General features: G+C 40.4%; 2 protein-coding genes across 2 annotated transcripts in view; both read right to left on the bottom strand.

Moving 5' to 3' along the window:
- Positions 1 to 12767: 12767 nt before the first annotated feature.
- On the bottom strand, positions 12768 to 44104 carry LOC111652974 (transmembrane protein 132D). The gene is made up of 10 exons (XM_023403399.2): positions 43711 to 44104; positions 39161 to 40088; positions 33415 to 33561; positions 29328 to 29499; positions 26126 to 26269; positions 21878 to 22086; positions 18780 to 18960; positions 18471 to 18584; positions 18191 to 18382; positions 12768 to 15240 (listed from the first exon to the last, which is right to left on the bottom strand). The coding sequence occupies exons 1-10, from the start codon at positions 43805 to 43807 to the stop codon at positions 13744 to 13746; spliced, it is 3681 nt and encodes a 1226-aa protein (XP_023259167.1). The 5' UTR covers positions 43808 to 44104; the 3' UTR covers positions 12768 to 13743.
- A 7176-nt stretch (positions 44105 to 51280) lies between these two features.
- Positions 51281 to 57442, bottom strand: part of rimbp2a (RIMS binding protein 2a) — a 62607-nt gene continuing 56445 nt past the window's right edge. Inside the window, exon 23 of the mRNA XM_087173230.1 lies at positions 51281 to 55033. Within this exon, the coding sequence (XP_087029356.1) occupies positions 54806 to 55033 (228 nt within the window). The 3' untranslated portion in view covers positions 51281 to 54805. The remainder of the gene's footprint in view (positions 55034 to 57442) is intronic.

Here is a 57442-nt window from a genome sequence, read left to right as displayed (position 1 = left end):
ACACTTCTGCATCACCTGACACTGCAACCGCAACTATTGCAATCATTTATACATTTTCCATACACTTCTTCAGATGAAGAATAACTGTCCTCTGCGTCCCTCCGCCCACTCAGATATCAAAGACGGAGAGTAAAGGAAATGTGTAAAACAATTTCACAATCCAGACTGACACATGTTCATTTTGGGCATTTGGCTGACATTTCTTAGACAAACGTAGCTGCTGCCGTTTTCAGCTGAAATCGCAGTGTGAAATCAACACCACTGTCTGTGTGACATGAAGCACACCTCATTCTTTGAAATGTGCATCAGTGTACATTCAGCTTGGCTCAATTATCACAAAGATATGGTGAATTAGACAAAGTCGTCGCTGCAGAGAAACGCGCAAGGACTATGAAAAAGAACACCAATTAAAAACTGGCATTTTCTGTGTTCTCAACTTTTTGATCTCCAAATGTGAACTTCCTATTTCAGCAGAGAATAAGCCAACATTGCCCACTGAAACAGGCAGAGCAGTTACATGACTAAAGTCAGCAGGATTTCTGACACCCGTCTCAGGGACAAGCTGCTCCCACTTGTCATGTTTTATTATGAATACTGGAGGATTAAAGAACATACAGGAACATCATATAAGCCTGTTAACTTCAACAATGTTTCATAGGAAAAGACTTGTATGTCCTGCTGCAATTTCCTTGTCTAAAACGAGGTGTACTGCTGAATAGAACAAACACAGTGTCAACTCCTGGTGACACAAATCTACAGTGAAGTCCTGACTCCACTTTGTGCATTTCCAGGAAAGGTAATCTATTCTGGTTCAGTGTTATACATAAATTTAATTATATTCTATACATTTCTTATAAGAAATATCAGTTTAAGCCAGCAGACATCAGAAGTTATTTTAAGTTGTGAAGTTCAAAACTTTTTTTTTTTTTTTTTTTTTTTTTCATAAAAGGGAAGGTGGTGCATGGTACCAGTCATGTTGTGTGGTCTGGAGACGTGGCACCGCCAAAAAGACAGGAGGCAGAGCTGGAGGTGGCAGAGTCAAACATGCTAAGATTTTCATTAGGAGTGATGAGGATGGACAGGATTAGGATGAGTATATGAGAGGGACAGCTCAGGTTGGATGGTTTAGACAAAACAAGAGAGATGAGCTCAAGATACTTTGGACGTGTGAAGAGGAGGGATTGTGGGTATATTGAAATAAGGATGTTGAAGATGGAACTGCCAGGCAAGAGTAAAAAAAAGAGAGAGAGGACATGCAGGTGGCTGGGTTAGTGTGACAGATGCGGAAGATGCAGAGGACAAGAGAAGATGGAGACAGAGAAGTCAAAAGAAGTTGTAGTAGTTTCAAAACATGTTTACATGGTTTTTTTTTATTAGCGAGTCAATTAGCTGAACAAGCCAAGGTCTTCATGATTAGACATCAGCAGATGGGGAAGGTCAAAAATATTCAGAATGCTTTACATAGCAACTGTATTCATGCACAGCTGATCAAAAAAAACAACAACTGCAAGTGTTTAGAGTGCCTGTTACTTTTATTATATTGTTTTTGAGAAAAAAGTTTAAAGAGATAATTGATAATTACATGTTACATTACATGTACCCGTTTTATTTATTTGAACTGAATTGGATTAAGGTTTGTACAGCGGAAATCTGTTATACAAAAGTAAAATACAATCAAAATACAGGGCTGCTATTCTACTGTCAGTTACAAAAATGACCGACAGGTCTCCTACATTACATGCACCACCACCAAACAGCTACGGCTTGATATTTATATATGGTGCAATTTAAAGTAGATTCCTCAATGAATTACAAACCAAATGTGAACAACTATTTCCTACATTCACCATACACTGCTAACCCTGTATGGATGTGATATGTGTGAGAGCTCTTGTCCACCTAATGAATGACTGACTCAGGGTGAAAGGTCAGTGTGAGGCCCTGGGTCTCTGAGCCACAGCTACTGCATTAAATCTTACAGGCCTTGAGACGCTCAAGTGGCTCCTGCAGACACAGCTGTGGTTTTCTGCTGATACTACTGGTGCCAGGGTTGATAACAGCAGACCTCGGATGGTCAGTAACAAGTGTCTTGGTGTTCTAAGAATCAGCACTTGGGCATATATAGTCATGTTTCCTGGTTTGTGGTTAATGAACCAATAGTGTATTTACACATCCCTCTTCTTCCTCTTATTTTAGATGTTTGACCAATTATGGAATGTAAGCTATCTATAGTAATCTCTCTGAGTGTATAAAGACTATCCTCAGGGGTTCCTGCTTCAGATTTGAGGTGACATCATGCACAGGAGACTGAGTTTGATGATTCCTCTTTTCTCCTTGGCCAAGCTTCAATAAACATCCTCAGCATAAGACATCCTGGACTCAAGAGCTCTTTCTTCACCAACAGTGATAAGAATTTTCCCTAAAAATATGAATGCTGTCATTGTTGTATGGCAGGGTTCAGGTCAAACCCTTTTTAAAACATGATACATGAATGCCACAGAATCTTTTTTTACATTGAAAACAGCTTATAGTGATCACAGTGATCAACCGCTTATATAGATCAAAAAGCTTAGAATACAATTATTCCTACACAAATGCTGCTGAAATGATTTGCAATAGTAATCAAGTAGTCTGCTTACAGTGTTCATATTGGGTCTTTTCATACTTGAAAACATATGGAAAAAGAATTTAAAAATAGGACAGCATCTAGGTCTGGACCTGTACCGCTGTCCGCCCATTGGTGACCTCGGCCAACGTTATGCTATTTACCAGAAATCAATTCTTCTTCGCTGTTCTATAACAGTAGATGCCAGTGGCTACACAGCACAACTTCTGTGTAGGCTACTGTTTTAGAGCAGCAAAGAAAAATTGATTTCTGGGTTTATCAATACATTATGTGGTCAGATCGGTGCATAAACTCGTGGACTCGCTGATTCCCAATCCAGTATCAGTACTGGAAAAACTGCTCTACTGTGTGTATGTGAGAAGAGAACAAGTGGTCAGTGATTCAACAAGAAACAGTAAAAGAAAGAAGAAACAACAAATGAACGTGACAATTTCTTTCGCTGCAGCAAAATAAACCTGAAACAATGGTAGATAAAAGAATTTATTCAGGAGCAATTTAACCACCGTACAGACCTGAGGCAAGCAAAAACAAACAACTTAGCCAGCCGGTAAGCATTAGAGATGTAGACTCATGAATAAATGATCCTCAGATCTCCAATTTGACATCAAAAAGATACACACTGGGCCCACCATCAAAGGCCCTCCATCTCTGCGTTAGAGTTGTCACTGCAAAGGTAATAACTTTCTATTTCTCTCTCTTCTTCCCTCCCTCTCTCTATGTCTCTCTCGTTTCATATTTCATGCAACACAATGTAATTACATCTCTCTGCCACTGAATCCAGGGTAGCAACGTTTGATACCGACACACCGGGCTCACAGACGTCCTGTGGGTGTCAAGACATTAGAAAGCTGTGGAAGTCAACCACCTGCTGGGTGCACCCCCGCACGTCGCTGCTTGATCGGCAAAACCAATCCTGCACAATTTCAGACATCTAGTAAGCCCCGTGTCTCGAGATGACACAGTCATCCTCATGATCTAAAAGTTGTCGTGGACAACGCACCCATCAGTTCTGGTGAGAAGTGCACTGATGCAGATACTGCCAGATGGAAGCCTGAGGTGAACATGAGTAAACTCTTCTACTGAAGATTGTGTCTTTGTTTTACCAGCACCACTGAATTTCACGCCCTTCTTTAAACAAAGTGATTGGTATGATATGAATGAAGGTATGAAGGATTATTAAAAGGCTTATCATGTTTGTACATTATACTGACAAGTGTTCAAGTGCTGTCTAGTTTGAAGCTTAACATTTGCTTTTAGGTTATCATTCACTGATCTGGAGGAACCCCCCCAGATATCAACTCCAGAGGTTATACCAGACCTGTTTTTCTGTCCTTCTCTTAACCAATCACGTTTCTTGACATTATTTTATTTGTTCTCATGGGGCAAAAAATTGTAATAAGGAAACCAAAAGATGTAATATATGATTTCGATACTGATATAAACTAGAAGCTGACCAAAATATGAGTACAGAAAATGCCAAAGATAAGTTTTGAAACTGTCACTGTCATCGAGGGACATCACTAATACAGGAATTTGTACACATATATTATATGTGTATATATGTATGTATATTATATATGTTTAAATATAGACATAAGGTTCAAAGGTTACGATAATCAGAGCTCAAAGATACAGTAGTCGAGTTTAGGTTTGGGATTGTTGTGGGTGAGGCTGCTTTCCCTCATCCATTGCAGGTCAGTTATGATCCCTTACACCCTGAGCTCAGCAACCAAAACAGGTCAACCATCGCATAGAAGAGCTGCAACCTTCATGAACCACCTACTTTGAGATTAGGTCTCATATTTTGTATATATATATATATATATATATATAATAATATTGCAGGGCTCACCAAGGCGTGAATAATTAAGTGGCTGCCTGATCATAGACCTGAGAACAACATGATGTAGTGCCGACTCACAGCTCCTGTCCACAGCTTGTGTAAATGGTCTGACACAGGGATACTGCGGGTCACTGACTCGGCTGTAAAATACACCCACATAGATCAGTCCGCTGTTGGGAAATGGAAGTTTAACACAGGTCCTGACTGTAATCAGGGTATGAGTCTCTCCTGCCACTGTTAGTCAGCATTAGCCACAAGGCTGAGGGGAGATTAGTTAGCGAGTTAACAAGTTGTCAGATGTGTGTAAGAGATACGTTTGTTTGCATGTGTAATTCAGATGAGAAGTTCAGACAATGTGTATCAGTAAAAACAGTATTAGTGATGTATCTGTTATCAAAATGATACAAATAAAGTTGTCAACATCATTTTTAAAGCCTTTCACTCTCCCTGATAATTAGCATGAACTCAACTGATGGACTGTGGTCTGACACTTGCCCCATGGAGCTGTAATGCCAACCTCAATGCAGCAGAAAAATGAATCAAGACAACTGCTGTGGTAAACAGACTACTGCTGAATGAGTATTATCTAAATAGAATTGCATTTTCTTCTTGACCTGGATAAGACAAGTTTAGCACTGTGGCACAATTAACATAGTGGCCTCCAGCTGAATGTGAGAGAAAGTAAGAGACAGATGAAGCACAAGGGGAAGAAAGAGAAAGAGCAGCAATAAACCTACAAATCAACTTTATGCATTCATGCCTCCTGGTTAGTGGTGCACAACAAGCTCAGATGAATAATGCCTAAATATGAATAAAATATATTCGATGCTTTCTTTGATTTTGTTGAAAAATAGCTCATTTCAGTCAGCCAACTTACATTTAACGACAGATGTATTATGTGATAACATAGGAAATACAGGAATAATTTGGCATCTAGGCTCTGACCTCATCTCCAGCCACATGCATACAACAAATTCAGGACAATAAGAAAAACTTTCTCCATAAAACCGCATTAGTTACAGAGCCCAACACAAGTTTTCATTCACTGCAGTATTTCAGAGCAACCACTGTATGCTCACTCACCTGCTACGCACCACAGACCACAAATGAAATATGCCATCTAGTGAAGTGACATGGTTGAATACAAAAGCAGCAACACACATTCAACAGCAGCATCAGACTACAACACAACAGCTATGCAGACAATAATATAAACAGATTTTTTTTTTTTTTTTAAATCATAAAAATGGTGGAGACAGTCTCTTCATATAGGACAAGCAGCAGATGACTATCAGAACAATTAAGGATGGCAATGAGTGCAGTTCAGTGTGACAAAAGATTATAATGGTATGACAGGATAGCAGCAGTAAATATGACAAACAAACAGGAAATAAAGTGGTCAAACAAGCCTAATGTTTTAAGTTGAACTGAACTGAATGGATCACAGGCAATACACAATATTACCCTCTAACAACCACACAACAAAGACAACAACAAGCGTACTGAGGGGAGACATGCCATAAAAACCGATTCAACACACAACGGCATTCAACAGATACACTGCATATTTCACTACAGTGTGAATCAACAAAAGCATCACAACAACACAATGCCAAACAAAAAAAAAAGAAAAGAAAACCAGCAGGCAAATGCAGCATAGGTCAACACAAGACGCCACGCCAAACACACAAACAAATGAACAGAGCGAGCCAAGACTTATTTCGACAAGTAGCAGCTTCTTACCTTGGTGAAGTCAGCCGTGATTCCCGGCGTCATAGCAGAAAGTCCAAGGAAAACGCCACAGTTCATGTTGTCAAAAGGCTGAAGTGATGTGACGGTTAACATAGTACGTAAAACGCGACATGGCAGGCAGCAGTGTTAGCAAGTGTTTTCATAAAGCACGGTTAACTTCAGAGGTGTACAAGAGCTGCAGGTGAGCGCAGGCCAGGCGTTGCAGTTTAAATAACCCGCCATTTTGAAAATGGCGCTTTTGATATGGAGTATTTTGCAGCAGCTTAAATATGTCAAATGCGAGTGTTCCTGTCTGAGTTGGTAGGCCGACACAGCGTGCGGTTTGAAAGCCCAAAGTGCACAATATTAAATAAATACGAAATATTGACATCAATAACAATATGATTAAATGTAAAAAAGAAAAAAGAAATACTCACTTAGGCATCACACCCCAACACCCTTCCCATTTTTAATGCACTAAAAAGAAAAAAGAAAATTTTCTTTGCTCAACAAAAGTGCCTATGCAAGGAAACTTTACTTATGTCTGAGTACAAATAGTATTTCAACATATCAATTTTGTTTGGTTTTGTGGTTAGGAAAGGAGTAGGCCTATTTATAATCCATGTGTTATACAATAAAGTTGGTTTAGAAAAAGAAAGTCTAGTGTAAGTGCAGTCAGATTATCTCAGCACCGTTCTTGTCTTTTACTAAGTCTTTATGAATTCTCCTTCACATCTTTCCTTGACCTCATGAAGTTTTCCACCGAGGCCATGGAAGAGTGCTCAGGAAAGGAGGGTTTTTTTTTTGACTTTTCAACCTCAGCCCAGGTGTCTTTTGGCCGGCCCCTGTTCTTCTTCTCTTGAGGATTCCATGTGAAAGCTTGTCTGGTGGTGTTTGACACTGGTGTGCCCGATCCATCTCATCTTTCCTCCAATTTTGTGTGTTGATCATAGTTGTTGAGTCCTCGTCCGTAGATCTTTATTGCTGATCTTGTCTGACCAGTGGATACTAAGAACTCCTCTTAAGCAGTTGTTGATAAAAGTTTACATTTTATTGGTCTTTGTTATTGTCCAGATCCCAGCACGATAATGCAGTCACTGATTTTAAATTGAAGATTCTTATCTTTGTTCATTGCTCACTCCAGAGAACCAGATGTACTTGAGCTGTTAAGAGTCTGTCCTTGCCTTGCCTAGTCTTGATTTGACATCTTCATCTGTACTTCCATGTTTGTAAATGATACTTCCCAAATAGGAAGAGGACTCTACTTCTTCAAGCCCTTCAAATGTGATTGTTTCAACACTGGTTGCATTCATTAAAAAACTTAATTACACTTACACTTACACTCCTATTACACTTAATGTAACCATGTAATGTAGCTTTTTTTGAGTTTGTTACAGAGCATTTTTATTTTCACATTAGCATCATTTTTTATCTTTAAGTGTTTTTATTCCACAACACCTTTTTCCCCAGGGCCAATTTTTTTCAGCTACATCTTTGTCTGTGAATCAAGACAAACATGACAGAGCCAGTTTTCTTATTGGTTGTTGGCTTCAGTCTGCATGAGCAAACATCTCTAGACTTTAGTTTTTCAAAAGGAATCTATACTTAATTCAATGTTTTATGCAGAGTTTGTTCTCATATTATTGAGTCAGAAATCTGTGGGAGTTGTGCAAAAGTTTCCTAAAATAAACTGGTCAAAACAAACTGTGTCAACTGCAAAACAGACTGAATACAATGAACATTTGAGTATGGAATTCAAAGACGTGACAAATCAAGGAAAAATAATAATAAAGGGGTGGGGAAACATTACAAATGCATGTTTCCATCATGGGCACGATGGTTCAATGTTTAAAGGGTATGAAAATGGCACAGTCACCAGATCTCACCCCGCTGAATACCTTGAGAGAGAGAGAGATTTTGGATCAATCTGTCAGACACCATCATTATCAAAAGTTTAAGTCTTTGTTATTAAATTTTACTCTCCCTGATTAAAGTTGTCTCCTAATTTACAGCTAAATGGTTTCCCTGCAAGCAAACTTCAAGAAATGAGCTGCGATTGAAAATCGATGAAAGATTCAGTTCTGAGTGAATCCCGTCGTTCCTGTAGTTTCGCCTTGTGCCTGACACTGAGAAATTCCAGAGCCAGAGGAAAACGCAGTGTCAGCGAAAAAAAAAAACTTGAGGGGAAACAAATATCAAGAGGATATAGTGAGAGTGGCAGGTGTGAGGGAAGGAAAGAGAGTCAGGAAAAATAGCAAGACAGGCAGTCTTTGTTTAAGGGCTGTAGGCAAGATGAATGGGTAAAGTGTGAAGCAAGAGGGAAATCAAGTAGAGAAGAAGAAGGCAGAGAGACAGAAAAGCAAAGAGCGAATGGGGGGAAATAATGGTTGTCAAGGATTAAATAGAGAACTGTTTACTGTATACAAGACAAGACTGCATTTTCAAAACAAATGGGCATACTGTAGATGAAACACTGATGCTTACTGTTGCTTCAAAATTTTCGTCAGCTAAACAAAAATAGATATTTTAAACATCAAACTCCATACCAACTTTGCAACTGTCATATGTTTTCCTTATTTCTGCTTCGTCTGACAGACTAGTTGTGTCTCCTTTACCTTCATCCTTATAACCCACACATATTTCTCATACACACACACACACACACACACACACACACACAAACACACACACACACACACACACACACACACACACACACACACATAAACAACCTGCTCTTCAGATGTGAAATGAGGTGGAAAAGTAACTGCAAAGCCAGACGGGCGCCTGCAGCTATCTCAGGGATGAATACAACCGTTCCATTACAAACACCTTTAATGTCGCCATGGTATGTCTGACTTGCTATGCGGCCCCATCATTTCATTTTTCTTGAAGGTACCGATGCTATTATTTCTAGCTGCAACTTTGCAGCATGCAACTCATAAGAAAAGGCCAAACAGCAATCAACCAATATGTTTTCTTAATGAGTACGTATAAATAGTCTGTCACAGTGTTTCCAAACTGGGTTTCGTTGTGTGCAACACATTAACAACCTTAGAGAATAAATCAGATTACAGAAGAAAGGTGCTAAAGGTGAAAGATACCGCCTCTGAAGCAATGTGTAAAAGACTTCTGACATCTGCGGTGTCAGGATTACCACAAATGCAATACCCCACATTCAAGTAGACTGTTTTAATCCGCCCATCACAGATGTGTAATCTAATGCGAAGTTGGTTTTAGATTTATATAGTTTTTTTGCCATATTTCTTTTAAAGCTGTGATTTATTTAAACTGTATTTTATAATAATTGGACATTAAATAAACTGTAAAAGCAATAAGGATCTGTATTCCCTATAAGATCGTCCACTTCTCTTGTATTCTATAGATTTCATAAATGTGACAGAGTGAACACAGCTGCAGCGAGTACAGTGAATAATGTGATCTTTTGATTTGAGTTAGCAATCTCTGAAAAAATCCTTCCTGTCAATAGTTTCTTTAGCTCGAAACTCAACCTTATTCATTGTTAGTTTAATATGCTGCAGGTGTGTTTGGCTCATGTGGCTGACAGTGACCACATGAGCAGAAGGTCACTGTGAACTTATATTTATGGTTCTTAATGTACAAAGAATCTGAGTAACTGCTAGCCTTGAAGTATGTCTGGTGTCTGTCTGCTTTGACTAAAACCCATTTTGCTCTTTCACTGAACACAGTCCTGATCCTTTTTCAGAATATGAACCTGGGATCAGACACCACCGGCTGGCCTGTCTTTGAAAAAAGAGCCTGCTACATCTGCTATATCAGTGGGCAGGAAATTTTATGCAAGCCTTTATGCTGATAAACTATACTTTGTTAATCATCTCGCTTTTCATCCAGTCCAATCATCAGGTCAATTTTTTATTTATCCAGTAATTTGATTTTTGACTACATGTTAGCATTTCCATTAAAGCACTGCAGTGGCTAAGCACAGGCTAGCATAGCAATAGACTCTTGTTTAACACACCCTCACAAATCCAGTCAGTTATTACATCATTGTCATGGTTTAAAAAATTAAATCTGCACACAAGGTATTAGCATATTCATAGATGCTTGCATGACCAGGCTCCTAAGGCTGATATTAATTTGGCAGTACCTTCACAAGGATCTGGATTCAGTGTCTGGGGGGAATTACAAAGTGCCTTAGCACAAAATTAACTTTGGAAAACATTTTTCTGTGCATTTCCTTCACCGAGCAACAACAGAAGAAGATCATAGCTGAGATCATTTAAAAAATTCAAATACTTTCTGAGGGGTAGGCAGTGATGAGTCATCCTGTCTTTCTATCTCCCAGTCAGTTTCCTCATCTCTCTTTTCCTCCCCTTCCTTTCTGTAGTTTCATTATCTTTTGACACTTAGCTATAAACATTAAGTACTGCATATTGACTCTATACTCAAATAAACAGAAACTATAAAAACTATTGTGGCTACACTCATTTACCTGTTGAGGACACTGCTTCATCTAATTGAGATTCCTCTTTCGTCAGCAGGGTTGTTCTTTCTTCTGAACTGACAAAGCTGTTTTCTGCAATCTGTCTCATTAACACAAAGAACTTCTCTTCTGCCTTTAGTCCCCTTCCTTGTAAAATTGGTGACATTATCATATGACGCACACCGAGCACTGACACTGTGCTGACAAGCAATGACAGCGACGAGTGTCGCGGGGAAGCATGAGGTACTTTGTTTTAATGAGCTGCCATTCAGTTTGAGTTCCCCTCCACCTGTGATGTGAGAGTTACCGCTATCATCTCCATATTCGTCTTAGGACTCACTACTGTGTGTGTGTGTGTGTGTGTGTGTGCACCTTTCTTCTTTTGTCTATCTGTCCGCCTATATGATTTTCTTTAATGTTCTCTTCTAAGAATCGAGTTACAGTACTTTTTACATCCTCTACGTTTAAGACCCACAGTATCTGTAAATAGCATCTCAACAGGTGAGTGGGTTTTTGTTTTTTGTTTTTTTTTCCATTTGCAGCTACACCTTCCCACAAACACCTGCTTCCATCTGTGACCGTGAGTCCAACCTGTGGGAAAGCAGCCTTGTGAAATAAGTGACCTTGTCTCTTCTGGCCTACATAATCAGGAGTGTGCCATGGAGAGGGTCCACTAATGCACACTAATCCTCCAACACAATGACCCCAATCCTTTAAATCTGTCAATAGGGAAGCTGATGCTCCAGATTAGAAATCCTGCTGTAATGATACGGAGGGACTCAGCCACTGTCTTGTTGTTTTTCAAGACAAACGCACAGTTTGCGATTTACATTCTTCATTATATGCAAAGTAGCCCCCGGCTGCTGTGTCTACGGACTTGTATCTCAATGGTTTATTGCTAAAATAATGTAACTAAATTACACTTATATCAATGCTGTTTCTCAACCACTCAAGACAAACTCCTATTGCAGGCAAAGCTTGTATGTATGATTAACTGAAGAGCTTTTCGCAGCACTGTGATGAAGCCAGAGACTTCACACAGACAGCACATGTGCGAGATCAAGGGATGAACCCGAATTAGAAAACGGAAAATGTCTGAGGTATCAACAAAGCTCTAGTGTTTCATTGGAAAAGCAAATAGTGATTTTGTGACGGCAGTGTAGTCATACAAACTGAGCTGCGCTTATATCTTAATCATCACTGTGTCTGAACTTCGGAGTTCTGAATTCTGCGTCCTGATTCATTCTGGATGAATCAGGAGGTCCACAATCATAAGATGCTGGGCCACGATGTGCCACAAAGACAGCTTTGAATCACTGCTTATCTCCAAGGCGTGTTTGTTTACTTCTCTCACCGCTGCTGGACAGATAAATTGACTGGAAAGGGGGAGAGAGTTTATACACGCAGAAAAAAAACAAAAAACGTTTGGGCCTGTAGGTGGAGAATTTTGGAAGAAAGTTATTAAAATTTTGCTTTTATCAACACTGTGAATCCACCCGATGTTGTTGTGCAGCAGGGAGTGACGATGCATGCTGTCATATCTGCAGCTGCCAACTCCTGAGGTGCAGGGCATCAGATTATCCGAGCTTCTTTAAGCTGGGGATGCTGTTTACGCATCACAGCTCCTAGAATGTAATTTTGAATTGTGTAACTGCAGTTACCTCAGAGACACAGGAAGGTGGATGGAGGAAAAGAGACAAATGAGCCATGAGTTATCCTATGCAAGCTCCGCCATTGATAAAACACCTGTAATTCTTTGGGGACCCTGTTAAAATACATAAAACAAGGATAGCTTTCTCATTTCCTCCCATCTATCCTCTGTGGAACAGTTCATGCAGCAGCACAGAATCCCGGTATTGGCAGGCAGATCAAATACGTTGCTGTCAGAATGACATTTCGTTGAATGATGACATCAGCCTTAAATCACATTCAATAGTGATTATACAGAGAATTAAATCTCACCGATTCATGGCAGAGCTTTAGCCTTTAATCCAAACCATTCACTGTGCTTTACTGTGAATGATTCTTTACTATTTTTTAAAAGGCTTTGAAAAACAATGACTGAATGAAATTGAATTAAAACTATAACAAATGTATCTATTTGTTCTTTATTAATAGGATCTCGTAGGAAATACACGTCACATTTTGGTTTCAAAATAAGAGGTTGTTACATAAAAAAGGCATCATCATTTTTCATTCACACATGAAAAATCTTACACTTGAATATGTATTGCTCTGAGTCAAGATACTGAGATTAGACATTTTTACAAATTGTTGAACCAGACCCTCAGGAGAAGCCTCGGGGCCAAGGTAACTTTGTTAAAAAATTCAGAAACAATGTCCACATCAAACTCCGCACTGACTATATTTGCATAGCATGCATTTGATTTGAATAAGTATCTGGTGAAGACCCGCAGTGACAGATTGCTCCAAATAACTTGATAAATGTTGCATATTCTCTGACAAATTGCACAGACTCTTCAGGTATTCTCTGGAGGAATCCTAGAAAAAAAAAAAAGTACAAAAGGCCGGAAAAGAATAGAATTATTTACAAGAAATAATCCCTCCTGTACTGCATTTACCCTGACAACTAGTAATGTCTGGAGCCATTTTTACAGGGGCAACAGAATTGTACAAAGGTAAAAGGAGATGAAAATTAATTTGCTTTGAGTTACAAACGTAGAAATGAGTAATAGTATAGATATATGTGTATTTACAGGACTCGATCTCACGACCACATCCTCTTCAAATAAAAGAAAACTTGCGCACAGTATCTCTCATATTCGTCTTCATGGACACATCATTACATACTGTATTTACAGGCTTTCATATAAAATGTTCTTTATGTAATCTCAATAAATACATCCTCTAAAGTGATTTATCTTTTATCAAAAAAAAGGAAAGCCAGCTTCTTTTCTTTTAGAGATTCTACACCAGAACATGCTGTGAATCTACACTTTTTTGTTCCATCTCTCTCTTTCTCTTACTCACTTACACACAAACACACACATACACACACACACACACACACACACACACACACACACATACACACGCACACACACACATTGAACGAACTCACTGGGGCTCTCCTAGAGGTTTGACTACAGGCCATGGCATGTCAGGTAAAGGTGTCTGAGGCTCAGCAGGGGCCTGGTGCTGCTGCGTCTGCTGGTTGGCCCAATTTAAGTCCACTCCGTTCTTCTTCAGCGCAGCCAGATGCTTGATGTCCAACGTGGTGAAGGTGGTGAACTGGACCTGGTTCCTCTTACTGGTGGGGGAATGAAGCGGCTCGCTCCGGTGTGGCCTGGCCAGCAAGGTTGCTGAGCGATTCGCCATGGGGTCAATCGCCTTCCCCTGAAACTGCTGCTGCTGGGAGCTGGTCCTGCTGCGGCCCAGGGTGGCAGTTCTTTCGGGCACGGCCGGGGCACTCACAGTGGGCAGGGTGTTCTCCAGGCTACGGTGACCCATGGAGTCTATGGAATGACGGGACTCCAGAGGGCGATGGGTCTCACGTTTTAGCGTGGACGCTTGAGCTGCGGCGCCTGGGGCAGGACCGCTCTGGTTATTGCTCCCCAGCCACACCCAGTCATGCTTGTGGTCCTTCGAGTCCCTGCTGGGGGCCGGGCCGGCCTGTATGGGTGTCTTGTGATTACGGAAACAGAGGTTATACGAAGCACAGTTCAGTAAAAAAGCCAAGATGGCTACGCAGGAGACCCCTACCAAGGCATACATGCCAATTTCCAAGTCCGACATGGCTCTGAACGTGCGGATGAGGTCGCTCTCGATGATTTTTGGAGTTTTAGGTTTAGGAGGCTCCTTCTTGGGTGTCACATCTGCTTTAGGAATGTCTTTGTTAGGGGGTGAATTGGGGTTGTCGAGCATGTTTCCATAGCTGCTCTTCTGCCCCTCACCTTTCATGACAACACCCACTGTTGTTGCTATAGGTTTGGCAGTGCTCATTGGTGTATTAGTCGTAGTGGCAGTTGTGGGAATGACAGTATATGTGCCACCTCTTGTACCTCTGGTTGTAGTTCCAATCCACACAACGTGTGGCTGCGCAGGTCTCGTAGAATATGTGGTTGAGGTGGATGTTTTTGACATGTCGGACTCCTGCTGGTCAGGTACTGTGCTCCTTAGCAACCATTTATCCACATCTGTGACGGCACGCTGTGATGTCACCGTCGTTTTAATCTCTCCTAATGCTTCTGAGGCGCCACCATCGTAATCTTTATTCCCGTCAGTGCCAACCCCACTAGCTCCTCCTCCTCCCCCTGCTGCGGCTCTGCTGTTACTCTGGAAGTTCATTCTGAGGAGCCCCGTGCCCACTGCCAGTTTGCTCTTCCTCTTGGACTTCTGGCATTCCTCACAGATCCTCAGCTCCACCCTCACTAGCGCCCCCTGGCTCTCGCCTTCACCTTGTGCTACCACAAACGTGGACAGTGGGGTGCGGCGGACTGTGGCCACACCCTCATCTGGTGTAGAGACTGTCAGAGAGTAGATGCTGCGGTCGAACAGCTCCAGTGGAGCAACGGCCCCATCACTGAACTGAACCCAGCAACTGACCGCCGCTTCCTGAGAGAGAGAGAGAGAGAGAGAGAGAGAGAGAGAGAGAGAGAGAGAGAAAGAAAGAAAGAAAGAAAGAAAGAAAGAAAAAGAAAAAAGAAAGAAAGAAAAGAAAGAAAGAAAGACAGATCACACTATGACACAGAGTTTATATGCAAAAAAGCAGGTCAGAACAAATGCGGCAAATCAACATTCCCCCCCTGCCTTCACTCAGAGCTATAGTCCCATGATTGTTAATAGCACTAAATTGCCTATGCTAATCTCTTTATGATTACACTCAGTAGGGTGCTACTGCTACTGTACCATAGATTATAGTGCTATGAAGTTATAGTACGAAATATAATTTCACCAAAGTGGATAAAGGCGGTACAATAGAAGTCCTTTAAACAGGAACAATACAGCGATAAGGGTCATGTTAAGAGCAGAATTAACCAGTCCAATCACATTAAAACACAATGACCTATTTCCTGTTGCTAATGTGAGCCACTGGGCCGCCACAGACCTAACCTATATTTTGGGTTTGAATACATTATGAATCGCCCTGAGCAGAACATTAACAGCTTGCCAATTGGCTGGTCATCTGCACTGGCATGGTTCTAATAGTTTGTTATTGACGGAGGCAGACCAGCCACAGTGGCAGCGTACAGTAGGTAGAGTGAGCTGTCGTTCCAGCAACTATGGACCGCCTAATTGCTGCCCCACGCCTGGTTTCAAATGGGCAAGCTGCCATGGCTAAATGTGTGCGTGTTTTCAAAAATGATCATCCGTGCACCCTGTCTGCCTCCTCTACTCTCTCACACAGCGTGACAACTGTGGATGATGGTGGAGGCTGTGAACGCTGCGAGTTCACATTCTGAGAGGCAAAGAGAAAGCACAAATATTACACCCCTGAGGTCATTGTTGCGTAAATGTGCACTGTGGTGGCACTTCTTATAATTCAAATCCTCTCTTGTAGAAGCATTATATCTTTGCGGGAAAATTAGCATCTAGTGTGTTTTAATAACTCACAGTTTCATGATGGCAAGTGGTATTTTAACCTTCCCATTCATGTTTTGAATTCTGTTGTTTGTTTTGGTGCATTTACTGCTTCTGCTCCGTGTGTGTGAACAATCAAACCTCACTTGAGCAAACTGAATGAATGTAGAATTGGGTGGGTTATATTCCGACATAAGACATTTTCCGCTCTGCTCTGGTACTTATGGTTCTTGAAATGTAGGCTTTTGTGCTTTAAGTAGTTGAGAAGCTTCTTTGTGTGAGAGATACAAAGTCTGCAGTTTTTTCATTTGGATGTTTGACAATATAACAAATAATAAACCAAATGAATGGCATATTTCCCAAACAGGGCTAAAGAACATTAATGGAGAACCAAACAAAATAACAGTAGGAACTGTTATGTACATAAAGTAGATATGATCACCATCGTATATTCTAATTTTTCCTCAAGGTAATCTGACTTGTGAGCCATGACTCCTCTATGAACCTCCCAAAGATAAATTGCATATTTTATATATTACTCCAACGGAGATCAGTGCTTGCTTCCATCTCCAGCTATAGGATGGCAAAATTTCCCTTTATTCTTCTTCAAAGAAACAAGACTGATTTTTCAACTTTTTTCCCCCCACAGTTGCCACGTTTCTTTTGAAACTACTCCCTACATTGAAGATGCCCCTTTTTCTCCCCTGTCCTCTGTACAGACATAAAGCCGAGCCAACCAAGAAAGTTTCGATGTCTGCCCAATCAAAAAACTCTAGGTTGAGCTACCCTTATCCAGACCCCCCAGGAACACTTTCTATTTCATGTATTCACATAACCTATAATCTCCTAAATCCTTAATTCTGTTAATTCCTAACATTGCACACTACAGGAACACGATAGTTCATACCCTATATATACCTGGTAGATTTATGATCTAATCAAATTAAATCAACATTAAAATCAATCAATTAATCAATTCACTGCACTTGGGCTGGTGCCAATATCTTTGACTTTAGCAAAACTGTGATTAAATGCTAAATCTGAAATTTAAAAACTAAAATCAATGTTCAGGTTTCATGTACAAGGTTTAATTAGCATAGGTGCAAATCAAAGAGTGACAACACAAATCCTTATTTCTAATGTGCTAACAGCGCAAGAAGCATGTTGGTATTAAAATGTGGCTCTATGAAGATGCTGATGTTATTTATGCTGTTGCTTTATTATACATGCTTCTGTGAGTGTTTCCATGGTGGTGTGCGTAACAAAAGGAGGGAAACTGTCAGTGCCAGGGGCGTGCTTGTTAAATGCTCACACTTTTAAAGAACAATAACCCAGGGATGTTTTATGACTTTTTAGGCATAGGGAAATGCATGGCTGCAGTAGTAGGAGCTCGCTACAAGAGGGGAATAGCTTGCTTAAAAAGGCAATAAATAATTACACACAATAAATGCAGTGAAAACGACTGTACACTCTCACCTTTGATATTTAATCACAGCCTATAGCAATCTGAATTCAGTACTTGTGTTAATGCTCTTCGTTATGCTCTCTGATGAAACTGTGTATATGGGTTAACACAGACAGGTGTTCCATCAAAGAAATAAAATGAGTATCGTTAAATTTAAAATGAATTTCATGATACGATTTGATTTTACCCTGTACCCATGTACAGAAGTGTGTCACTGCATCACTTGAAAAATCTATTTTGAAAATTGAAAAAGAAATACCATTTAGACCAAGAGACACTCAAAACAAGCCTGCAATAAGCAAACACACTTTTATAATCATACATACAACTGCTTTTTTTATTTCTTGCCTCTTGTGATTTTAACATTCTTTTGAATGGCCCTTCACTGTTGAGGTGGCAAGGCTAAAAATGAGTAATGATAAAACTAACAGGCATAAAAGGAGACAAGCACCACCTCAGACAGCTGAGCTGTGCTTCACATTTTTATGCTTTGTGTGTAACAATTTTCCAGTTACTTACCTGTTTGAGCTGCGTGATCGCCTCCCGCGTGGTTGCCGTGGCAATGATGGCCCTGTTGCTCCCTGGGCTGAGCTGCAGGGACAGAGAGAGTCCAGACACCAACTGCACTCCCAGCTCTGTCACACTCACTTTGTCATCCACCACCCTGATGCTCCTCTCAGCCAGGACCGATGACGTCAGAGGGGACAGCACCTGCAACAAGTACAACCTCATTCAGACTGCAAATGGACACACACACACAGACACACACACACAGACACAGACACATCTCATGACTCACCTGTACAGTAGTAGTGCCCACAGCCCGTCCCTGCAGCACCACCCCATCATGCACCCTGGCTACGTCAGGGTCTGCCACTTTTAGAGAGTAGCGTACAAGATTGGTCACATCCACCTGTCAATCAAAGAAAAACATTACTTTCAATCATATTAAGTAACAGCCAAAGCTAAGCATGCATGATTACTGTCATTACACTAATTCAGTGTCTAGCTAGCTGTTGTAACTTTTGAACCATGAATTTAAATATACATAATCCCGATAGTGACTGCTGGCTTGTCAGCCTCGGATAGGACTGTCAAATGTTTTTACCTGCCAATCAGGACCCAGGAAATAGTCAACAGGCTCTGCCCCAGTTAGCAGATCAGGCGGCACCTCAGCACCAGCCTGAGCCACAAAGGGCGTGAGCACTCTGAGTGTAGAGTGCTGATACTGCAGCATGCAGCCCCTGCCCTTCCTCATCTCCTCCTCTTCCTCACTGTCCCATGTAGACCTAACACACAAAGGCATTCAAACACAATTAGTCACAGTTCAACAGTTCAGAGGAATACTTTTGGAAACAAGCATCTTTGCGTTCTTGGTGAGAGACAGATGATAAGACAGATGTCATTTTTATGCCTGTATGCTAAATTTTAAGATACAACAAGCAGGCGGTTAGCTTAGCTTAACATAAAGACTGAAAATAAATTCAAAGGTTAAAAACCAATTATGCATACCAGCACCTCTAAAGGTCACTGATTAACACATTACATATATCTTTGATTGTTTAATTTGTCCAAAGAAACATAGTTTAAAAGTGATTGTGGTTTTATTGGGAGTTATTAGCCAAGTTATTTCTTGGTCAGGCATAGTGACTCCAAGAAATAGTCTTGTATATAATCCCTCCTTTTTTTTTAACCTTTGGATAGAGCCAGGCTAGCTGATTCCATCTGCTTCCAGGCTTTGTGCAAAGCTAGGCTAACCACCTGCCGGCTAAGGCTTCATATTTAGCATTCAGGCACTATTCAAGAAAGTAAATCACTGCGTTTCCCAAAATGTCTAACCAAAATATTAATAATATGTTACTTCATGCACTGTAAGACACAATTTACAAATATGTAGATATTTTCCAGGTATAAATTCATTGTGTTGTTAATTCTAAGAACCTGTTGTAAAATATTTCACCTGGGTATGAGCTACTCAATGGATTCACTCTTAATAAATTCTAAATAAATATAAATTCTAATTAAATGACTGAATTGTTTAGTAAAATGCATTGAACCTCATTCTCAAAAGTTCAGTTGATCTCACCTTGTTAAAACTGCAAAACACTGATACTACAGAATCATGTAGTTCATCTTAAATCTGGACACCTAAATGTGGTTTTCTGCCGGCCAGCAGAGAGACTCTGTAGAGTACTTGATGCTGCTGCTGAGTGACCTTTCCTTCTAAATGAATTTAAGTTAAATTAACCAGGATCCCACTGCTCACTGGTTTGTTTATGGGTGATAGAGGTTAAGTTGCGAACCACCCTTAAACCCCTCAGTAATGATCATATAATTATCATAAGCACAGCTGGCCTGCCACGCATGGCACCACAGGTGGGCTAGAGGATTGTTGGATGTGTTTTCACACTGCAGGCAGAAAGCTCCTGTCAAGAAGTACGATCCAAATACACATCATTATTATATAGCCTACGGTCAGAGCTTAACATGTGATGGAGATGCTGCTTGAATTAAATCAGTGTGACTCAACACCAGACTGCGAACAAACTCTTTCTTCAATCCTGGATTACAGCAGACATAGTATCATGTGTATTTTTTCAGCATCTGACTCACTGATTTCCAAAACACTTTGGAAACACTAAAGTTTCAAGTTTTTATGCTGAGTCTTTTTGCCATGGTTACTCAACTTCCTTATTAGTTCTTTGATGACCCTTGAGCCGTCATGCCTTTTATTGGGTTCCCTGGCTGCTGAATCCAGTCAATGAATCCAGTATTATTATTAGTGTTAATTAAACTCTGTTGGTGTGAACTAATTGCAAGTGCTTATTTCAATTTATTTTGAAACTACCAGAGATAAAATAACAATGACAAAAAAAAAAAATGCAAGGATGAGGATATTCAATGAATCCACACAAGTAAATTATTTTTTGCCCCAGCCCAGTCTAACATGCATCTGTGCTGTTGCTGTCAATAACTCCAGTTGCTTCTCTGACACATAGATGCACGTGTCCGACATAGTGGCATGGCATGGCATAAATTCAGTGCTTTTTTCATCACGAGCTGAGACAACAGGAGACATTTCTGACCTAGTATCTGTTTTTGTCTAGAGCCTGTTATTGAATGTTTGGGGAAATGAAAGCCCATAAGAGTTTTTACCCTGGAGAAATCTAACAGCCCATCAGTCGACCGTCATCATTACTATCGAGTGAAAAATAATGACTTTACTGTAAGTATTGAATGGAATTCCACTAACCTTTATCTCCAGGGCAACTGTGTTGCCTCTACAGTGTCCCACTCACTAATGCACCAAACAGCAACTAACTGCATATACAGTATACAGAAGGATATTAGAATTTATATGAGACACCTCTCGATATAATACAATCCAATTCAACACCACCACTAACTACAGACTCAAAAATTACCATACAGTTGAGTCAACATCTCTCTGACTCTGTCAACAAAAACTGATTATTATAAGCTTTGCAAAGATCCAGTAAGATTTCTTGCTAGGCTAGCTGCATCTGAAGCTTTTTGCTTTTAAATATCTCAATACAAGGTCATCTGCATAAATAATAATTGGTTGCTTACATATGAAAATGACACATTTAATTAACATTTCATTTGAGGGGACGCTAACAAATATTTCAAGAAGAGGCATGTGAGTGTGGGTATCTCTTGTATTCTGTGTTCTTACTGCAAGTTCTCCCATTAATCAGTGTTAGGCAGAGATGTGTGACTTTAGACTTGATGTGACAACAACATCAGCATAATGCAAAATATTTGGCTCAAAAATCCCAGATGGAGATGTGACGATTTCCTTCGGCATTTGAGGTTGAATACAGAACAGTAAATTGAGGCTAGCGTTCATGTTCTGTTTTTTGTTTTTTTGGCTACCTATAGCTTAACCACGTTAGCTGTATACAAAATATTTGCATTCAAGATTTAGTAGCCTTGACATTGTCTGATGTTAGCTAGTTTAACATTGCTGCTTTTCAATAATGGCCTGCTTAGGAAAGCAAAACACAAAGTTTAGAACTTGGACTTGGGATTCATTGCTCTGACTTGGGATTTGACTCATATATCTTATACACATATAAATTACAAAGTGTAATGGCACTGTGCTGTGTCTCTGTCTCAGTTTACAGCTGGGGATTTGTGTATGAATATTTTTCACATGGCATCTTCAGGCAAATGGGACATTACCTCCTGTTGCCGGTAGTAACAGGGACCCTCCAGCCTTTGATCTGGCTGAGCTCGGGGTCGGCCACATCAATGGTCAATGGCAACCGTGGCATCCACACACTCATCTCCAGCTGGGCACTCAGGAAGCCATAGGTAAAGTTGAGCATCACCCTCTTCTTTCCTCTTGTCTCTTTTCCATTTACATACACATAGTCACAGCCCTCTGACACCTGGACAAGACAAGAAAGAGAAGAAAGATGAAGGGTGAATGAGCATCTCAAGGGTGTCCTTTGAATCTGCCCCCCCCCCAAAAAAAAAAAAATAAAAAATCAGATACTCAAATGGATCCCTTTCTTTCTGTCAGTCCGTCACGCTGTCACTATAAATGTCTTGATTTTGGGGCAAGAAAAGAAAAAAAGTTTAAAAAGTTTAGAATCATTTTAGAATCACTGGACCAGAACTGGGGCTGAACTGCAGTCTAGAGATTTGGATTCGACTTTCTCCAGACCTACAGCAGTAGAGGCTTTTCCATGTAAAGCCCCATGGAAAATGAATAAGAAAGTTTTTAGTTAGAAACTGACAGAGAGGGGAGTGTGAACAGAGGCACCAATACAAATAAGCCGAACCCACACAGACACAGACATATTATTCATTTCGTACAACTTCCAAGGTCTGGCCAAGGAAATGCACTGTGTTTCTGTTCATGTCATGTAAATTCACAACAGTGGTCTCTATGAAACTGTTACCGAATATAAATGAGCTCTGCCTTGCGACTGTTCCTGTAGTGCTGCTGTACTGTAGGTGGGAATGTTGCCGTCCCCACCATTGAGAGCAATGAGGTGAGACACAGCAGTTGGTGTGTTTTATTTAAGATTGGAGGCCTATCTCCACTACCGCCTCACTTATCTTAACAAACCAGTGGCTCCACAGAGGTAATTGGAGAGCACTAGACTGGAGAATAGAGTGTGGCACTGGAAAGAGGGAGGTGAAAAGGCGGAGGCAGAAAAAAGTGAGGAAAAAGCAGAAGGAGGAATGACTTCCAAGGTAAGTCAACTTGAACTCCTGTGGAAATGTAGAGGGAAGCCAGTCTCTGAAGACCTTTTCCCATAATGCTGACTGATCCAGAGCAAAGTCTCTTATGTCTTGTGCAGCTCTCCACTGTAACTACATGCACTGTGAGGCCAGTGGGCACCTGAAAAATAAACCCTGCACACTTAATTCGTGTGGGTTTTTCTACTCAGTAATGAGAAATGTTGATAAAAAATTGAAAAGTCATGCTTTTTTTATTTCATTTTTTATACTACCCTGTGGATTACTTTAAACCAGGGCTATTCAACTATCTTGTTCAGGGGGCCACATTTCCTGAAAGCTAAGGGCCTGCGGGCCGGTCGTTTCCCTGAGCTATTCTCATTATGTACACCTGACACAACATGGCACCACATTTTCAAAACTGATATTTTGCCATATTGCGTTTGATTTTCTGCGCAACATAAGCTGCAATATTAAAGGTAAACACATAGTTTTCTACAACACGTCATGTCCGCTGTCTGGCATATAATTTGGTAAATTCTGACATCTTTCACAAAGCTACATCACAGCATTTTTAAGTGACAAAAAGAGGCAAAAACAGAAGAGAGCAAAGAGAATGCAAAAGTTCAAGATGAACTTGCCTGTGCATTCGATGCCACACAACTAAGGATGGGCATCGTGCAGTAGTTCACCAGCAAACCCCGAGTCACTAAACCCCCCTCTGCTCTGAGAGTGACCTGAACCTGAAATTGAATTTGTGAACGACAGATCAGATAATGCTCTGTCCATTTCAGACTGAATTTAACAACACACTCGGAACAAATAGCTGGTTAATGTTTACTTTTTAGCATTAACCCATGTTCGTATGATTCAGTTAACTCTGTGTGTGGGCTCCAGGCAGATGATCTACCAGCAAGTCGGTCGAAAATTGTACATTTCAACATCTGTATGTGACGGACTTTCACTGGATGTTTCCACAGATCACTTGTGTCTCCGCCTTTACATGCAGAACACTCCACCACACTTTGAACATCTAGTTGTTATGGAACGTGGATTGGTAAGTTTTCTCTCAGCTTGAGGCGTCTCTGTGTTTGTGTGTTTGTGTGTGTGTGTCTGTGTGTGTGCTGCACAGTGCTCCAACAGGCTCAGAGAGAGAGAGAGAGAGAGAGAGAGAGAGAGAGAGAGAGAGAGAGAGAGCCGTGACAGCCGTGAAAGTTGGGAACATTTTGACAACAGACACTGCTGTTACTGCCTGGCACTGGTGAAACTGAGCCTGTCTGTGGTCTAAAGGATTTATTGTAGCCAAAACGTATTTGTAATTAAGCAATTGATCGGCGGGCCGGTCTGACTTGATTGACGGGCCGGAGTTGCCCTGCGGGCCGCCAGTTGGTTAAGCCTGCTTTGCACTTTCATCTTTACTCTTCCAGGACCAGCCTCCTGTCTGTATGTGCTGCAGAGGTGTGCCGTCAGGACAAGCAAGCCGAGCAGTGGTTACAGCTAGAAACAGACGTCAATTAGGATCTGATATTGCCTGATTACATTCATCTTGTAAATTACTTACTAATCACCTTGGTCGGCAAGCAGTTAGTTTGTATTGTGGAGCAGCACAGGCATATTAATTCAATTCACAGTAAATATTACATAATACCTAAGGCTTTTAATTCTGTCCTCCTTTTTAGTTATTGTATTCATATCTCTTCCTTTCTGCAGAGCTTTCTGTAAAAAGATCTACAGTAAGTTTGAGAAGTTTAAATCAGCATATTGAAGCAGGAAAATACAGGATTATACATCGTCACTGGAGTGTGTCATTGTCAGTTAATGGTAAATATTTTGAAGATTACCAAGGAGGCGTTTTTTTTCCTGCACGTTTGATGTGTTTACTGTCAGTTCAAAGGAATAATCCTAACACTTGTTCAGCCAGGAAGGAGCGCAGTAAGGTGAAGATGTTCAGGCAGAGTGCAGCAAAATGCAGGAGAGAGACTTTCAGCACAGGCAGCACAAAATCACGAGATGGGCCCTGAATTCAAGAGAGATTTGTTAGCAGTAGTGCATGTCACTAAATCTAAAAGAGTTAGGGCACTAGACTGTATGTGCATCAGTTTAGCCCGTGGCAGTTATGGTATGAAAGATAAAGTCTGTGGTTTCAAGCCTTAACTTCATCTGGTCTGTGGCTTCGGTCGAGCAGGGGTCACTGACAGCAGGAAGCGTTAGATGGCCATTCAGAGACACAATAATAACTGGATTATGTTCCTCTACTGATACAGAAAATCATTACAAGTACAGTCTCCGCTCTTTGGCTCTTTCTCCCTCTCTTAAGCTTGCACACTCGAACTCACCACCTCACACTCGAAAAAGCCAGTGACTGCCGTGTCCTCTAATGGAAACTAATATAATTCCTTTTCTTCTTCTTTCTGCTATTCTTCCTCTATATCCCCTCTCTCTCTCTCTCTCTCTCTCTCTCTCTCCTTTCTCTGTGCTCCTACTGTTCTAGTAACATGGATCCATTACACAAAGGTCAATTCACTGTGCTTATGGACTGAGTGGTGGGATCATGAGCTCAGTCTCTAATGCCATATGGAAGAGGTTGCTTTTATCCATGATGCCTCCACACACACACACACACACACACACACACACACACACACACACACACACACACACGGAGGCACAGAGACAGTGAATGTCTTGGAGTCATACACCAGAATGAATCTCGTTTTTTAATGCCTCCAAATTCTGTTTAATTACCGTTAAACATTCAGCAAACTTGCTTTGTATGCAAATTAGGCACGGATGATATATTAAATTCATACTGGTATTAAATAAGAAAGAAACTATTGCTGCAATAGGGGTTTTTTTTTATATAAAAGCTGTTTTTGTTTAAAACTAAGGGATTATATATTATTTGTGCATACTTTACAGATTGCATACACAGTGAATACTTAATGACCAAACTGCCCAGTTTCACATTAGTTAAGATTAACTTGTGGTGAGGCACTAATGCACTAAAGTGAAAGTCTACTGAAAAGTCTAAATACCAGCAAAACCCACCGGAGAGTTCCATATCTGGCATAAAAGGAAGGAATTGTTAATTTATCACATGCTAAAATAAAAAAAAAAGCATACATGGTTTACATATAGTTTGGAATTTGGTTTGGAGTGTGAAATTCACAAACAGCATGGAAATGATTACAGTGATTATTCCAATCCAGGAGGACCGGGCCTGTGGTTGGAATGGCTTACCTTGAGTGCATCCTCCTCTGTGGACCGACAGCTGGTGTAGTTGGTCACATCTGTGACTGAACCGTTAGCCTCTACAGCCAGAGTTTTCACAGGGACTGACACCATTTTACCCGTCAGCACTGCAGTATTCAAGATATCTGTGTTCTGTGCACGGAGAAGAGCAAATACAGAGCAGGTTAGTAATGTGGGTTGGTAAAAATGTCGCAGGATTATTCACCAGCTTTACAGTAAAAGTGAGGGGGCAGTTGGTTTGGGCTGTTCTGGAAAAAAATTCACTCTTTGCATTCTTACCTAGAATAAGACTAACTTGTGGATGCTTCTTATTTTTGTGAGTGTAGATTGAAAGGTGAGGGCTGAGACTGATACTAGCCAATTTTAGCTCATTTGCTACTTATGAGCTGAAAGATCAAAGAAGTAAATTCCTTTTTTCCAAAGATGAATATCTACTCCTACTACACCATATGTTGCACTTTCCACCAATAATTGCAAGTGGATGTTATTTCAAATGCTACTGTAGATTCCCTCAGTATGCCCTGCGCTACATGTTCAATCTGCACACAGAGAAATACAAAAGAGAAGGTTATCCAAAGTTGAGGTAGTTATGAAACATGGAAAAACTAATCTATCTACACGCCTACTGCTTTGTTATAAGAGTGAAGGTAAACAGGAAGAAGACGGGCTTCTGATACATGTGGTATATTGCTATGTAACAGCAATAGGCCCACCATGCAAACTCTAAATATGCAGCTGAACTAATACATTATACAATATAATCACTAGTTGTATGGGGGCGGGGATGACAGACAGAGAGTGGGTGTTAGCAAGACTAACAGGGATTAAAACACTCGCAGGCTGACAAACTTGATTCATTTGAATCACACTGACGCAACACTCAACACACAAACCTGGACAGATGTGTTAAAAAAAAAAACACAACTAAAGAGTAATATCTCTTTGATGATAATATACAGTGCATGTCTTTCTCTTACACACCTGGATGAAAATAAGTCCTCTACTGTAGTGTATTACCCACAGATCAAGACTCATATTCACACTAACACCTAAACCTGATTATATTTCTAATCTTCCAACCCGTTTTCCCACATTGTACCGTACAGCTATGTCAAAGCTGAGCAACAGCTTAGCTCTTATGGCTGCATTTTTACACACGACTCCTTCTTCAACATGGATTTCCAACTACTTTCCAGTCTATAAGAAACGTCTTTTTAACCTATTATAGGTTGTGGCAGTGTCTCTCTCTCTCTCTCTCTCTCTCTGTCTCTCTCTCTGTGTGTGTGACTCTCTCTCTCTGTGTGTGGGTGTGTGTATGTGTATAAGAAGCTCAGTGTGTTTTTTTTTTTTTTTTTTCCTTCTGATGCTTGTGGACTAAAGCATCAGACAGCACTCGGCAGATGTTGCCCGGCAGCTTCACATTCTGAACTCTGTCGGCTTGACAGCTGCTGACCGCAATTCCAAAAGGACATGCTCTAGTTCAGACGGCGACACTGGCCCAAACATAAGCCACTGGATCAGGGGTAGCACAAAATCAGAAAGCAATATCAACGCTCCGCGGTGCTGGCAGTGCCACACCATATCTTGATGTCCGATGTTTCCGCAAGCTCTGCAGTAATCTGGCTTGTGGTGATCAAGTTCAGCTCAAGTAGTTCAACTCTCCTTTAAATCTGCCTCTTTTCTGAAAACAGCGTTATATTTACACTCTGTGGTTTGTCTTGGTGTTGTCTGTTCATTAATTTATTCCATTTTTTCATTCAGTGCCAGATCCTATATAATGCTACACGTAAGAGAGGTAAAAACTACATTAACATTGAGACAACACACAGAAAGTTCAGAAAATCAAACACACTGTTGCCTTTCCATCACTTTCTAGTGCAACTGACAATGACATGCAAAGCATTACATGAGTTTATTTTCCTGCAGCTTTTATTCATTTACATCTAGTGGTGGTGGAGATTCATGTCTGGTTGTACCGTATCTGTTGTCCTATAAATATAAAGCTACAAATATTGTAGTTTAAAAGGAAAAGTGCTACAGCCGACTTTCACTCCACGGTTTTTCCTCATGTGAATCTTTTAAGTGACTGAGATGAAACACATTTGCTCCCCAGTGTTTGTCTGATTCGTGTTGACTGTTGTAGCGGAAGATAAACCTCCTGTCAAAGACAAACATGGATCTACCTAATTTCTGGTGGTTGTTCTGAAAATATAAAGGTTTTTGAGACAAATACACATAGCAGCAGGGGATCAGTCTAAGCATCAAGAATAATATTGATGCATCACAGATAATACTGTGATCGCAGTGTGTCTTTTGAAAACAGGCAGACGTGATCTCGACAGTGCAGACGTATGATAAACATGGAGATGCACTTAATGTTAAAAAATGATTGGTGACAAAAGTGACAAGCTGCTGACATATTTATTTTACTGCTTTAAAAAGCAACAATTACTTGTAGCCTAAGACGTTCCAAGACTTTTGCCTTCGCCTGTATGAACTGAAAGGCAGAACAGATCATATAAAACATAAATTTAACAAGTGACTAGAACCTCGCAAACAGGTGGACGTTTCTTTAACATGGCCAATGTCGAACACTTCCAGATGGCGGAACAAAGATTAGAACATCTGTGCAAGTAAGACCAGCGGATAGCTACAGCATTTTTTTTTACTTTCCTCGCAACCAGGACTGTACTTTTTATGATGCATATTTATGATGCGTCCTCCCAGATGATACCGTCTCAAATTGTTTATATACGTCGACGGAATCATCAGGAAGTTCAGTGTATAAAATTGCCTTTTATTGGGGCAATAAATTCCAGCTTCATTAAGACTGGACACCCTAACATGCCCTGTCTTCATGTTCCACCTGTGACAAAGCCAAGTGACCAGAGGCTTTTGGCTTTTAGAAGCTCCTCCTTCCTCAAACATCAGGATTAATAAGACTACACTCGAGAGAATTGGTCGTTTAGATAATTCAGGGTGCAAGCTGCAGGGAACGCGCAGTTTCTAAATCACAGTGATGAATACACAACCATGAAGTATGTAAGGCACAAATGAGTGCAAACGACATAAGTAATGATATAAAAAAACAGAAGTGTGTGCGTACATATGTGCTCTGTCCATGTGAGGAAAAGAAAAATACACTGCACAGGTGCCAGCATTTCAAAATTGACACAGATATTGTCCTCACCATGACCAGAGGTGCCAGCCCCACGTAGTCTCTCTGGGTCGTGTAGATCCGCATCATGCCCACATCCTTGACGTTCCCTGGCAACTCCAGACGCCAGGAAATCGTCTGACTCTCAGCCTTCTCTGAAACGTCTTTCGGCACAAAGTCAAGCTGCAAAACCTCCAGAAGACCCCTGTTTGAAGATAAAATTTGAAAATATAATATGCTTAAACAAGTAAAGCTTAGGTAGCGTTTTGCTGAACAGCCAGTGTGGCCGCAATGTGGATATTATGGGGCCAAGCTACTGGTCGTACAAGACCAAGTAAGGCTGGAGCAACGAAACTTATAAATGTATTTAGTGAAGTAAAGGTGTGTTTCATTGCTTATGAATTCAGAATGTGTTAATAATACTTACATTTTAAAATTAAAACTATATTATGTTTTAGGTTGGACATTCACTGATACACAGTACTGATTTCCTGTAAATGTATAGTAAATATAGGAACGTGCTGTTTTGACAGTTTCATTTACTATTAATTCAGAATTGATAGCAACAACGTGACTGTTTATGTTATTGAACTAAATTGAATTTAAATTAAGTGTTAAATGTGGACAGTAATTAAACATGAATTAGAAATTCTGTTTGTGTCCGCCCGCATACAGTTCAAGATTTAGCTGCTGAATGTTTAACTGCGATGTTCTGTTTGAGAGTAATAATTGTGAGTTTAAGGACATTGTTAGCACCTTTTGAAATAAGTAAATTTATTGTAATCTTAGACTTTATAAAGCTAATTACTAGAGTTGGTTCAGGTTAGATAACAAAGTCAAACAGTCAGTCAGTTTTCAACAGAAACATGCTGAATATTTGTGATTAAACCTCTGAAAACGTTGTATTTGACATTTTTCATAGAACCCTGTCTAGTGTCAAGAGGTAAAGGTAGTTCAGTACAACAGAGGCAGAAGGAGCTGAGGTAAGGCGTGTGCTCTCTCGTGTTCCTTGGAGGAGAAATGTAAATGTTTGCAAAGACATTTAGACACTGCCTGTAAAAATGAAAGACATAGAAATTGCTCCGACTTTCATGCAAAACAAACAGCAGAGTTTAAACCGTAAGTGAACGCAATACAAAAGAGGTCTCATTTCCATCGGCAGACGGAAGAACAAGGTGAGAGTCTGAAGGGAAGATTAAGTGAACTGGCAGAGATTTCAGCCAAATATTCTGGTCAAAGGATTGTCAAAGAAATACCATTTGATGTTATTTGATGCTGGAGAGAGCGTGTAGGCATACCTGCCAGTATGAACAGATCAAAGGGGAAAATGGAGCTGAATGTGAACGGAGCTGTGGCACTTTGAAGTGGAGTAAAACTTTGCATAAAGCAAAACAATGAGCTTCTGTACAACTCACATGTAATTAGAGGTCACAACTGTTGAAATCAGCAGCAGCGAGGACAAACGCAAGCATGTAAAATATATTTCATATTAACATAAAAAATATTCATGCTCTATCAAAAGGAACTTTTTTGTAATAATGAATGAGGAGTAACACATTATGAGATGGTTATGTGTGGCGCTCTCGGCCACTTATGAGTGTGTGAGTCTGGAAGCTTTGGACTAATGGTTAAAGATTACAGTTCCTGACTGTCTCTGAGGCTGAGATCCTTCTCACCAACATGAAGCCGTTTACAGACGGTCAGCGATACCGAGTTAAAGCTCCACAAAGAGCAACAGCGAGGTTTCAGTGAGGTTGTCAGAGGAGCTGACAGAATAAGAATATTTCTCGTCAAACAACAACAAAGATGAGAGTTACACGACAAAACTGATCCCACAATCATGTTTTTACGCGGAGTATGAAAGCAGCAGCAGCAGCGTCTTGCTATTTTAGCTTAGCATAATGACTGGAAGCAGGGCGAAATGTCTGGCCAAAAAATAGCTTGGCACATTATCCCCTGTAAAAGTACAAATTTTTTTGTTGTTGGAATGAATCATTTAGTTTCTTCCCCCTGTTTCCAGGCTTCTCAACTAACTCTTGTCGAAGATGGTGATTAAACATTATTTCCCAAAATGTATAATTATTCCTTTAAGAGATGGTTATAAAATGTTAGCAATTAGAAAAAACTAGAAAATAGTAATTCTACTGAGATATTGTATGTAATTAAAATAAGTGAATGTCAAATCTCTGTTTCTGTACCCTTGTAACATGCCTGAAGTCATGTGTGTCTTTGGAAAATGTACTTAAAAGCAAGCAAAATAATTAATGAATTTCAAATAAACATACTTTCTTTGACGTGATCCTTGTCTTTAATAAGATGGACTCAGACGGATTTTAAATGGAATACAATGATCCACACTGAAAACAGTGTGTGTGCGTGAGAGGGAGACAGAGAAACATAGAAGGGGTTAATGCCCCTATTTCCTGGAAATCTGTCTATTAAGGGGGCTTTAAACCCCTGGACATATCATCACTTCAAAGCACAGTAGTAAGAGAATCTGTGTGTGTGTGCTTCTGTGTGTGTGTGTGTGTGTGTGTGTGTGTGTGTGTGTGTGTGTGTGTGTGTGTGTGTGTGTGTGTGTGTGTGTGTCCTGGTGGGAGCTCAGTGCAAGGGACACGACTTGGACTATCTCTCCTTCCTAATCTCCCCTTCAGAACGTGCAAGCGCTTAAGCCTGGATAACGTAGCCGTGATTATGGATGATTACGGATAAGTGGGTCGGACGGACGCCGGGTGGTGTGTGTGTCTGCGTGGGCGGGAGGTTGCTGGGCAGAGGTGGCTGCTGGTGTGTGCCCCCACCAGCATCAGGAAACACTGATGAAATCAACTGGTGTGTATCAGGCAGAGAAACAGGCAGAGAAAATGCTATGAAATGAATATTCATTTACTAATAAGTCAAAGAAAGAAGACGCACTTCAGCTGCGCTTTGATCTATTTACTGCTGATATTCAAATGTCTCATTTACAATTTATTTTAGTGAATCTGGAGAGTGAAACTGTTGATCCTACGGGGTGGAGACGAGAGTTCATCCTACTATCCGACAGTTTCATATACGTATATGTGCTTTTGGTGTATTGGTGGTATTTTGGTGGACTTTGTCTGATTCCTTTGTGAAGTAATCATTTTAAAGAATGATAACTGGTTTAAAGAAAGTCGAAGGAACTGAGTAAACTAAGTTGAGCCGAGCTGCATTATGTCAAACTAAGTTGATTTTTTCTGGAAGTGTGAGCCAGCTGAGAAAACAGGAGGCCCCAATTATCAATCTTCTATTTCTGAGCATTGCTGTATCCAATTATCAGCTTCACTGCATCCAAGTAAAAACTAAACACAGCCTTACGGCTCGAAATAACTGAAATCCAGGCATTGAGGATTAAAACAACACAGAAAAAAAAAATCTAAAATAGTTACATGATGATATGGATTTATTCCTCCCATTGCTGTTTTACAATGTCCTTGTTACCGCAGTATCATCTTAATATTCTGCAGTTGTCAGACCCCATGCTGACTTTAGAAAAATGAGTGTTAGACATCAACTGTCTGTAGAGGCGGTCAGTTTTTTTTTTCTAGCTAGAAGAATTTCTGCATGAAATAGGATTTGCAAAAGGCAGAGCAGGTATAAATCTAATATATAAAACTAATTTCTTGTAATGCAGATTTCTTTCACATACAGACGGGTACGCTCTTAACTCTACGGACGAAAAGCAAGAATACAACATGGAAACTGACACAATAACTGATTCTTTTACACAGACTATAACTAAATTTTCTGTTCTTGCTTACAGTTTGTGCACCAGCACAAGAAAACAAGGCCACAAATGATTACTTTTTCCTTGGGAAAGAATTTATTCATTTTCAATTTGTCCCTGCTCCGCAAAAAGAGTGTAGAGAGAAAGTAACGTTGAAGATATTTTTTCATGACATCTGATCACACTCCTGTATGGGAGCAGTTGGGGATTATTGAAATCTCAGAAAATAAAGGCCATACGAGACAATAAGTGATAAAAGATGGAGATTGTTTTGTTTTTTTTCTATGTGTAGAGAAAGAAGTTTTACCAGGGGCTGCTGAAAACGCACAGATGTCTTATGCTGTGCGCGAGTAACTGAACATGCGGCGTACTGACCTCTTAGCGGTGATAGCGACCTTCCTGTGGCAGACGACAGAGACCGTGTTGGGGGACGCTCCTCTGCCAGGCTCCACCAGAATGTCCCACAGCGCTGAGTCGCTGGGCCGCGCTGCACTGAAGGACAGACCCGCTTTTACTGTCGCCCTGCAGTAAATACAGACACACATACATACGTAGTCTAGTTAGTTACAAAGCAGAGCATACATTTTAATCTCAACTATAAGTGTACTCTTTCAGAGACTCTCATTAACTAACTTTAATGTGAGTTGTGTAACGTAAAAGAATAAAGTAAGCTTCATACACCAACAACACATTACCAACGAACAACTGACGGTGACACTGTACAATACAGTGTGATAATGCTCCAACACTGCACACAAATATCTCAATTGTGACCATGTGTGTATTTTGTATTTGCACTACAACAAATCTTTGCTTTGGTAAAAGTAATTTCTTTGTATCTGCGGCGTGCATTCTGCACAGTGTGCGTGCACATTTGTTTGCAAAAGCATGTGGGGTTTTTTTTCCTGTGTATATATGTACATGTTTTGTATGTGTGGTGATTTGTGTAATTAGCCCTTCATATTGTGCCAAACGAGGTGAGTCGCTGACAGACTGATGTGTCGCAGGCTGCCGGCAGACTGAGAATTAGCAGGGGTATTTAATTCCCATTAGCCCTGGGGAGAACTGGGAATCAGTTAATCAGATGTCTGATTCAGACACACCAATCAGTCTGCTGGGAGAGACAAAATGCTTATTATGAATGATGTGAATGGACCAGACAGTCCTGGCGGTCCAGCAATCACCAAGGGCTTTGTTTTTTAAAGCACACCTCCCTCTGATAATGATAATGATGTTGCGTCAAATATCCTTGGACACGGTCATATAGCAGTTATACGAGTTCCAGGCTGAAAAGTAAAACGAGGGACAGGAAACTCTTCTGATCCACATTAAAAAATGCACCAATTCCCTAATCTGCACTCACACAGACACCTAGCTACAGGGTGGGAGCCTCATGTGTTTCGGAACAAGCCAATTTTTTTCATGGCAAGGATTCAACAAGGTGCTGGAAACCTTCCAGAGGGAATTCAGCCTTTGCTTACTGGAGAGCATCACTTAGCTTCTGCAGATTTGTCAGCAGGATATTCATGCTGAGAATAATTTGAAAAACCTCCACCTCAATAAGATGTTGCACACTGTGGATGCCTTTGAATTAAAGTCGTTGAAACAGTCTTGAGAGGATGTGTGACATGCTAGAAGTATGCACCTCGCAAAAGGTAGACAGCAGCCATGAAAGGATGCTTATTGTCCACGAAAGGCGAGGTAAACACATTCACAGTGCCATTAAACTTCCGTCACCCGTCTCATGGGTTGATACCAGGAAGGACAGATCCACACTTTCATTATGTCTACCACAAAACCCTTTGCTGCCATCAACAAGTTCAGACACAAACTTAGGATTTATTAGAACAAGTTTTCTGCACTACTTTTTTAGCAGTGGCCCTCTAGCCCATCCATCCTTTCATGGTCTGATAGAAAGAGATTAAATCCATATACCAATTATTGAAAAATACTAATGTGGGAATAATCATAATTAGCATATTATACTTTTTTTATTGCACATTTGCTGTCCAGTAATGGTTTAGAGAGGCAACCTGCTATTTTACAGCACATTATCTCTTTCTGTTATAACAACCTGTTGTTTGTCTGCAAACAGCTGAAGAACATTCAAACTGAAAAGATGGAAAGACACTCACACACAAAATCTATTCATGCTAGAATAATGGTCAGTATGCATAACCATGTTCAACACACACACACACACACACACACACACACACACACACACACACACACACACACACAAGTCCATATACACATGCTTACAAATACTGATTTATGATCAAAGAGCAACTAGACTAATCAATAACCACTGAAACTGAGGTCAAGGTCAAAGTTGTTTGACGGACACAATACAGTATGCATGAGCGCTCATACACACACGTGCTTGTACTTCTATCTTTGTGAGGACACTCATTGACCTAATGCATTCCCTAGCCTGACTGAACTGAATGCCTAAACCTAACCCCAAACTAAACCTCATTCTAATCCTAACCCTAAAACCAAGTCTTAACCCTCAAACAGGCATTTGAAGGTGTGTCAGTAGAGGACCAGCCAAAATGTCCTCACTTTTCCAAAATCTCCTCAGTCTGAAAAAACTATTTTTGGTCCTCACAATGTAGCATTTACAAGTTCACACACACACACACACACACACACACACACACATACACACATTTCCCGGAGACTAGCTCGAACCATAACCACTACCTGTGTAACCCTAACCCTTGCCCTAACCTTGACCGCTTACAAAAATGAGATTAAACCCAATCTGGTACACAGCTGTAGTCCCCAGTTGGACAAGCTGACCCCAGTTAACTGGTCTTTAGTCTGACATTAGTCCCCAAAAGTAGCTTAGGGCAGAAACACACACACACACAAACAGTGCAAACTGGTCTATGAAGCACATTGGCAAACTGACAGTTCAGCCAGTGCTGGATAAAGACACTTCTGGATCAAAACCTAGCCAATGGCAAAATCTCCACATTAATATTTTCATTTACGATTTCAATGAATGTTCAAGATTCAATGCATATATAAACACTGATTTTATCACAGATAAGGCAAATCAAGATAACAAATCAGAAAAACCTAATTTTGGAAGATGTTAGTTTTGTCTTTTTTTTTATCTAAAATTTTCTCTCTTTAAAAAAACAGGTGATCATTTGATTTTCAGATCAAACTAACAGATGTTTTAGCATATCAGACCCAAACTAACCATATCCACTGACTCATTTTCTTGGTGCTTGTCCAGCTCAGTGTGGCAGTAACAACAGCCCCTGATGACCACCCCTGCCAAGGGTGCAAACTACTTCAGCCAGTTCCTGTTGAGTGTGGAGGGGTTTTAACTCAATGCCAGGATCTTCCCGGATCACTGGCTTTCTCACCCACAAGCACACACTAGCCTCCCTGTGGAGTAACCTCATTTCGGGCACTTCTATACTCGCTCTTTGTCTTTGTCATTCACTACCCAGAGTTCATGACCACAGGTGGGGGACAGAATGGATATCGACCCGTAAACTCTTCACCACTGTTTTACCAAGCTCTTTCAATCTCTTTGTTTAAAACTGTGAAAGCTGGAAAGCTCCCAACTCTGTTGTTTGCCTGTTAATTCCATTAGCCGTTCATGCAAAAGTGAGGGACGGGATTTTTTTCCGGTAATTTGTTATCGGTGGACACTTTGTGTTTCCCTCATATTACATTCAAAAATTCAGCTTAAGTACTGTTTATTTTTATTTTTTGATGTTAGACTCTTATGTGTGCAGAGAAAAATATAAAATTTTGCTTCTTTTCTGCTATTTCTACCAAAAATAATATCAAGATCACAAAATGTTTGTTATTCCATTTGATAAGTGCATGTGAAAACAGTGTGTTTATGTGCTGCCTGTGTGCTGAACAGGTGGATGTAATGGCCTTTCAAAACATACGCATGCACCACACACACACACAGATGTACATGGTTAATCCTGGCAGTCAGCCCAGATCATCTCTACCCCAAAGGGTTAACCCTCTTGATTCATTTTCAATCAGGGCCACAGATTATCTGGCCTAACCCTGCTGGAGTGGACTCAATCTTGGGCCAAAGAGTGAAGTAGAGCACAGATTTCTCCCAGGAGGAATCAATCACTTTGCCAAGCTCCTCAGAGCTAGCCTTCAACTTGGACTTAACTGCTGGACTCCGTCCCCTCTTCTTGTCCAATCTCATTCTGGATGTGGCAGTGGGTCAGAAATACACAGACTGAAATCACTGACCTGACTGGGGGGAACTTCAGCACTACGGTCAGTGAGTCCAGGTTTGGGAAATATCAGGTGAAGAGGCTGTAAATCCTTCCAAATAGTCAAAACAACAGCAGATGTTAAAGGGTCAGCGTCTCTCTACCAAATTGTATTCACGTAATTTCAACAATGCCCCATTTCAGGTCAGTGGGTCTGTGTGTTTGTGTGTGTGTGCAAGCGTGTCACTGTTTGTGTATGATGTTTGAGAAGAGCACTGGGATTGACCGACACAGCCACAGGTTTAACTGCGTGCCCTATGGATTAATACACATATCTTAACATTTCTCTCCATTTGCCTGCATCCTGCTGCAGATTACCATGGCGCTGGTGCGTCTGCAGCATGATATCACTAAATCATGGGATTAGAGAGAAATTTGTCTTGTGTTTCAAACAAAACCATTAAGCTGAGTAAAGACTAGAAACAGAAACCTCACTGTGGTGGCTTTACACTTTACTGATCTGAAACATGCTGATAAAAACAATTTCACTCCACTCAGTGATGTGCATCAAAAGGCAGCAAGTAGAAACATTCACAGCAGACTGAACCATGTGTTTCAATGTGACAGGGCTGTTTTTATATTAAGTTCACTTTTCTCAGTAGTCAGGAAGATGTTAGTTATTTGTTTCCTGCGCCATTAAATAGATGCATTATTTATGAAGTCAAATACCCAGAGAACCTTGTTGAAATGTTAGTGGGATGTTGAGATATGAAAACTGGTGAATCATTTCCCAATTATTTCCCTGTTTATGGAAGAGTGCTCTCCATAACTCCCCCTCTAACTGAGAAGTTGAGCAGACAGGATATAACATGTCAGTAATTTATGAAGCCAGTGAAACTGGCAGATAACACAAGTTGTGTTGGCGCTCAAGCATTTCACGGCGTGGCCTTGATGGTGAGCCATATCAGTATTCAAGTGCCTTAAGTAACCATTTAAATGCATGGAGCTTATCCCTCATGAAGATGCTCAAATATACTGTACATCATGATGATTCAACTTAGTTTCAGTCTCTTTTTCTGCTTCACATGTTTCAGTGATGATTAAACTTTATGCGACTCCACCTAAACTCTCATCTCTGCAAACTCAGCAACATAGTTGAATAATTCTTATGTTTTCTGGGGGTGACATTCTTCACTAAACACCATCTGAAGGGCCAAAGCATGATGTTGGCATACTTACTACAGTATGCGTTCAAATTGCTTTAGTGTAATATTTGTTTATTCCAAAATGAAAGGGCAGACACAGGCTTTTGAGATACCTAAATAGCTATGCAAATATGGCAGCAACATCACCACAGTGCATACAAAACTGCCAATAAAATTTAATTTTGTAGGACTAAATACATAAAAACCCTAACAATACAGCTTTTGAATGAAAAGAGTGTAAATGCCATGTTTAATTGTCAGCATGGAAGACTGGAATCTCAATATGGTTATGAAGCACTGCGACTTGACTTCCCCTCAAGAACTTAAGGCTTGACTTCAGATCTGCACTGACAGATTTGAGATTTGGCTTGGACTTATCTCAAATTACCAGAGGCTTGGCTTGGTCTTGCACCAAAAGAACTCAAATCACTTCGGCAATGTACCCACATTATCAGAGGCCAGGGTAAACTGAAGTAATTGTTTGACATTTTGGGAAATAGACTTATTTGAAGATGAAATACAGCTCTCATGTCCACGTCTCAGACATTTGAGACTACAGCCAACAGCTGGTTATCTTAGCTTAGCATAAAGACTGGAAACTGGGTGAAACTAACAGAAGCTAACAGAATTTACCAAAACATACCATTTAGAGCACAATAATAAAAAAAATTATAATTAAAAAAAAGAGGGAAGATCTCTCACCTGAGTGTGAAACTTTCCAGGGTAGATGTACTAGCTAGGAAGATGTAGAAAGTTGCCACATCGCTGGTCTTCAGGGGCTTGGAAGATGTCTGGATCACCACGGCGCCTCCCAGCCTCAGCCGAAGGAAGGTAGGGTTTCCGGGTGGAGTCCTGAGCAGATTAACACTTCCTATCCGCCTCATCGGTGTCCCTGATCCCCCAGAGTCTCTTCCTCTTCCCACTCCTACACGTTGTAGGCTGTCCTGCGGGGTACACTGGCCTGTCTGGTCCCTCCGACTCTGGAAGTAGACCTCCACTAGGTTCCCCTGAAGCCCCTTAATTCCTTCGGTTTTTCCAGCTTCCCTGCTGGAGCTTCCTGATCGGCTGGCCGAGCTGAACCAGACAGGTTCTGGCTTCAGCTGTGCCACACAGAATCCACCTGGAGACACCAGGCACGCCCCACGAACTTCCCTTGTCTCCCAGAAGGCGTAAGCCGTCACACAGTGAGCTCCGTCCTTCGCCTTGACTCCATCGCTTGTCTTCCCGTTATCTTCCCCAGACCCCATCCTTTCTTGCCCAACAGCAATGTTGCTTTCTGTTGGCATGTGGAAGAGGATCTTAACAACAGGAGACGAGGAACGAACCTGGCGGCCCAAAATGACTGGCAGGATCCTGCGTCCACTGAAGAGCAGGTCCGGAGGGATCGGGGCGTCTACAGTCAGGGGGCCATAAGAAGCGTTGACAGTGGACTGGAGGACCCCAGCACCTGGGCCAGTGATGAGGAAAGTCTGAGTGTGGGCCTTCAGGGTGGAGTTCCCTGATGGCTCTGGACTGTCCTGCCTCAAAATCACATGGTCCACATGGAGGACCTGAAAGTTGACGGTGGGATAAACCGGAGATGGTGTGGAGGACATCCCGAGATCTTCAGCAAACTTCTGACTCTCAGCCACTGGGGGGGGGGGGGGGGGGGGGGATATCCAAAGAGAGCTTAGCACAGTAACTTCATTTCAGTGTTAGGTGTCAAATCTGTTGATACAAATATTTTTCACTTACAAAATCATTCTGTTACTGTAATTGCAAACATTTGATGGGGATGACAGGAGGACGAGGGGTTGAGAAGGGATCACAGCTGAAGAAACACAGGTAAGGGTGGAGGACGGAGGTGGGGGTTGTGTGCCAAAAGGGTTCATCTTAAGGAACCAAGGGTGATGATACTCAGGGTAAAGTCAATGAGTCAATGCAAGTCAATGCATCAAAAACGGCCCATTCCCTCACGTTGTTCCTGCACTGAAAAAGAGGATAAAGCAAAAAAAAAAAACAGAGAAGGTGTTTACGGTGGAGGAACGTGAGAATAGAGACAAACAGGAGAGAGAGGTGTTAGGCACGTCTGAATAGGCTGGAACAGAAAATTGAATGAGTTGGAGGCAACTGTAATCCTGCCTCTTAAAACTGTGCTCGCTGCTGGATCTGATGAACTTTTGCACATCAGACATCTGCGAAAAAATAACTTAAAAAGCAATTACTGCATCATTATGAACATTAACTTTTAGGATCATCAAAACTGCTGCATAATGATGAAGATTAACTGATTTATTTTAATAGTTTTATGCTCAGTGCATTTTTGGGCTCTCTGTGCCTTTCAAGCGACTGCAAACTCCGGCTATTCCTGTCCCTGAAAAGGTGAAGGGGATTTATTCACATTTGTCCTTCGCCAACCACTGCATTTAGCAGTCTAATGATGGCACTCATTGTAGCTGGAGTGATGGAGAAAAAGATCATACATACTGTCATTTTGATGTCTAGCCTGTGCCATGTAACCAGATGGTAGCAATTATGGTAAATCTACAGGTTGCGGATGAAATGTTCAGCCAAATGAAACTCTAAATGACTCTATTTCAGGAGATTAAACTCATTATATTTGTCATTGTAGTTTTCTTTTCTAGCAATGAAACACAATATTACTTTGTGTACAACTCTTATGTGGGATCCTGTGCACCAAAGGTCTCAATTATACTTGTCCATTGACACAAATTACACTTTCCACTCTCAACGTACCACTTCTACGCAATGCAGTAAAAGGAATGGCAAATACAGCATCTGAGCATTAAAAAGGCTCTTGAAACTTCCAGGATGCTGTATGTGACAGCTCCCACTTCCTCCTGCCAAAGACACTTGGTACTTTGCCATCCTCCATGTTGAAGCGCCCCGGAATTAATGTGTGTTATTTGACTTTCCCTTCCCTCAGAAAAATAACTTATCTAAAGGCAAATGCAGTGAGTGAGTAAGTTATATATCATTCTTTTTCTGATTTTCAAACCATATTTCATGAATACATCTATATGTAAATCAATTTTCTTCCTGAAGGGAAAGGAAAGTCTGTGAAAAAAAAACACAGATGTCAGAGTTAATATTAAAAATGTAGCATTCAGAAAAGCACACAGGAAGCTGTCTTTATATATTCCAGAGATCACACTGATGTTGTAAGGAGTTTTACATTAAAGGCCAAAATAGATACTGGCTGATGCACATCATTTCTCCATGATGTCTGCAGATTTAAGGCAAACCACAGGTAAAATGAAACAAAATGCAAAAGGTGATTCAACTGTGTAATGAGTTTTTTACTTTCTATTTTCGGATCCCTGCTGTTAATGATGTTTGTTTATACAAATTCTTTTTAAAACCCCTTTGAAAACCCATGAATGGATTTTTATTACATCTGGTGAACAGATAGGCTCTAGGCCAAAGATCGACTTAAATTTCTATGATGATCCACATCTGGGATTATTAGACAATTATTAGATTTGAGCCATAAAAAGGAATTCATTGTTTAAAGATAATAATCAAGGGACTGATTCCAAATTTTATATTTAGTATAAAAGTGTTAGAAATGTTTAGTTTAATGTTTGTGCTTTCTAGTTTAAATTCTGTCTAGTTTATTTTAACATCAATATTCTATTCCAACAAGGATGAGGGAGATGTGAGAATACTTTTTTTTATGTTTTTATCAATAAGCAGGACCCATGCTCTCTCAAGGTTGTAAATCCATCTTAAAATATACCCTCGTACTAAATGGCCCCCCCATCACATGGCTATATACTGCAGGTTAAAGCAGTTAATGGATTGAAGAGGACATAAAGAGGAAACTCATTCTCAGTCTGGTTCAAAACAGGTCACCAAAATGTGTGATCTTAAAACGACTGGGGAAGGGACATGAGTCATACTGAGAATATGATCACACACTCATATGTTGCTAGTAAACACTAGACTGTGGGAAAATTAATGCAGATTTCCCAAAATCCTTTGATAAAAGTAATGTTATAAGACCACATTATTTCTGTTTTAGTTACAGTCTCAGATCTGAAGCTTAAAATGAGCCCACTGCTGATGTACTCTGCTGTACATCAGTAAAAGTATTTCTTATTGATTACATATTAATTTGGTGAACCCTGGCTGGATTCCCTGAAGTATCTTGACTTGTGATATTCCGAGAAAAATGAACTATCTGAAATATTTGAACTACTATTGTAAACGTTAGTTCAATCTCAGACAGGCTCGCTGACACAACAGGCGGTACATCTGCGACTGGACTGAAAGATAAGGTTGTCATGCATATTCATGGCTCCCAAGCAGAGAAGATATCAAAGGCTGAACCCTATCACTTAGACACGCATTAAGAACACAGCTGCACAGCTGAGTCCTCCACTAGCAGGAATACGACAGTCATATGTATGAAAAATGCACACGCAGATATCATGTGCAGACATATAAATCCAGGCAATCTCAGAAAGTAGTCTTTCGCATGACATCGGTATCACAGAGAGACAGACAGCTTCCAGTGCAGGTTATGTTTAAACAACCAGAGAAACAGCTGTGCAACCGCAGCTTCAGGCCTCTTTAATCCCACAGATGCACACTGGAGAGCACGTTGTTACTTTCATTTAGACAGAGGGACAATGAAATGGGCAGAGGCCATGGCTAGTAACCATAAAACCTAGAAAATTTTAAAAAGTTACAACCCTATATACTATATATATATATACTAAAAAAACCTGAACACATCATGCAATGAAATGGTTTCATAATCCCAGTGTGAACATTTTACGAGCTGTTTCTATTTTTTAAGGCTCATTTCTCAAACACTTCCTAATACACACAACCAAATAGTCTTTTAGTGGGCCTCCTTAAAGTTTGTGCTCATAATAGCCTAAAGCCAAACAGCAGTCTGCTGCACCATCTTGTGCACATTTGAAATCAGAACCAGAATCATGACTTCAATAAAATGGGGGGGGGCATAAAGCAAACCTAACATATCCAGTTTATATGTGTGTGTTCAGATCATCAAAGCAAACACAAGACTATATGTACTCGTTTTATATTCATTTACCCTTGTAAACACAGCTGAAGCCTTTGAGGTACACCCAGTCCCGTCCAATGATCTTCATATATGTAAGGCGTTTACATCTACACGTTCTTCTGGGTGTGCTCCAGCACGAATGAAGCAACTCAGACCAGTGAGCAAATAAAAGCAGAAGCTGTTTACCACTCACCCAAAGAGCAGTCACAAATCTCACCTTTAACAGCTGTGAGAACAGCAACCGCGACAACAGGGAGCAATGAGCGGAGGGGAGAGTTGAGCTTCATTTCAGCAAAGTTGCAAGCTGTGGCCATCCACTCTGCTCCGCGCTCCGGGGCGCACCGAGGGAAGCTTTGGTGACTGTCTGCACTCAGCTGGAAGAAAGCGCTGGAAACAAATCATTACATTGTCTGATGTCCGGTGAAGTTACTTCCTCTGACTGTAGAGGATCAGGTGGGGGTGGGAAAAAAAAAAAACAAAAAAACACTGGTTCACTTTCTTATCCACATTAAAGCCTCTTCTCTTGTTGGTGCGTCTGTGTTAGTCTTCTCTTCTCTTCTGGTTTCTCTCAATGATGAGAGGGATTCTTCCCCTCCAGTAGCACTGCTCTAGCCGACACGGTAGGACAGCAACGGGCTCGGCTATTCCCATGATAGAAATCAGTAAACATGTGCCGTCTGTCAGATTAACGAGAGCCACGTGGGTAATCGCCGTTAGGGGAAGAGCTGCGCGCAAATTAAATGCACATGAGGTCAAGAGGATCAGCGGTTTCTCCACGAGTCATTTTAATGTTGATTTGACAAATTAAGGATATGATTCTGGGCCAAAGGGCAAAATCATCCTGATGATTATTAGTGTTAGACTTGATGTAAAATAGTAGTTCTGAAAGTAATTCCCATTGACACAAACATCATCTCTTCATCTATTTATGTGCTTGTACTATATTAATAAGTTTCTTACTATATTTAAAGTTCTTCTATAATAAGAGGCCTTTCTTATTAGCTGTGTGATTACTTAAGAAAGTATTTGAGGGGGGATAAAAGTTTTGTGTAGGTTTGGCCAGCTGTCAGCTGCATATTCTCAGTCCATGGAATCACATGGGATCATATTTGGTGAGTAGGATGGAGCAGATGGATTCAGGCACTATAGCTAAAGCCTGGTGACGTCACAGCACCACCACCATACATTTTGCAACAAACACTCATGCAGACTCCTCTTCAGCCTTGTATGGCTCCTGCTGGACCACATAATGTGAATGTGTACATTGACAATTTGAGACTGCATTGCATATGTCTGCAGAGCATTTATATATGCGGTTAATTAAAAATGTAATTTCTCTGTGCAACTGCAGGTCACATTTTATTTCTTAACACTTTTTATTTTTTATGTACATCACTTCATCTGCCTTGACAAAAATCCCATACACTCATTATAATGAGGAACACTGAGCATCAGTGAGAGTTCAAAGCCAGAACTGAAATAACATGCTGTCTTGTTTGCAGTGTGCCCTACAACCACACAGACTGTAATATGAGCAGTTTTGCGACTAAGAGCGAGCCATGGATGGGGGGGGGGGGGGGGGGGGGGGGTGTTGCAGTTTCAGCACTGTGGTATCCATCCACTCTGGTTCTGGAGACCCAGGAGACATGTGACTAAGTGCTGACATCAGATTTATGGTAAAGAACAGCTAGTGGGTTTAATGAGCATGGTCAGACTTTTCTTCTCTCCTACACCCCACTGAATACCTCTTCTCTGAAACAAATGTGACAGAATATGTGTGTCATCCAAACCACAGTGCCCAGTGCCTCATTGCCTGTTTTATTGCAGGGTGACAGCATTATGTATGCAGGCTTCATTGGCAAATAAACACCTCTCCTGACAGCAGAGGCTGATTAGAATAAATACGTGCCTTAGAGAGACTTTTGGGGCTCTCTAAATGCCAATAAAACTTTGAAGAATTAATGGAGTCCGTATTATCTCAGGATAGGAACTTGATTTTACTGTACACCTTGCTGTAGTGTTTACAGTGCAGGGACAGTACGTACTTTGCATTTTAAAGTCACTGAGCTTTAAATTAAGCAGGTTGTATGTTTTTGGCTGGATGTGATTATTAAAGCTGACAGTGACAGAAGCCACAGACTATTGAGTCTGGGAATGTCTCCAGATCTCTGTTGTTGCTCCATAAATGCAGCATTCTGCTGCTGCTGTTACAGATGACAGAGGTGGTCGGATGCACCGTGGGGGACTCCAATACTGGATGCAAAGCTGCAGCCAGGTGGCTCAAAGATTTTTGGAGGTCATTTGATGTGGAGCAAAATGGGTCAAGACCTAAATCCCTGCAATTATTTATTCATTTTCTTTCTAAATAGGAAGCTGTGCCTGATTGAGCTGAACAACAGATAAATAGCAGAAGAAATTTCCTCAGAGCATCCAGGTCAAAGCCAAAGCTTAGTTAGGGATTCAGGAAGTATTTGATTGAAATATCTCAAAAACATTTGGACGGATTTCAGTAGAAATGTAGTACAGACATTGACGATCCCAAGTGGGTGAATCCGAATGACTTTGGTGATCCCCCGCCTTTCCTCTAGCGCTGCCATGAGGCTGACATTGTTGATTTTCAGTGCCATGAAATCTGGTACGGATATTTGTGTCCTCCTCAGGAGGAATTGCAGTAACTATGGCGATCTCCTGACTTTTCCTTCAGCTCCATCATCAGGTCAGGATTTTATTTTGGTTTACGACCAAATATCTTCAAAACTCCCTCAGCTGTTCTTTATGTTTAGTGCTAAACGGCAAATGTTAGCATGCTAACATGCTGAACTAAGATGCTGAACACAGTAAACATTATGTCTGCTGAACATCAGCATGTTAGCGTTAGCATATGTACTTCTTAGTCTTAGAGAGATTGCAATTCCATAACCTAACATGATGGCAAATAAAGTCAAATCTGAACACCGGTTCTTTGCTCCCAATCTGTTGAAGAGCATTTTAAATGTATGTACCTCTCTGCATTAAACATCAAAAAATGATAACATGGATCATTCAAGCCAGAAGTTCAAAGTATGAAAGTATTATATACCAAAGGTCTTGATGTTGTACAGCACTTTGGTCTGCTGTTTTTTTTAAATGTGGTCTAAATACATTTGATTTGATTTGAAATGAAGTAGCTTGTTTTTTTTTACAGGATACAGTAAATGTGCTGGAGATAGTTCACATATTGATGCTGTTCAGAAGAAAATTACTTCCAAGCAACCAATACAGTAAAAAGGAAGAAAGACAGAAAGGCAAATAAAAGAACCCTATCACTGACATATATACATAACTGTGTGCGAACAAGCCAGGACAGGTTATATCAAAGAACAGCTGAGGAATCTTTCACCTGGAAGCTGACATCCAGATGAACTACGACCAGCCTGTGCAGACTGGGGTCATCATATGATTAGTAGATCTATTAACCTTTACTGACAGTAATCCAGCTCAGTGATGGATACTCATCCACGGCAATGTTCCATCTTAATAATTCCTTTATACCTCTTATTACTCTCTATCAACCAAATGGTGATAAAATTAACTCTTATCAATCCATCAAACAAGGATCAGGTCAACTCGGCTCAGTTTCATCCTGCTGATGCCACGTCCAACTATCACATGAATGGAATGGATAATAATAACAATCGAAAGTGGCTCAAGAACAGCCGAGACAAGTGGAGCCATGAGCATTTTTGAAGCCCTCTGAATGCAAACTGCTTCTGTGCTGGAGTCCAGTCTGTGGACATAAAGCTGTCGGTACACCCCCCCCCCCAAGCTGCTTCCCTTCGCTGCATTCTCCAGCTGATGACGAACGATGGCTCTTCTTCGAGCGTGGCTGCCATAAACTTCAGTTTTCCGCCTCTGCAGGATGCCTCAAACGAGTTACCAGCCAGGTGGTATATCCTTCCACCGACAGTCCGCCCTCAGACCGCCCTGATAGACATGTGAGAGAGGCTTGCCTCCAACCACCTACTGGGAAACGCATTAATGTCGGTGTGGATGGATGGACACAGGTGAACTTTTCAGTGTGATCCAGCTTTTTCTTTTTGTTGAGAATTTCTGTCATCTGAGCTGAGAAGGGGATTATGTTAAACCTACTGTACACAGCTCCAGGTCATATCACAGCATCAGGTTGTATTGTCGTGTAAACTTTTTCAAGGGTGGAAAGAAATTATTTTTATCTTATGTATGCAAAGCTGGATTACCGACCAGTAAAAACAGGCAACTGCCCCAGGGCCTCAGACCCTCAGGGGGCCTAAAGGCTGCAGGTTCACTGCGTGGCAATTAGTTTGTGGTAATTTCATTAATTGCAAATTTGTTTGGTAATAACGTATGCAACACTTAAGCACAATATTAAGTGAAAGGATGGAGGCCTTAAGGCAGTTCCTGCAGTTTTACCTAAACCTCAGGCCCTGTCTTGTGAGGGAAAATCTTAATGCTTTTATTATTTCAGTTTTCCTGGTGAAAAAAGAACTTGTGTGCCTGTATGAGAATCCATCACATATTAATTCATGTTTCACATGTTACATGTTAAAGTGATTTGAAATGATGTAAATCGCATGTGCCTGCACCATTCGAATCTATCTGCTATTGTGAGTTTCATGTTTGACAGTTTCACATTCTTTTAGTAACAAAATTAACTTCACAACAATCATATTATCACACAAATCCAGCCCGGGGGCCAGCACAGAAGCACTGGTTGGTGTTTGGCATCTAGGGAAGACACGGTGCAATGAAGCTGCCATGTTTGCTGTGTACAGTACGGTTAAAGTCAGGCTCAGTGTAGGCCTACACAAAGTGAAATAAAAGAGGGCTCAAGGGTAAAATGCCCCAGGGCCCTCAGACTGGTTAACTCAGTCTTGTATATATCCAAAGAAGGATATAAAAGAGTCCCCCCCCCCCAACCTCTTTACCACACACACACCTACTCCATAAACTTAGTTTTAAAACTTTTAAAAACTGTTCAGGTGCTTACACTTCAAAAGAAATCTCCAGCTGTATATCAAAGTCAAATTAAAATAATTTACCTGGGAGATCCCTGCTGTGATTTCGGGGTAGGAGGGTCAAATGGATGTTGAGTGTTTAACTGGCACTCTGAGGTTTTGTGAAATATTCAGAAAGGCCAGCAGAAGATGGATGTCTCCTTATGCCCCCCTCTGGTGGCGTGGCAGACGGGACGAAAGCGAGTGATAGAGAGGTTACAACTGGTGAGAATTTTAAACATCCATTGGCCCTCAGGGACTCCAGAGACTTACAGCTCAATATAGATCTGTTGGATAGTGAGGGAAAATAAGGGCAGGAGCGAGCCGAGGAGAAGGAGAGGAGAGGAGAGGAGAGGAGAAGAGGAGGTGGGTGGGTGAGGAGGGAGAAATTGAAGGGAGGGGGTTGAGAGAGGGAGAGAAGAGGGACAGGGAAAGAGGAGAGTATCAGGCAAATATATTAGAAGCAACAAAACAAAGATTCATTGATTTACAAATTCAATCTCCTCTCTTTCTTACCTCTCTGAGAAGAGAATGGGTGTTTCAACATAACCCAGCTGAAAGACTGCAACATAATCTCACTGTGCCCCTCAGTCTCTGAGGTTCTTTTCCTGCTTGAATCAACGTTAAAATTAAGCAAATGGTAAAAACAAATATGCATATAGAGGAGGGTGTGAAAAAGCAGGAGGAGGAGGGGGGAGAGGAAACTGAGGGACTGTTCAGCCCTGTGGAGTTTTTGTGATGTGAAATTTATGGTAACTATGGCATCAACACATATTTCTTTTTTTTTTTTCTTTCTTTTTTTTTTATCAGACACTTAAATATATTTCTGAGACTTACAGGTCTGTCACTGCGTACGTGATTTCCCTCGTTATTTAACTACAGTCCTCCAGATCACATAGTGTCACTGCCCAACTGAAAACCACTGCTGCCCTCCTGAGGACTGCCATGTAACAGCACGAACACGGCGACAGGTCCGGCTGTTGCTCACACACCAGTACGTGACCGACATGACAAAAGATTATGGAAAAGATGTTAAGATGGTGTGGCTGATTTTTTATTTTTTTATTTTGAAGAACTTGCTGTATAGTGCATAAAGAAAGAGAGGTGAAATACATCCATCAGTAATATAATTACAAAAAATAAATGCAAACTTGGCTTCTTTTACAGACATAGTAAGAGACATAGAAAAAACATATGGACATGTTATAAGCAGCAGGTCTGAGAATATGTATCTCAGACCAGACTTTCATATCTCTTCACCCATCAACAACAATATAGATATAATCAGTGCTTTATGTTTATTAATCTAAGGAGTAGAATGTAAAACAAAATAGTAGCCTACAGTAATGAATTCACTATATTACAGTAATACAATAACAATCTTATTGGAAGTATCACCTTAGACATTCAGTAGTCTCTCCCTGTTACTGATTATTATTGTTACTGGTTATGTGTTATTTCTTATTGCAGACTTCAGAAATGGCTCAAATGAACAGTGTCCAAGGAAGCATCTAATTACTGGATCTGAGACTGCGGACTGAATCACATTGGCTCACTCACTGCAGCTCACCAGGACTGAATCTTTCAGGCTCCCTCCAGTCAGAAAGTAATGGATGAGAGTCAGCACAGTCAGTGACAACCTGGTCCATCTGTTAGACTTCAAATCTCATTTAACAGCAGTTCAGTTTCAGTTCAGTTTTTGTTGTTGCATTGAAACCGTGTCCGTCTCCGTTCCTTGTTAATCGGTAATCTATGTTCTGGCTTGAGTGACAGCTTACAGTGCCACTAACAAGAAACACTGTAAAATATAAATGAAAACGTTTATTTAATTATATTTATGTCATTTGCCATGTCTTGAATTGTCAGGTTGAACTTGTCGGGAACTCTCATCCTGTTTTTGCCGTCCATTGATGGTTATGAAGCTTCACAGAGAATTTCCTAAAGCCTAATAAGCAACCTATGACAAAGCAGATATTCATGCTGTATACTAGGCCTAAGTGTACTGACCTCTTACTGAAGCTTCTCAGAGCTTGATCCATTTTTGGGCTGCACATTTAGAGCAAACTTTTACTGAGTGCCGTAATTACCAGCAAATCCTCAGAGAAACAGCTGGAATACATTTGAGTGCACCCATTAGGACATAGCTTCTATTGACAAGCCTTCTGCCGATAACAGCCACTAATAGTCAAGTCTCTGTTCTCTTTTCATTTATTTGACAAGAAGCATGTTGCTCTGCAGATGGCTGTGATTCATTTTGTGCAGCCCCAAAAATAAGCCATGACACCGAGCTGTCTGATATTGATCCTCAAACGCAGACCCGGGTCATATGACCGAAATATGTTCATCAGAGGAAGTATCTACACGCGGAGCTCAGATTCCTACATCATTTCAGGTAGTTGAATGTCCACACCTGCATGCCTGACCTCCTACATAAAACATTAAATGCATTTTTTAAAATGTCAAGTCCCAGTCATTTGTGTGACACGGGGATGATGAAAGATAAAGACCAGGGTACAACCATCAGTTAGACCCATCAGTGGAGGACATGAAAATGTGATCATAAATTTTGTCAATTTTCTCCTCTCTACAACCAGACTTCACATAAACATTTACGAATTTATCATATAGCCTTAAAACTTTACCATTATAATCTGATACCATGTTTATCCATGTCTTTTGTTTTAGCTGAAACTCCTCAGAGAAGAAAAGTGCGAGTGCCGACTCTATGGTCTCTGTTTTGTTATGTACATATATTGCATATAGGGCCTCAAAAGGTTTCATATGTCTAAATGTGACCCGCTCCCTTCAGTGAAAACAAACTGAAGATACAAGACACACAAACGAACATAAACAACGATTTTCTAAAAAATATCAAATTTAATTTAGATATAAAAGTTGTATTTTTCACATGCACACCCACACATAATTAATCACCATAAATACTGTCCAATGATTTCTCTTTTTTCTTTTCTTTTCTTTTTTTTTTTCTTTTTTTTTTTTTAACTTTGATTCACAAAGCAAGCACATACGGTGGACTGATACATCTGATTTCAAAGGACACTATGGAGAATGCTTGCAGTCTTTTACAGGGAGAGGAAATCTCAGTGCACTAAAAAAAAGGCTGTCGTAAAATCAAGTAGAAACATTTATAAATTACCTACAAATGGATCAAAGTACAAAAGAGCTACAGTGTTAAGAGACACTACACCCATTCACAAGAGAATGATTTGGTATTGGGACACCATATTAGTTCAACTGCATGAAAGACTGAATGAGAAATTATACATAAACAGCTTTGGAACAAAAATAATCAGTGTAAACCGATTTCTGAACTCGTCCTACATTCCATTTTGGCAACCCTCTCTTGTCACTGTCATTTCATCAATAATATTGACAAATTATTTCATACAATAAACTCATACCTGACTCAATCTTCAAGTGCAACTTGACATAAAGGACAACTGGAGATTAACAGGATAAAATGGACATTCAAAACTAAACAGAGAGAATATTTAAATTATTAAAGCTATCCCTCCTGTTCGTTATTGAGTTCTTGAGTGCTTTTATTCACCGCCACACCACACGAAATGTTGGTACAGTATGTAGACTCTTCCTCTCAGTAATACAAGTTAATATTTAAAATAGTATTCCCATGATCTTGCATAATTAACAAAGATAACAGCTGTCTCATTGAAAGCCCAAAAAGGGGTGAGCAAGTTGTGCTTTATCTACTATAGATGAATATATATTATGTGCTGTGACTATATTTGATCAGTGAGACTGAAGGTCAGCATTGCAGTTTGCATGTAAATTTTAAAAAAAATATAACCTTTTTTGTTTGTTTTTTCCATCACATCAAGGCTTCCACACAGAATTGGATTAAGTCTCCAGCTGCAGGTTTTCCAGTGTTTGTCCAATGTACTCTGGCTGTCAGAACCATCAGAACACTTCAGATAAATAGATAGATATAGATAGATAGATATTATTTATCCCCTAGGGGAAGTTCATGTGTTCAGTAGCTTATCGGTCATAGTAATAATAACAATAATCAATAAATAAACAATAATAATTAAATGAGTCCACTTCCTTTGGCTGGGGTGTTGTATAGCCTGATGGCAGTGGGAACAAAGGATCTCCTGAACCTCTCAGTTTTTTTCAGCAGTTGAATGTGAAATCCTGGCTGTAATGGGACACACAAGTTGCAAATTCGTGCTGAATGTAAGAATTCAAATAAAGTTTATTCAACCAAATTGGAGCTGAATATTTTTAAGAGTTTCAAACAAAGTAGAAGCAACTAACATTTGGAAAAACTGGGAGAGTGAAATGCTGACAGTCAGTGTCACTAATCACACAGACACTTAAATTTAGATTCAGCTTCACACTCAGTGCAGCCTGATCTGTCATTTTTGGAGCTTTTACACTGACATTAAATCGAATGAAAAACTGATTTAAGAGACAGTGCTGAATATTACATCATCTCTGCTGATCTGATCGCATATTCTGCTGCAATTGTTTTTTTTTGTGGCATTATGCAAATAGGTTTGTTTTTTTGGTGGTTGGTTAAATATATAAAACATTCAGCGAGTCAACAAACTAAATGGAGCAACAACAGCATAGTGGAATCACTAATCAGAGCACAGTGCACTACAGCACACAATTCTTAAGTTATCCAAGATCATAGGAATAAAATAAGAAAATCTGTTCTGTACCACATTCCCTATATAAGCTGTGTAACATGTTAACTTTGTATGGTATAGTCCTTATAGTACAAGTCATGTCAAGCATAAATGTTACCATACAAAATGTATACTCAAGTTAAATAAGTTAGTATTTGTCTGCACAGACCTCAGGTACATGCAACAGAACCAGAGAACAATCCACGCCTTGCCAGTGTGGTTTGTAGTTTCTATGAGGCTTTTAGCATCGGCCCTCCATATCAACATGAGACAACAGAACTGAACAGTGCACAGGCAATGGAGGTAGCAGCACATCACGAGATCACAGGACCAATAACTACATGGCCTCTCCGTCAGAAAAAAAAAAAAAAAAAAAAAAAAAATTAGTGAACAAGAAACATGAAAGGTGCAAAACATGAATGCGTCACATACTGCCTTATACACACACACACACACACACACACACACACACACTCTCACACACACACACGTACGCACAGGCACACAAAACGTGTCTTTCACCAACCATCAGACAAAAACACCCACCTTTGTGCAATAGGAAGACAGACACAAAATTTTGTCTTGAACTAGGCGTTTCATGACAGTTTGACAGCGAGGACAGCAAACATCTCTGCTCTTACTTAATTCTCAAAAGTGACAAAGCTCAAGCGAACCCTCATCAAAAAAATTTAAAAATAAAAGAAGAAGAAGAAAAAAAAAACCTGGTGTAAATCGGCCTTGTATTCAAACGAGGAATGTCATGCTCATATTGTTTTTCGTAAAGGCCACTGAGACAGCTAAGCTCGCCTGGTGTTTCTGACGTTAATGCCCTGTTGCCGATCTGCTATTGTTTTGTTGTTCCTTTCTTCATCAGAAAACTCCCCCTCTGCTGAATCACAGGTACAAGCGGAAATGTTTCTCTTCTCCCCACCATATGCTACCACCTCTATGATATTGCACTGAATAAAGCCTTTGTGTTATAGCAGCCAGCATTACTTCACAGAATGCCTCAATAACAGTGTAGTCTATTAGAGATTTTCTTAGAGGAGTATGAGGTCTGTTTCCTTGTGGTGACATCAATACTCCAGAAAAAGTGATGTTTTTGTTGTTGTTTTTTTTGTTTGTTTTGTTTTGTTTTTGGCTGAGAAAAGCCTGTTGGAAACTTATATGTAACCAGATGCTTTGTTTTCACAGCTACCCTGCTTGAAATAAATGTAAAGTTTTTCTTTTTTCGACTAATGATACAGAAAAGAGAAAAATACATGTCATGAAAATCCTAGTTTTATTTTTATTTTTATTTTTTTGTTTTGTTGTTGTTGTTTTTTTTTTAATCATCCCTTGATTTAAAATACATCACAGTAATATGTTTTTGTGTCTGCAGGTCTCTTGATTTTGGCACTGCACTGTACATAATTTAGTTGATTTGTATCCATCACTGAACATGAATAATTGTATCACTGGTTATATTCAAATAGGCTCACGCATTCCCGGAGACGAAGCTCACATCCTCTCTGTCACGTGGTGTTGGATCAGAGTTGATTGTATGGATGCAATATACAGAGCCCGGCATGTGCACATATTGTACATTTATGCTTTTTTCTTTTCTTTGTTTCTTTGTGTGTTTTTATTTCACAGGGGAGAGTCTCTTCAGCAGTTTCTTCCCCTTGGAAAGTAGTCCTTTCTTCTTCTTGTTTGCCAGGTCTTGTGGGTCCCGGGGGTCCAGCGAGACGTGCGGGGCCCTCGAAGGGCTGAGGGGCCTCATGGTGCCCGGCAGGAGGGGGCGAACAATTGGGGACGGGGCTCGCACGGGTGGGGCGTCGGTGTCGGCCGTGTCTGTGGTTTCTGTGGTAACCTGAGGAGAGAGGCGGTGGGGAGGAGGTGTGGAGGCATGGGGCAGCGCATTACAACAGAACCAAGACTTTCATACAGCAGACTAGTCTGTGCTCTTCTTCAAGGTATTATTGAAGGTGTGTTCGCCCTCAGTGCAGGCAGCAGTTTGGTACCTTTGTACTTGAGACTGTGCTGAGAAACACAACTGTGTTTTTCTAAAGATGAAGTGCTGTAATATAGGTTTTTTATTAATTTGTGCTATAATTAATCTTTTTTATGTAATTGCTTCCAAGAAGGAGCTTCTTTTTTTAGTCCCTCAAAATTATTTTAAATAGATTCCAGTTATACTTGTTGTAAGGTTAGGGCAAATTAATACATTTTTGAAGGATTTATTAAAAACCCTGAAAATTATTTTCTCTCATTCATTCTTACTATGAGCAATAATGTCCTACACAAACTAGACATTTTCTAACAAAAAACAGTTTTAATTATTTGACATGAGATTGTTCTGTATTTAGGTTTTTGGCTGTGTTCTTCTCACTGCTTGGGTGGGGTTCTGATGTCATGTATTTCTGTGCAACAATGGGAATTTAGCAATATTTCATCAGTTGTGGAGTGTGTTTTCCAATGCTGTCAGAGAGACGCTTCTGTCAACATGTTACACCCACACAGCCCTCATGAAGCAGATGAGTTGAGCTTGTGAGTGTTAAATTACATTTTTGATAATTAATTTAAGAAATTAGAATTTAGAGGGGAGAGGACTGTGCAGCCTTGGCGATGATATCCACTCTCTAACTCTCTCTAACAATCCAACCAATGCCTCTCACTAATGATACAAAACATAACTAATATTTTCAACAATCTGTACTAAATTGGCCAAAACTATCATCTGTCTGCCTGTTAATCTGTATTAAATTGACAGTGGAGATATGTTTTCACACACACACACACACACACACACACACACACACACACACACACACAAACACACACACACACACACACACACAGTACATATGTAGAAGAAACACTGAGGAGGAAGCCATCAAATGCTGAGCACGACATTAGCACACCACAGAGCCGGAGAGGTCCACCATCAGTAGGCCATGAGGGAACATACAGTACGATCATATACAGTACAACACCTAGGGATGCAACTGTAGATACCAGGCTTCTCATCTAATGCAGCACAGAACGCACAGTTATGCATTCGTACACTTTCATTAAGATGATAGTTTGTATTGTTGACATAATGAGGTTTGTCAATGATATGCCATAAATATAATGCCTTTATGATGTCAAAGTGGATGCTGTTCAATATTGTCAGGTAATTATTACAGATATGTCATAAAATAAACATGTTCATTTGTTGAAATTAATATCTATAAATTTTATAATATACCTCATCATTTTCGTAACACCAAAACCAGGGAAATAACTTTTTGATCTGATTTGACTTTGACTAATCTGTCACCATGAAACAAAGCATTACAGAAACACTTGACAAGTGCTTCCGTTATGTTCAAGTGGCCTTTGAAAGCTTTTTCTGTGACCACAAGCTGTGTGCATTAGAGGCTGCAAGTTTGGTATCTCAAGTTGCCGACTTACTGTACAAGGCAGACAGAGCCATTTATGGTGTGAAATGAACAATCTTCTTCTGTTTGTTTGTTTTGTTTTGCCAAGCGGGTGAGGAAAAACAAAAAAGAAATCAGATGTGGCAGCATTGTCACCGTCGGTAAAACCCACACCACTATGACAACTGAAAACAACAACAACAACAACATCAACAACAACACCAACACATGAACACAGGGCACAGAAAAATAATGTTTTTAATATCCAATTTTTTCTTTTATTGTTCCATTGTAACAATACAGTATGGATGTCTCAGTGCTGCGGTTAGTTCTGTCTCTTGAGCTCAGAGCAAACATGGCATTATCCACTGTCAACATGGCTGAAAAATAGATTTGATGTGTGTGCAATATACATAAAGAAACAAAGCCTCTTTAAGGAAATACAGCAGTCGAGCCAAGAAAGTTATTAGAAAATGTATCAAGTTTGAAAAAGGCATGCTTTATCTCTTTTTCATCTTTAAAGTTTTCTTCTCAAATAATTTCTTTCAGTGTCACTGGGTAGCAATTTTTATGTGTTAATAAAGCACTTATTATTATCATTATCATTATTATACACAATAACCACAATTTGATTTTGTGTTTCAGTGCAAAGAGGTACCAAATTATCTTGTGTGAGGAATGAGTTGAGCCTTTTTCAAGTCCTCCTTAACCAGTGCTACATGCATAAATCACCCGCAGAGCTCCCACAGTCTATCCTCTCTCTGTCCATGTCAGACTTTGCTTCTTCCTTTCTCTGAGACTCAGAAAGGTGTTAACACTGGATTTTGTCCCCTTTTCCAAAGGGTGAAGGGGGGGAG

This window comes from Seriola lalandi, unplaced genomic scaffold, assembly GCF_002814215.2.
Source record: "Seriola lalandi dorsalis isolate HSWRI2012SDOR001 ecotype SW California unplaced genomic scaffold, Sedor1 jcf7180002054133, whole genome shotgun sequence".
Lineage (NCBI taxonomy): Eukaryota > Metazoa > Chordata > Actinopteri > Carangiformes > Carangidae > Seriola > Seriola lalandi.
The sequence above is the reverse complement of the archived record's forward strand: the minus strand, read 5'-3'. Positions and strand labels throughout refer to the sequence as shown.

Coding starts and splice junctions, on each gene's coding strand:
- LOC111652974 (XM_023403399.2), bottom strand. CDS start 43,807: ATGGCCACAGCTTGCAACTTTGCTGAAATGAAGCTCAACTCTCCCCTC. Junction 33,562..39,160: donor CTGGAAAGTTTCACACTCAG/GTGAGAGATCTT, acceptor TATTTACTGCAG/GGCGACAGTAAAAGCGGGTC. Junction 18,961..21,877: donor GTTACTACCGGCAACAGGAG/GTAATGTCCCAT, acceptor TTTGTGTGTTAG/GTCTACATGGGACAGTGAGG.